The sequence below is a fragment of the Urocampus carinirostris genome, chromosome 8, assembly GCF_059441175.1.
Source record: "Urocampus carinirostris isolate Australia breed hairy pipefish chromosome 8, RoL_Ucar_1.0, whole genome shotgun sequence".
NCBI lineage: Eukaryota > Metazoa > Chordata > Actinopteri > Syngnathiformes > Syngnathidae > Urocampus > Urocampus carinirostris.
Window position 1 is genome coordinate 42,465,630 of NC_142356.1, and position 72,089 is coordinate 42,537,718.

Here is a 72,089-nt window from a genome sequence, read left to right on the forward strand (position 1 = left end):
TATGACATTAATCTATTCTGATAGTGAAGTGAAATTGTCTAATGGCGAGGTATTGAGACCCATTGTAATGAACTAATGTTAAATTGTATATACAGATTAAACGTAAGCAACAAAATAGTATAAAGGAAGTAACATACACATTGATATAATCAAATGAATAGTGAATACATAAATATATATATAAATGTAAAGGAAATATGAAATATGATTTACCTTTGGCGTCACATGATTCAAGCTGAAAAAGTGGGGTTAAAGGGTGGATACAGAGGCGGAGTAGACGGCAGATTCAGATTAAAATTAATTTTAAAACCTCTACTTGCGAGGATTGTCATGATGTTAGAAGACTTTGTCATTTGAATCACTTCTTTATTTGTAATAATTGTCCCGATTGGCAATTGGTTAACTTAGTGTGTTTAACGATAAGTGTGCCTTCTTCCCATTTCTTATCTCAAGTTTCGTTTCCATGGTTATCATGTATCCATTTCTCCCTTTGCCATCACTGAAGGTCTTGGGACCTAAAGCTAATAAATTCAATACTGTATTTTTGTATCATACTCCCAATGTCTCTAAGAATCACACTTTCCAAACTGAATGAAAAAAAAAATAATGCATTGCCTAAAAAATTAAAATTTGTTACAAAGAGATGTTTAACTCAACAAAGAGGAAAAAAGACATTGTGGAGGGAGCGTCCAATATATCTGCATTTTCATGATGCCGTCATGTGAAAAAGCATTTTACATATTGTGGACCAACAGCAAACGGGCCTTTCAGAAACTAATTTCTCACCGGTTTATGCATGAATATTAACACGTTTTTGGACAATTTTGTTTAAGAATCTGCAGTAGATGCCGTATAGTGGGGCTGAAAAAACTTATTTCACACCGTAACGTGAAAACATCTCAACAGTAGGTTGTGTACTATAAGGTCTCCTTAAAAAGTTGAAAGTTAAATATTTTTTTATTACGAATGCATTAAAAATGCCTAACTGAGTTCAAAGAGCCCTTATTCTTTATTTTTTTATCGCACCTGTCTACTTTTATTTTAATTTAATTAGGCCTTTTCAGGGCAGAATAAACCCTCAAAAAGATGAAAAAGAAGAATATATTCAAACGTGTCCAAGAGACACGCAAAACATGTGTAACTCTGCTGCCTGGCTTAAAATTATGATTGCAGACGTTTTCAAATGATGCACCCCACCTTTAAGGTGGTGACGCCGTAACCCCGGGGGTCTACTATATTTCTTTATGAATAGGAAAAAAAACTATTTGATGCAATTGAAGCTTGTTTCCTTCACTATTTCAATGTTCCATCCTAATCTTATTTCTTGTTACAGCCCCACGAGATCAAAGAGAAAAATCAGTTGTCTGTGTGTGTGTGTGTGTGTGTGTGTGTGTGTGTGTGTGTGTGTGTGTGTGTGTGTGTGTGTGTGTGTGTGTGTGTTTTGATGGTTCTACGCATGCGTGCACTTTACAGAGTCAAAAATCAGCATTCCCGAAAATCAAACATTTATTTCCTCACAAACTACCCGAATGTAGCAGCTTAACAGATTAGCATTTTCTCAATTTTGTTTGTCTCCATATGTAAATTGTAATATATATATATATATATATATATATATATATATATATATATATATATATATCTATTCATATATATTTTGTAATTTCTTAGACTGAAAGGGCAGTTACTGTTTCTTTTAATTATTATTAAGCATGATTTTGATACCTGTAATAATCAGAGATATTAAACATTTGTGTAATGTGTCCATTATGAACCTTTTAATCTATGTCGTTAATTCAAAGGGAAGTGTTAAACTGTGAACGGAGCTGTACAGATTTGTTTGCAAATTTCCCATTATTCTTTTGAAAACGAATTATTCAAACCACTCAATAAACGTAATATTTTCAGAATGGTGGTCGTTTCTGTCCTGGGCCTCAGTATGTGATTTATGTACAGGGTATGTACGGGAAAAATGCTAGAATTTTAAGGTTGTGTTTTCAAAGTCAGTAAAATGCTTGAATTTTGGTTGAAGTCTTTGGAAAATGCTTGAAATGATTTCCTTTGCTATGTTTACTGGCAGTCTGACTCGATAAACCACACATGTAAATGAAGAAAACTTTGCTTCAGTCCTAATTCGAGTTGTCATGTGAAGCGTTGCTCCCCCTTACTGTTGCATTCAAGAAGACTGGTTTGACAGACTAGTCATGGGAATTCCAGCTCTTTTTCGAGAAGCGGCTCTTCCGACTCAGCTCACTGAGAAGAGTCGGATCTTTTGGCACCCAAACTGCCTTTAGGACTTTTTTATAGATAGTGTTAAGTTTTAAATATTAAAATGTACCGTTTACCAAATTGTTCTAATTAGTTATCTGACTCCATTAACCAAACACAACCTACGTTCACCTAACAATCGCGCTCGTTTCTTGATGGAAAAGATGAACAAGAGACCGGCATTTCTACACGGGGGCAGATTTAATTTCTTAAACAATTTAACTAAGTGAACTCCATCGAATATGGCCGAATTAGCCGAATTAGTGTTGCTCGAGTGTAGCGACCCTCTTTCATGCACGACACAAGGTTTCACAATCTCTGGGTTTATTGCCTGCATTCAGTAAACAAAACAATACAAAAGTCAGGGGCCTCTGTTCATGACTGCAATTATCTTCAGCGCTTACAAATTCACTTAAGCTACGGCAAGCAGACAACATGCGAGCACATTAATAATGAAACTTCGATAATAACAATGAACATAACTTTCCCACGTACCTGCATTCAGTAAACAAAACAATACAAAAGTCAGGGGCCTCTGTTCACGACTGCAATTATCTAAAATATTAAGGATACAAAAGAACGGGTCATCACTCAACAGGCCGCACCTCGTGGCGTGTTTGCATCAAAACACGTTGCATCTTCATTTCAAGCTGTATTGCTTTACTTCTTATTTAGTGCTTTTTTTAATATACATCATTTAGCACAACTTATATATCTTTATATACAAAAATAATTTGCGAAAGCAGCTCATATGTCTAGCAAAATATGCATTTTTTTATCCAACAGATATTGGGCACATCTTACCTTCAGCGCTTACAAATTCACTTAAGCTACGGCAAGCGCTGAAGCCCATAAAGTGCCAAACGAAAAAAACAGTCGCAGACGCCCATGACTTAACAACTGAATGAGGTACCGGTATATTAACAGTAATACAACAAAAACACAGATTTTGTGGGAATTCAAAAAAACATTCAAAACAATCAAATTTCAACTCTGTTACACGAGTCTCTGTCAAGCCTCCTCTGAAGTTCTCAGCCTTCTTCTCTCTGCCCATGTCTTTTCCGCAAGCTGGTGTGCCGGCTCCTCCCATGGAAAGGGAGGAGCCGTATATATATAAATTTATATATATATATATATATATATATATATATATATATTATATATATATAGTCCTCAATACGAACCGACGAAGAATATTTCACACGAAGGAGAGTGCGCCCTTTAAAACAGTGCGGCAAGTGTGTGTGGAAATACAGCACAATAATGACCTTTGTCATTTTGATATTGACTACCGGCAAGCGATGCATGAACTTCATCTAGATTCTTCTTGTTTTTTCTTTTCTCCGCTCCGGACTCTTGTTGCCGTTTCGAGGCCATGTTCGCACAGTTGTTCACAAAATTGCGAATGAGGCATAACCTAACATACAACTGGGAGTGGAGGGGAGCACCATGAGACTGGAGATAGGCTGGGCCACAAAGCAGATTCACCCCTTTTCTCAGGAAATTTCATTTATGCTGCTTTTGTATTGTTTAACCATATTAGCGCATATTATTAACACTTTAACAACTTTACACTTTTTTTTCATGACCCTGATTTCTTTTGGTGCCCTCCTGGGCACTTGATGCCTTAAACATTGTGTGTTATGTGCATTTGCGGGGCTACAGCCCTGGTTTACAGGCTTTCAAGTATTGATCATTATTTTTAAGCAATAAGAATGGTATGAGAATTTATTCATGTATTCAACAAATGTATTTATTGGCATTTTTATTGATGTTTTTAAAGAAGATACAGCAAACTAAATACAAATTTATGGGTTCTATTCAGCAAATGAGCAAAAAAATTGTGTTTTTTTTAGCTAGGTATTCAGCTACATTTTTAGCTTTGTAGCTAGCTACCTTCATAACCTTTTGGCTCTTTAGCAAGCAACCTAGCTAGCTTTTTTGCATTGTATCTTGCTAAAATATAGAAGAAGAATAGAATTTACTTTTATTGTCATTCTTTGTAAACATGCACACAGAACGAAATGTCGATATACCTGACCCGTACAGTTAAACTGTAGCGAGCTGATGCAGCCACAGCCAAACAGGGAGCATCCGTTTTAGTCGTTAGGTGACCAAACCCACCAGATCCAACCCTTAATGCTGAGTGAAGGCAATGAGTACCAATGTTGTAAGTCTTAGGTATGACTCGACCAAACCAGCGACCTCCCAGTCTCAGAGCGGGCGCCCTACCATCTAGGCTACCGAGCTATGATATTTTTTGCTCGTTATCAAGCTAAATTTTGGCCTCTATTCTAGCTATCTAGCCTGATTAAAAAAAACGAACTAGTTATTTTGTTGTACTCTTTTAGCTAGCTTGTCCCAATGTAATTACTGATTATATGATTGGCTGGCAACCAGTTCAGGGTGTCCCCTGCCCAGATGGCTGGGATGGGCTCCAGCCCCCCCGCGACCCTAATGAGGATAAGCGGTACGGCTGATGAGATGAGATGAGATGATTTAAATATGATTATATGAAGTTAGAAATGACTGAAAACATATTTAAATTCCAACAGATATCAATGTATTCTAGTTATTAAAAGCTGTGCTACAAGTGGCTTAGTCATACTTAACTGGACAGTCGGTTTCAGGAGTGGTTAGGTGTCATTTCATAATAGGTACCTGGTGCCTGAGGGATATATACTGGGTTACACCTGGATTTCAACTATATACAGTGAGTTTAACCGGGATTCGAACCGGAGAGCCCTTCCATTCTAGATAAGAATCAGCCCAACGAAGTTGCACAGGACTGGACGATTTTATCCCTTTCTTACGTTGTATTACCCTCCTGTGGGGTCAAAGTCAAATCACTGAAAAACCGCAAACCAAAATGTATCAATCATTATATTTTACATTAGAATGTAGCAGATTAACAGATACGTATTTATCATTTTGTTAAAATTTTTGTTTGAAAATATTCCATTAAAAAGTGCGATCAAAAAACGCCCACAGACATCCAAACTTTACTTTATTGACGAGATGTTATTGTTTCATTATCCCGAAATAATTACACACAAAACGTGCAAAATGTACGCAAGCCCAGTAATAGGCTTTAGACACAGAGTTTATTCTAGATTATCTTGAACGGTTATACTCTTTGCTACGATCGTTGAGGAAGGTTTTGGGAACTTTCTTGCCACTAGTTGTTACTCTTTGGCTTGAGGGCTAGTCCGCCTGCCGACGTGGCGAGAGAGGCGAGAGAGGCGGAAGGGGTTTCGCCGGCTGGTACCAAACTGGTGAGTCTACACTCTCACTTTTTATTCAGAAAGAAAACAAAGTTGTTTAAACAGACAATATGTTAAATAAATGACAAAAACAATCAAAAAACTATCTAACGTATGTTCCTGGCTGTTGTACTATTGTCTATGGTACAATGATAGTCATGATAATCGGTACAATAACAATAACAGGCTTATTTATTAGGTTGACCCTTCAATTGACTGTATAAGGCTTCTGCTCACTGACATTCTTTGGATACCGTTAATACTAATAATAATACAATGATAGTCATCCAACAGTTATAAACATAATAATAATCATCATCATAGAAATAGTTATAACAATACCAGATTAATTATTAAGTTTTACCCATAAATTAACTCTATAATGCTACTAATTAGTAGGAAAAGTAGCTAAATATCATTTAGACACCAATAATAATGACAATAATAACATTAACAGTTGTTGAAAGTTATGATAATAATTATTACTGCACAATATTTTTAATAATAATAATAATAACAAAATGTATTATTTGCTTAAACCATTCATTTGCTATATCATTCAGACCCCATCTTCTTCCTTTCTGACGATATGTTGTTGTTTTTTTAAATCTGGATTTGAACGGTTGAATATTTGGACATTGTTTGAGCTCAGCTTGTAATTTTTTCCAAAGTTTCACTCAACATATAGACACGTACGTTGAAACTTGAAGTTACTACCACCCTTCAAGTTATAGCTTCCTTCTTTTTGTGTGAATAATTTTTGGATGTTCTCTGGCAGTACATCATTGTTCACTTTGAATAGTAGTTCTGAAGTGGAAAATTCCACTAGATCAAATAGTTTTATTAATTTGGACTGCAGAAATATAATATTGATTTTGATCACAGTATCCTACCTTGTGTTTAATTCTGACTGCACGTTTTTGGAGTATAAAAAGGGTATGGGGCGAGCTTTTTTATTTATTGCTACAAACCTCTGCACAGTACGCTGAATATGGCAAAACTAGAGAACAATAAAATAAATACAATGCATTATAGTTTAAAAATAATTTGGCTTTATTAAAAATTCAAATGCTTTTATATACCTTAGTTTGTATGTGTCTTTTCAGTTTAATTGACTTGTCTATTGTAACTCCAAAAAATTTAATCTGTGACACGGTTTCTATGGCAACCAGCTCGGTAGCCTAGATGGTAGGGCGCCTGCTCCGAGACTGGGAGGTCGCTGGTTCAAGCCTCGGCCGAGTCATACCTAAGACTTACAACATTGGTACCCATTGCCTCCTTGCTTGGCGCTCGGCATCAAGGGTTGGAATTGGGGGGTCTGGTCACCTAATGACTCCCAACACAGCAGTTGGGTCTAAAAACCCGGCGCCGATCGAAGGCGACGAGTCACGTCGATAGCTTCGCGTGACAAAATGATTTCCGGTAGATATCATGTTGATGGTTGATACTGGCTGAATAATAATAAATACAAAAAAACCACCAACGGTTTTCACCGCCAAGTCTGGATTTTCCTTGTGATTCCCAAAGATTATCACTTAAGTTTTGTTTATATCTAAAGATAATTTGTTTATATCCATCCATGTTTTTAGGTGAACTAATTCACTATTAATATTTGTTACTAGATTAGTACAATTATAATTGGAATCAAAAATGTTAGTGTCATCTGCAAATATGACTAATTTTAATAGTTTTGAAACATTAAATATATCGTAAATATATAAATTGAATAGCTTTGGACCTAGGACCGAACCCTGTGGTACTCCACAACAGATGCCACTCCCCTGATGCCATGTGGGTCCAGTTTTTTCATTAGTATATTATGATAAATGGTATCAAAAGCTTTTTTTAAGTCAATAAATAGCCCAGCTTCATATCTCTTCTTTACTATGCTATTGGCAATTTATTCTACCGCATCACTAACGGCCATTGTTGTTGATCTGTTTGCTCTAAAACCATATCGACTTTTGTTAATTAATGCATGCCTATCTATGAATTTGTCTAGTCTATCAATTATAGTTATCCAATATTTTAGAGAACCGAGGAAGCAGAGATATCGGTCTGTGGTTTGTGGAGATGCTTTTGTGTCCATTTTTCTATGTTGGTATCACTTTTGCTATTTTCCTTTTATTTGGAAATTTCTCTGTTGGAAATGATAAATTACATATGTAGGTTAATGGTTTCAAAATTGCATGTTTAATTTGCTTAACTAATAACCATATCCATGTCAAAACAATCAGTAGAGATTTTAATTTTACAAAAGTTTGCTACCACTATTATCTCTAATTCCGTAACTCCAGACATATACATGGTCTTTGAGTTAAATTATTTTTTATCAGTGACTGGAATTGTTTACTACTGCACTCTGGGATATTTGCAGCTTGTTCTCGTCCAACGTTTACAAAAAAAACAACAAAAAAACATTTAAGATTCTCCACAATTTCATTTAAATCTCAATTGATTATTTAATTAATTCATTTTCACTGTTCTTATCAATGTTTTTTTTATGGCAAAAATAAAATAAAATAAAAACAAGACCAAACGTTTCTGTGAGCGTAAACAAGACCACACAAGTGACTATGTTCAGTCTTTCACCAGCAGGGGGTGGTCCAGTACTACAGTATTGTTTTCAGGTACCGTGGAACCTTCTCTACAGCGCGTTTTTTTTTAGTCATTTTCATTGTTAAAAAAATCCTCAACAAGAAAAGATGTTCCAGATTCATGCCAGATTTATATGTTTCTAAATTATAAGTCAAATATTTTTGCAAAATATGTTTTAGGTAGGCCAGCACGGCGGGGCAGTGGTTAGCGCGTGTGCGGTACAGTTCTAAGGTCTTGGGAACCTCCTGTGTGGGTTCAAATCCAGCTACCGGACTTACTGTGTGGAGTTTGTATGTTCTGCCCGCGCTTGCGTGGGTTTCCTCCGGGCACTCCGGTTTTCTCCCACATTCCAAAGACATGCATTTCAGGTGGATTGGCCGGTCCAAATTGTCCCTAGGTGTGATTGAGCGAGCGAGTTGTCTGTCCCTGCAACTAGTTCAGGGTGTCCCCTGCCCGATGATTGCCGGGATGGGCTCCAGTACCCCCCGACCCTACTGAGGATAAGCGGTGCAGCTAATGAGATGAGATGAGATGTTTTAGGTAAGGGTTGCAACTAACAATTATTTTAATAATCAATTTATCTGACGATTATATTTCTTAATCAAGTGATGAATTGGATAATCAAAACACATTATCAATTTCCTCTTCTTTATTCAAATATTGAAATTTTGTGGACAATTAAGAAAATAGTGCAGAAAACAGAATATTGTACAATATTAAACAATAAGAAAATCAGTGTTTGTTAAAACACAGAAAAATACATACAAATGTATGTTATACACCTGGAAATATATACTTTTTTGGAATGGAGTGCAAAAAAGCATCTTTGTTGTTTAAGGGAGATGCTTTTGGAACATTAAATCATTGCAAATCCGAAAACCCTGCGACTCGTATCAACATTAACATTCCAAGTGTTTGTCAAATAACTGAACAATAAACAAAAATACATACCATTCAGTGGTATACACATGCAAAAGTATAAGATAGTCTTTTTCAAAAAGTGCAAAAAAGGCATTTTTGTTATTTAAAAGGACATGGGCTTTTGGAACAAGAAAAAAAGCAAAGGTGAAAACTCAGTAACTGTCAGAAACCGAAGAGACGGTGGACCCAGATGCGTAACGTTTTTCACACCAGCTTTATTTTACGGTAACGGGTCAGTCATGCGCGGGAACACAAACGCCAGCTATTGGGCGATCGCTGGGCAGAAGAAGTGAGAAAGAGAAGTCAGGTGTGGGAAAACAGGAAGCCAGAGGCAGGCAAGATCAAAACCGGACAGGACAGATGGGATTGATACCAGATACAGGATACACAAGCAGATACCGGACAGGACGGGACAGACGGGGTCGATACCTGATACACGAGCAAGATACCAGACAGGACAGACGGGATCGATACCGGACAGGATGGGACAGATGCCGGATACTGGTTACACAAGCAAGATACCGGACAGGACAGATGGGATCAATACCGGATACACGAGCAGGTTAACGGACAGGACGGGACAGACGGGATCGGTACACGAGCAAGATACCAGACAGGACGGGACAGACGGGATTGATACACGATACTGGATACACAAGCAAGATACCGGACAGGGCAGGACAGATGGGATTGATACCGGATACACAAGCAAGATACTGGATAGGACTAGACAGACGGGATCGATACCGGATACTGGATACACGAGCAAGATACCGGACAGGACGGGACAGACACGATCGATGCCGGATACTGGATACACAAGCAGGATATCCGAAAGAGTCAAAATACACGTCTTGCAAGTGCAGAGGTTCGTTGACGGACTAAAAAGGAGGGAATGAGAGCACTGAGTTTAGGAGGGGAGCCAATCAGGCAACGAGCAGCAGCTGGCGCCAAACGAGCGGGCCCAAGTGAGGGCAATGGGCAACCTTGATAAGTAACATGATTTTCAACATTAGCAAGCAAAAAGTAACCACTATCAACATTGATCACTAACTCACTCACTCTTCCTTCTTTGAGAACTTTGCATTGCAAAATGGTGAGCATGTCGATGAGGATCTCAGTCATGACAGCTGCTTGCTGTGGCGTACATGATGTCTCATTCTCATCATGAAGCTTGTCATTGTTTGCTGTTTTCTAATGAGATAAAAACGTATAGTATGACACAATTATCACTCAGACTTTGCCAGAAAAGTAAAACTTGATGCTTGATCTTTAATTTATTACACCATTGTGTGCAAGTTGCGCTTTTTTTGTAAAGCACAATTAAACACTGCTCAACCCTACTCTCTTTGGGCTCATGTGTATGATGATATTTTATTATTCAGCTGATTTTTTTTGTGGGTTTGGTGCAAATAATTTGTTGCTCCCTTTTGTTAGTTAGTGTTTGGTACTGTTTTCAGATAGATAGATAGATAGATAGATAGATAGATAGATAGATAGATAGATAGATACTTTATTCATCCCCGAAGGGAAATTCACATTTCCAGCAGCATCCCTGAGCTGAGAACAATACAATAATAAAGCAAAAAGAATACCATATACAAATACCCAGTGTGACCTGCAAATGCCCACTGTAGCGTGTTATATAGAATATCTAAATAGTGCTACACAGAATACATATTGCAATAAAATTCGGTAATATGCAATGTAGGTGGTGTGGTTTAATGTGGGCTTTTACTCTGCCGGGTAGAGTTAAAGAGCCTCATGGCATGAGGAAGAAAAGATCTCTTCAGTCTGTCCGTAGTACAAGACAGTGACAGCAGTCTGTCGCTGAAACTGCTCTTCTGTCTAGAGATAATGCCGTGTAGTGGATGCGATGGATTGTCCATGATTGACCGCAGCTTTTCCAGTGCCCGTCTCTCAGCTACTGTTGTTAGGCTGTCCAGCTCTTTGCCCACAACAGAGCTCGCTTTCCTAGCCAGTTTAGTAAGACGAGAGGCATCCGTCTTCTTGACGCTGCCTCCCCAACACGCTGTCGCATAGAAGAGGGCGCTTGCCACAACTGTCTCATAGAATATTTTCAGAAGCTTTTTGCAGATTTTGAAGGAGGCCAGCCTTCTGAGGAAGTAAAGTCGGCTTTGCCCTTTCCTACACAGAGCTTCTGTGTTGGCAGTCCAGTCCAGTTTGTTGTCCAGCTGCACACCCAGGTATTTGTAGGTCTGGACAAATTCTACACCAACAAGTTTTTGTACTTGTGTCCAAATAAACTTCAGTTTTTCATTTAACTAGAATAAAAAGTATCTCTCACACACACGCAGTCACAATGAAGCTGTCAAGCAAACGCTGGCACGCCAAGCGAGAGACAAATTTTACGTTTTCCTACTTAATCATTCAAACTTTGCCAGAAAATTCAAACTTGATGCTTAATCTTTCCAGCATGTAGTTAAAGTTGAGTGATTTTATACAAAGCACTATCAAACACTGCTTAATATGATTTAACTGAAATGAAAAGTATCTCACACACAAGCGTGCAGTAATTATTCATCTAAAAAGAAAACACTATCATCAGCTATTTACCAGACCAGAGACGAAGGTTACGTTTCCACACTTAAAAAGGCAAATAACGAACGAATAAAAACAAATAATGTAGTGGCTTACCTTTCTACTGAACTCCCTTCATCCTCGTCTGTGACTCCATGTTTTGGTTTTGATTGCTGCCTCACCATGGTAGTGCTTCCGTGCCATATCACTTTTGCGCACTTATTTGTCTCATGAAGTGTGTAGTGCTCCCACACTTTCGCTTTCTTCGTGTCTGTCTTTTTTCATGATTTGAATTGACCGTAGCCTTTGAAAATAGCGCCTCAGTTCGCAAACCACCTCGCTCTGTTATGCTCGCTGACAGTTGATGCGTGTGGCGTCACTAGCTCAGTGACATGCTGAGTGACGCATAAATCGCGCGACACAACGACTTGATGAACTAATTCGTTGCCAACGCTTTTAATAATTGATTTTATTTGTTTTATTAAATTGTTGTTGCAGCTCGAAATGCAACGGATAACCGTGAAGAGACAAAAGGGAAGGAAAAAAGTGAGGGAAGGGAAAACAAATGAGAGAAAGGGGAAAAAATGAAAAGAGAGAGAAAGGAAGGAAAACAAGACGAAAGGAGGAAAATAAAAATTGAGAGTTGAAAAAAAACTAAAACAAAAAAAGTAATCCAGATTGAGAACATTTTTGTTTGGGGAAAAACATGAAAAAGTAGAGAAAACAAAGAAAAGAAGTAAATAGAGAGAAAACAAAAAAGGAGAAAAAAGAGAAAAAGCAAAAACTCAAAAATAGACGAATAAATAATAATAATAATAACAATTTACTTGTATTGTCATTCTTTGTAACAATGCACACAGAACGAAATGTAGATACACCTGACCCGTACAGTTAAACTGTAGCGAGCCGATGCAGCCGCAGCCAAACAGGGCGCAGCCATTTTAGTCATTAGGTGAGCAAACCCCCCATTCCACCCCTTAATGCTGAGCGCCAAGCAGGGAGGCAATGAGATAAAGAAATAAGGTAGAAAAACAGTAAAACGATTGGAAAAAAGTAAGGCGAAATAATAAGATTTGAAAAAAAAAGATTAAAATAAATAAATAAATAAATAGAGAGAAAATAACAAAATGGAAAAAAAGAAAAAAAAAGAAAAAAGGAAAAAGAACAAAAAAGGAGGAAAAACAAAAGTTGAGAAAAAAAGATTTGAAGAAATAAATAAATGAAGAAAGAGAAAAAAAAGGGAAAAAAGACACAAAAAAGTAAAATAAAAGTAAAGAAGGAACATAAACACATAGATAAACGTGACACCTATAAAACACCTGTATTCTCATGTACATCATAGGATTCTTTTTTTTTTTTCTTTGCTGTTGTGGGAGTAAATATTTTTCATTATATTGGACTTCTTGTGTATCAACAAGGAAAATGGATTAAATGCAACAAATCAAATCACTTTAGCTTATGAACATGAGTCATCCAAATCCCGCTGTCATAATTGCCGATTCAGAGCACCTGCGACTGCTTAATTGACGCCAAAAGCCCGGACAGCTGATTGGCTGTACTCTTTTTAAACCCCCGGCTTCCAAGAGGAAGCCGTCAGATCGTTATGCGAACTGTTGCCTCCAGCTCAGTAAGCTCTTACGTCAGACTCTGTTGCTGCCCTGCTGTTCTCTGCCTGATCCTCGTGGCCAACCTGTCTCCGGACCTGACTCTGCCCCGTTCTGCCTGCCTGTTATCCGATCTGTTTTGCCCTGTTATCTGCCTGCCTCCTGTTTCCGACGTCGTTTCCGAACTTGACACCGCCTTTGCTCTCCAGTCCTGGCTAGCGACTTCTAATTCCCGCCTGTCTTCGACCCTCCTCGCTGGACACGGAAGTGCCACTTCCGCATCTCCTGCTCCTCTTGTCCGTCAACCGTCGGATCGTGGAAGCAAGCCCTGCTCTCCCTCTCTATTAAAAAAAACTGACAAAACGAGCGCTATTGGGTCCTGTGTCCGTTTCTGGTCTATGACACCCGCGTTATGTTCAGTTGATTATATAAGAAAGAAGAAGAATTATTTTTCCTTTCTTGCAGATCAGCATGTCCCAGTCCTCACCCTCCAATGCCGAGGGCCCGCCTCCACCTGGACTGAACGCCGAGTTGTGTTGTGACCAGGATGTTCCTGAACCCCCCGTTGAAGTACAGAAGCCCCTTCAGAACTCTGAAGAAGAAACCAAGGATTCCAAAGACTCCCTATCTTCTTTAGAGAGTCAGTTGGAGCCTGAGGGTCAGGTGGCTGAATGTGACCAATCTGTGAGCCTGGAGCCAGAGGAAGAGAAGAATGAACAGGTTGGTTGGTCACACTAATTAGACAGATGAAGTGTTTTTCTGTCAAAAAAATGCATCAGTTCACACATTCAGTGCCACTGACGTCTTTATTTTCAGCTAAGTCCGTCTATAACTGGTAACCAACATATTTGAAGCTGAGACCTACTTGCATGTTCCGCATTAGCAGTGTTGGGCACTTTACTTTAAAGAAGTGATTGGTTATTGTTACTCATTACTTCTTTCAAATAGTAACTGGCTCAGTACCTGAATTACTCCATGTTAAAGTAACTAGCTACCAGGGAAAGTAAATATTTCCATCTATTATCTCCACCGCTTATCCTCAGTAATGTTATAAGTAGATTTATAATAAACTTAATTTTAAAGTGTTGTTGTGTTATATATTCTGATGATCAATCCTTAATACTTTACAACAATGTTTTTTTGCGATTAGTCGTCTTATTGTGTTTCAAATTGTGAAAAATGGGGCAGGCAACTTTATGGCTGGGCAGGCAACTTTTCAGAGTTGTCTGCCCTGGTGTCCGGTAACTTTTTGTCCTGAGTGTCAGACACTGACAAAAACGTACATAAACATGCACAAAACGTACGCAAATACACATAAAAACGTCTGTAAACACGTACAAAAGCGTAAGTAAGCACATAAAACCCACATAAACACGCACGAAATGTACTTGAACACACAAAACGTATGTGAATACACACAAAAACACATGTAAACATGCACAAAACGTACATAAATGGGCTCAAAACGTATGAAAAAAAGCTAAGACTTATATCTAATTTTCATTTGCAACCCCTAGTTTACACAGACTCTCAAACAATTGGACAGGCCACTTGAGAAATACTTTGGTTGATTCAAGTCAAGTCAAGTCACATTTATTTATATAGCCCTTAATCACAAAAATGTCTCGAAGGACTGCGCAGGATTACAATTACACCATTACCTGATCTTAAACCAACATGCGGGCAAGGAAAAACTCAAAACCCTCAGCATGAGGAATAAAGAAACTTTGAGAAGGGGCCTTACAAGTGGTAATCCCCTTGCAGGATGACCAGGTTGGAATGGATTTAGCATTGAGTTACAGTACACAAACAATAGTAAACATCAATAAAAGAGAACACTAGTTAGCATGTTGAAATTTGTCCGGAAAGTGTATGACAGCAACGACGCCCCCAGCCTGTAAACTAGTCCAGAAAGGCCATAACGGCAATGACGCAGCTTCCCATCTCTGCCAGCTGGTCAATGGCATCAATCATACGCTTTTGAATATAAGTGTGTCTTTAAGTCTAGATTTAAAAACTTCCATTGAGGTAGCAGATCTTATCTCCGGAGGCAGAGCATTCCATAGCACCGGAGCCCGGATGGAGAACGCTCTCGAGCCTGCAGACTTCCTGGCTCTCGGAGTCACAAGTAGACCGGGAATTTCCGAGCAGGGGCTCCGTGCAGGAACATAGGGGGAAATCAAATCGGAGAGGTAAGAGGGTGCAAGTCCATGCAAACATTTATATGTTAATAAGAGAACCATACAGTCACATCTCAAGTGCACTGGGAGCCAGTGCAAGTTGGCCATTACAGGAGTAATATGCTCAAACTTTTTTGTCTCAGTCAAGAGTCGCTGGCGCATTCTGAACCAGCTGCGAACTTTTGATGCTAGGCATCGGGAGACCAGAAAGCAATACATTACAGTAATCGGGTCGAGAAGTAATAAACGCATGAATTAAAACCTCTGCATCTGAATGGGACAGCATCGAACTAATTTTCGCAATATTACAGAGGTGATAGAAAGCCACTGTAGTAATATTTTTCATGTGGGACTGAACGACAGATAAGGATCAAATATAACACCTAGATTTTTGACCGAGTCACTATAGGTGATATTACATTTGTCTAGGTTCGGGGCAGTGTTTGAAAACCACTCACGACAATGAGCTGAACCACTAATCAACATTTCAGGCGCAAAAAATTAAGTGACATCAAGGGTTCAGTGTCTTACCCAAGGACACTTCGACATGTAACACAGAGGAGCCGGGATTCGAACCTGAGATCTCTTGATCCCCAGACGGGCGCTCTACCTCCTTAGCTAATGCCGCCCCATTACATTACATTTTTCCAGGTTCAGGGCATTGTTTGAAGACAAATCACGACAATGAGCAGGACCACTAATCAAAATTTCAGTTTTTTCTGGGTTAAGGCGCAAAAAATTAAGTGACATCCATCTTTGAATCTCAGTAAGGCAAGCCTCCAGATTTCTACAACTTAACTGTCTAGGTGTCTCCAGTGGCACATACAGTTGAGTGTCATCTGCATAGCAATTGAAACTAATATTATACTTGTGGATAATGTCACCAAGGGAAAGCATATAAATACTAAAAAGAAGGGGGCCAAGTACAGAGCCTTGCGGAACGCCACAGGGGACATTAAAGTGTTTAGAGGTCAGATTGCCATAGTTAACACATTGCATCCTGTCTGACAGGTAGGGCCTAAACCACGAGAGTACAGTTCCTGAGATACCAATGCATTCCAGACGAACAAGTAGTATGTTGTGGTCGACAGTATCAAAAGCAGCACTGAGATCCAGCAGCAGTAACATTGATGAGGCACCGGAATCTATTGCTAAAAGGAGATCATTGGTTATTTTAGCCAGGGCTGTCTCAGAGTGATTTGCCCTAAATGCTGACTGGACAGTTTCAAAGAGGTTATTTTCCGACATGAAGTCATTTAGCTGCTGTGCAAGGACCTTTTCAAGTAATTTTGCAAAAAATGGCAGATTTGACACTGGCCTATAATTACCTAGGCTTTCTGGGTCAAGATTAGGTCACTTAAGCGTGGGTTTAACGACGGCAGATTTGAAGGCTACAGGAACGAGGATAGCGATATATTAATAATATTTAAAACAGGCAGCACGGCGGCGCAGTGGTTAGCCTATGTGCGGCACAGTTCATGTCTTGGGAACCTCCTACGTGGGTTCAAATCCAGCTCCAGACTTCCTGTGCGGAGTTTGTATGTTCTCCCCGTGCTTGCGTGGGTTTCTTCCGGTCACTCCGGTTTCCTCCCACATTCCAAAAACATGCCTTTCAGGTGGACTGGCCGGTCCAAATTGGCCCTAGGTGTGAATGAGCGAGTGAGTTGTCTGTCCCCGAGTGCCCTGCGATTGGCTGGCAACCAGTTCAGGGTGTCCCCTGCCCACTGCCCGATGATTGCTGGGATGGGCTCCTGCACCCCCGCGACCCTACTGAGGATAAGCGGTGTAGCTAATGAGATGAGATAATGAGGTCCTAAGATCCCAAACAGATCCTTCACCAGTGAAGCTGGAAACGGATCAAGCAGGCAAGTAGATTGTTTGGCCCTACTGACCATCTGTGTAAGACTATCAAGGGACAAATCATTAAAACTGGAGAATGTTTCTGAACAACCGCTGACAGGGTCTTTACCTAACACCTCCGCATCTTTGAGGTAGTACGTGGTTGCAGAGCGTTCATTCAAGATTTCTTTCCTGATAGTTGAATCTTTTTATTAAAAAAATCCATAAAGTCATTAGCAGAATAAGTAGAACTATTTGGGTTAAGTTGTTGTCTGGTATGTTTCGCCATTGTGTCGAAAAAAAATTCAGATTATTTTTATGTATAACAATTATCTTAGAGAAAAACGATGGTTTAACTGAGGCAAGAGCTACTTTATATTTCAGCAAGCTGTCACTCCAGGCCAGTCGGAAGACCTCCAGCATTGTAGTGCGCCATTTTCGTTCAAGTTTGCTGCAATCTTGTTTGAGTGACCTGGTTTCTGCGGTAAACCAAGGTGTATGCTTCTTATGTCGAAATGTATGCCTTAGGGGTACCACAGAATCAAGAACATTAACTAAAGCAAAGTAGTTAGTGAGTCAACAGACCCAGTGTACAAAGGGAAGGCTGCAGATAATAGTTCTTTTAAAGCTAATGCCGTTGCAGGGCGGATATTGCGACTACTAAAGCCTAAATTTTCCTTATCACATTAAATATTAAACTGCACCTCACACTTAACAAGATAGTGATCAGTGATGGCATTAGGATACGGTAACACTGTAACATTTGAGGCTACTACACCCCGGGTCAGAACAAGATCTAGAGTGTTCCCATCTTTATGAGTGGTGTAACAGAGTTGAAATTTGATTGTTTTGAATGTTTTTTTGAATTCTCACAAAATCTGTGTTTTTGTTGTATCACTGTTAATATTCCGGTACCTCATTCGGTTGTTAAGTCATGGGCCTCTGCGACTGTTTTTTTCGTTTGGCACTTTATGGGCTTCAGCGCTTGCCGTAGCTTAAGTGATTTTTGTAAGCGTTGAAGGTAAGATGTGCCCAATATCAGTTGGATAAAAAAATGCATATTTTGCTAGACATTTGAGCTGCTTTCGAAATTATTTTTGTATATAAAGATATATAAGTGGTTCTAAATGATGTATATTAAAAAAGCACTAAATAAGAAGTTAAGTAATACAGCTTGAAATGAAAATGCAACATGTTTTGATGCAAACACGCCACGAGGTGCGGCCTGTTGAGTGATGACCCGTTCTTTTGTATCTTCAATATTTTAGATAATTGCAGTCAAGAACAGAGACCCCTGACTTTTGTATTGTGTTATTTACTGAATGCAGGTACGTGGGAAAGTTATGTTCATTGTTATTATCGAAGTTTCATTATTAATGTGCTCGCATGTTGTCTGCTTGCTGTAGCTTAAGTGATTTTTGTAAGCGTTGAAGATAATTGCAGTCGAGAACAGAGACCCCTGACTTTTGTATTGTTTTATTTACTGAATGCAGGCAATAAACCAGAGATTGTGAAACCTAGTGTCGTGCATGAACGAGGGTCGCTACAGTGGGCACATCAACTATTTGATTAAAACCAAATGTATCAATCAGTGACTTAAAAGCAATCACAAGTGAATTTGATGGGGGGTTTTTGTGAACATTAAAATCACCAATAATTACAACATTGTCTGCATAAGTTACTAAGTCTGTTAACAGTTCCGAAAATTCATCCAAAAAATTTGAATAGAATAGAATAGAATAGAATAGAATATACCTTTATTGTCATTGTTACAAAATGGGTTAACATATTGTGACAACGAAATTGGGCATGACACTCCAGTTTTACACATTCACAGTGAGGTATGAGCCAAGAAGATAAAGGAACAGAGAAGATAAGGTTATAAAACAAGGGGGATAAGGCTATAGTTATAATTTACATGGTATTTACACAAGAAATGTCGGCATGTGGGATGTTACATACAGTGTTGTCGTGATACCGTTGGTATCGTAAGGGTTGTGCAATATTGCATTTGGTGCAAAGTCATCATAGTGCAAAAAATAGTCAGCATATGCATTGGTGCAAACATAGACAACATAGTGCAGAAAAAAGGAAATGGTCAGACATTGTGCAAGGTGAGCAGTAAACGTAGTGCAGTCGACATGTGCAAGAACATAGACATTAGTACCATTATATTCGTATGAGGTAGTGTTGGCACAAGTTTTCAGGTTTTTTGTGCTGTGTCTGTTTTGAGCAGTGAACAAACATAGTGCAGACAGCATGTACGTGAGTACCATTTTACATTCGTGTGAGGTAGTTTTTTGCAACAGTTTTCAGTTTTTTTGTGCGGTGTCTGTTTAGGGTGGTAATGGCTGTGGGGAAGAAGCTGTCTCTGAGTCTGTTTGTTTTTGCTTTGTGTGACCTGTAGCGCTTGCCGGAAGGCAGCAGGTCGAAGAGGTGGTGGCCGGGGTGAGAAAAGTCCATGATGATGTTTTCTGCTCTGCTGAGGTAGCGAGAGCAGGCAATGTCCTCCAGACTGGGCAGAGAGCAGCCGACGATTCTCTGGGCTGTTTTGATGATCCTCTGGAGCTTTTTCCTGTCTGCTGCTGTGCACCCAGCATACCACACCGTGATGCAGTATGTTAGGATGCTCTCCACTGTGGCTTTGTAGAAGGACACCTGCAGCTGCTGTTTTAGGTTATTTTTCCTGAGCAATCTCAGGAAGTGCAGTCGCTGCTGGGCCTTCCCTACCACCGCTCTGGTGTTTGCAGACCAGGAGAGGTCGTCGGATATGTGCACACCCAGAAATTTGAAAGAGTGGACTCTCTCTACACAGTCTCCTTTTATGGTGAGTGGTGCTGGATTCCTGCCATTCCTTCTGAAATCCAGAATCAGTTCTTTTGTTTTTGTGGTGTTCAATATGAGGTGGTTTTCCGAACACCACGTTGAAAGTGACTCCACCTCATCCCTGTATGCCGCCTCGTCCCCTTCAGAGATGAGGCCGATCAAGGTGGTATCGTCAGCGAACTTAATTATAGTATTTGTGGGGTGGGTCGGTGAGCAGTCGGAGCTGTAGAGGGTGAAAAGCAGGGGGCTCAGTGCACAACCTTGGGGGGAGCCAGTGTTCAGTGTTAGGGTGGGAGAGACGTGGGTACCGAGTTTCACCGACTGTGGGCGGTTGGAGAGGAAGTCCATTATCCAGTGGCAGATGGAGGGAGAGAGTCCTAGGTGTGCAAGTTTATCCACCAGGATCTCCGGGATAATGGTGTTGAAGGCTGAGCTGAAGTCCAGAAAGAGCATTCTGACGTAGCTCCCCCGGTGGTCCAGGTGTTTCAGCACGGTGTGAAGTGCTGTGTTTATGGCGTCGTCAGTGGAGCGGTTTGCCCTGTAGGCAAACTGGTGGGGGTCCAGTGTGAGTGGCAGGGAGTTTTTGATGTGCCGGGACACTAACCTCTCGAAGCACTTCATGACCACAGGCGTAAGAGCTACAGGCCTGTAGTCGTTGAGGCTTTCCACTGCTGACTTTTTGGGGATGGGAATGATGGTGGAGGTTTTGAGGCAAGGTGGGACGGTCGCCTGTGACAGGGACCGGTTGAAGATGGTGGTGAAGACCCCAGCCAGCGGATTGGAACAGTCCCTGAGTACCCTCCCTGGTACTCCATCCGGGCCAGTTGCCTTCCTGGGGTTTATGGTATTCAGCGCACGCCTAACTTCGTGCTCCTGAAATGTGAGAGAGTTGCTGCTGGTTGTTGGTAGGTGTGATGTGGCTGTTTGTGGCCTACCAGCTTCAAAGCGAGCGAAGAACTGATTAAGGTCCTCAGCTAGTGAAGCCTCAGCCTCAACAGCTGCCAGGTTGTGGCCTCTGAAGTTGGTGATGTGTTGGAGGCCCTGCCACATCCTCCTCGGGTCATTTCCAGCGAAGAGGTGCTCGATCCTCCTTGTGTAGGCTGCTTTTGCTTCCTTGATGCCTCTCTTCAGGTCAGCCCTGGCCACCCCGTAAAGAGCCTTGTCTCCAGACCTGAAGGCGGTGTTGCGGTGTTTGAGGAGGGTGCGCACCTCGCTGGACATCCAGGGTTTTTGATTTGGGTAGTTTTTGATTTTTTTATATACTGTGACTTCATCCGTGCAGTAACGGATGTAGGATAAAACCGTGTCAGTGAATTTCTGGAGGTCATGGTGTTCAAATACCTCCCAGCAAGTTTGATCAAAACAGTCCTGCAGCTTGGAGAGGGCTCCCTCAGGCCACGTTTGTATTGTCCTCGTTACAGGTTTTGTTTTCCTTCGGATGGGGGTGTATGAGGGGGTAAGGGATAGGCATAGGTGATCCGAATTTACTAGGTGGGGGAGGGGGGAAGCTTTGTATGCGTTTCTGAGGTTGCTGTAAACGCGGTCCAAAGTTTTTTCACCCCTTGTTGCACAGTTCACATATTGATAGAATTTTGGAAGAAAAGTCCTTAAACATGCCTTATTAAAGTCGCCAGCGATAATGAAAGCTCCGTCGGGGTGTGCAAGCTGTTGGATGTTTATAGCGGCGAGTAGAAGGTTTAGCGCTGTGCTAGCGTTAGCATCCGGAGGAATGTAAACAGCTATCACAATGAGCACAGTTAGCTCTCGCGGTATATAGAATGGTCTACACGATACCGCCAGAAACTCTAGATCGGGCGAGCAGTGTGCATCAATAATTCTGCTGTTATTGCACCACGCATTATGTACGTAAATGCATAGTCCCCCACCTCTTTTTTTGCCGGAGTCTTCGTTGCGGTCGTATCGGTGTAGCGTGCGTCCTGCTAGCTGAACTGCAGCGTCGGGGATCCACGGGTCAAGCCATGACTCCGTAATCACAAAAATGTTGCTATTCCGTACGAAGTTGTTGGTAGCTATCCGCAGCTCAAGCTCACTGATTTTGTGTACGATGGATCTGGCGTTGGTCAGGAAGATACTCGGAAGCGCTTGTCGGTGTGGTCGTCTTTTTAGCTTCTTCGCTAGGCCTCCCCGAGAGCCTCGTTTTTGTTTACGTTCCCTCCGCCGTCTCCGTCGCTTGATGGGCGGGCAGGTAACCCAGGGAGATCCCGGTGGTCTTCGTATGTCCTTTGGGATGTTGTTGTTGGTGTTGTAATCGTGAAATGAGTCGAAATCTAATCTTTGACCCAGGTTAATAAGTTCCTGGCGACTTAAGGTGATAGTTGCCGAACAGGTATTTATAAAAGAAAAGATGAGAGAAAAAAGAACACTTAAAGTAAAAAGATTTACTGGAGGGACATCAGCCGCTGCGTGTAGTCGCGCCGCCAATATGGTCCAGGTGGGCGATACACAACAACTACATAAATTGGTGTTGACATTAAGGACCTCATAACAAGTGCTTCAAACGTTTTAAAAACAGTAGGTGTACCGGGAGTAAATTTCAACCTACTTTCAGATATTAAGCAACGCCGCCACCTTTTTTGCATGGTCGTGCCAAGTGCGATCTCACAAAGTTAGGGGGAGAAGCCTCATTTAACACTACAAACCCGGTCTCACAAAGGCCAATAAGGTTAAGATTGTGTTCATTAATAAGGCCATTGACAAGTAAAGCTTTGGAGGCTAGTGATCTAATATTCAGAAGGCCAAGCTTCCGCACTGTGGACTGAGCTGAACACTTTCCCGAGTTTTGAACCTTAATGGTAACTTTAGTGGTAACCTCTACAAGATTATACTGCCAGTCCCGGGTCTTGTGCCTTGCATGGCGGCAGATGCGGCCCGAATTCCAAATCACAGGAATATTGTTGACAGGTGGAGTAGCAGGATGACTAGTAGTAGAAAATAATGTTATTTCTTCTCTCTCCTCACCTAACAAGGGAGAATCAGAGGTAAGAAGAACAGAAGAGGATGATATAGAAGAGTACAGATCAGGGTGTGTGGTGCAGGCAATGGAAGGCTCTAAACTACAAAAACTATGTGAACTGCATGAATCTAGCATAGCGCTAGTTAGCTCTAGCAATACAGACTCCACACCCGTGGTTACAAGTTCACTAATCACCTGTGACCTGGCCTGCACTAGTGTACCCTGTCATGGAAGGCCTAAACAGTAATCTATATTTTTAGAAAGAGTGAGAGCACCTTCCCAGTTAGGATGAAGGCCGTCTCTCCTCAGCAGGTCAGGTCGGCCATAGAAAGCAGGCCAGTTATCCACATACTAAATCCCTGCTGACTACAGAAACTTGCTAGCCACCGGTTTAGCGAGACTAGTCTGCTAACCCTCTCATCATTGCCTCTCGCAGGCAAGGAGCCAGAGACAATTACTCGATGCTCGATCTTTCTGGCGAGATTACAGGTCCTAGCAATATTTTTCTTTGTAATCTCAGATTGCCTCATTTTAGTATCATTAGGGCCGATGTGAATGACTATATCAGTGTAGCTAGCCCTGTCCTGGTGTCTAGATTTGCAAGTCAGCTCCCTCAAATTAGCCTCAATGTCGGGTGCTCTAGCCCCAGAAATACACATAACCGTGGCAGGGGTGCTAAGCTTTATGTTACGGGTGATGGAGTCACCTATCACTAGGGTGCGGGAGCCAGTAGACCGGGGTGGAGTGGGACTAGCTAGGGGGCTGAACTTATTATGTGTCTGGATTGGCTCACCGCGATTAGCATGCCGTTTAGGGCTAATGCTAACCAGACTAGCAGGTTCGCTACAACCCACGCTAGCAGTAGTGTCCGCGGCACTTAACATTTTCCTTTTAAACTGCTCTAGCTCACGGACACGTCCCTCTAGAAGGGCTACCTGCCTACGGAAGTGGAAGCACCCTTTACAACAACCCATACTCACTTGTGAGCAGTCGGAAGCCGAGGAGCGTCTTAGCAGCCGGGGCAGGGGTTGCCCTTCACCAGCGATCGGCAGCAGCGCAACTGTAAACAATTGTGCGCGGCACTTACCTTACGCCAATCGTCTGAGATACTTACCTGAAACTTTTCAGCTGTTCAAGATAAAAAAATCCCAGTCCGGAATTCTGATATAGCAGGAATCTGAATCGATCTCGTAGTCGCGACGACGTGAGCAACACAAAACTCCCGCCACTCGATAACACGGAAGCAAAAGTTAACCCAATAACGTCACGGTTAAATCTTGATGATTTGTAGTAATTAAAGGGGAGAATATTGTGGACAAACAAGAGTCAACTCTGAACGAAATTGACATGATCTGGAAAGCACTTTTGTATCATGGAACTGAAAATGGCGTCACCAAGAATATTCTGGACACTTAAATTGTACAAATTTGGTGTTGTTGACAAGATTGGGTTTCCTGTTGTGAAAATCGTTAAATAAGCATGGTAAACTGAACATTGTGTCAGGTCATTCTTCTAAACCAACAATGTCATATGTTGTTTGCAGAGCACCGGTGAAAAAACTCATGATCAAGCTTGGGAAGGTTGGGGTTCGTGGGGCAAAAGCCTCCTGAGCAGCGCCACCTCCACAGTGGGTAAGTGCCCACCTCAACCTACCTTCGGTCTTCTGCCGTGGATTTTCATGTTAGTCTTTTATGAATAACAGGTCACAGTCTGACGTCTGTCAAGGTCAAGGCAGGGGAGGCCCTGCGTCTCCACAAGACTTCTGTCGGGGAGGAGGCCACGGAAGAGAAGCAGGGAGATGCAGAAGGGGAGAACGAGGAGGGGAGGCGGGGAAATGTCCAGACATCAAGTCCTGAAAACGCGAACTACGCTGCTTCCAACAGGGGTGTCTTCTCTGCCATCTCCAATGCTGTGCACAACACGGTAAGCAAAAAGACCCACCTTCCTTTTTGTATACAAGGAAGTCTTCAATTTACTTTTTTACTAAAACAAAGCATGATAATAGTATACATATATATATATATATATATATATATATATATATATATATATATATATATATATATATATATATATATATATATACTGGACTGTCTAAGAAAATTAGAATATTGCTGATTTTGGCTTACAGCTGAAAAAAACTCAAAAATCCTATCTCAAAATATTAGAATACTTCCTCAGACCAAGTAAAAAAAATAATTTTATAACAGCAAAACTAAATCAAACATTTGAAAATGTCCATTGATGCACTCAGTACTTGGTTGGGAATCCTTTTGCGCGGATTACTGCAACCAGCTCAGTAGCCTAGATGGCAGTGTGCCCGCTTTGAGACTGGGAGGTCGATGGTTCGCGCCTCGACCGAGACATACCTAATTGGTATAATGGCGGCGCCCTCTGGCTGCGGCTGCATCGACCCGCTACAACGGGTCAGGTGTATCGACATTTCGTTCTGTGTACATTGTTACAAAGAATGACAATACAAAGGAAATTATTATTATTATTATTATTATCAATCCGGCGTGGCATGGAGGCAATCAGCCTGTGGCATTGCTGAGGTGTTATTGATGCCCAGGATGCTTCGATAGCGGCCTTCAGCTCATTTGCATTTGTAGGTCTGGTGTCTTTCATCTTCTTCTTAACTATACCCCACAAATTCTCGATGGGGTTCAGGTCAGGGGAATTAGCAGGCCAATCAAGGACAGTGATGCCATGGTCAGTGCACCAGTTACTGGTGGTTTTGGCACTGTGGGCAGGTGCCAGATCATGCTGGAAAATGAAATCTTCATCTCCATTGAGCTTTTCAGCAGATGGAAGCATGTAGTGCTCTAAAATCTCTTGGTACACAGTTGCATTTACTCTGGACTTGATGAAACACAGTGGACCAACACCAGCAGCTGACATGGCTCCCCAAACCATTGCTGACTGTGGGAACTTCACACTGGATTTCAAGCAACTTGGATTTTGCACCTCTCCAGCCTTTCTCCAGACTCTGGCGCCTTGACTTCCAAATGAAATGCAAAACTTGCTTTCGTCTGAAAAGAGGACTTTGGACCACTCTGCAACTGTCCAGTGCTTCTTCTCCATAGCCCAAGTCAGACGCTTCTTCCGTTGTCTTGAGTTCAGAAGTGGCTTGACCATGGGAATACGGCTATTGTAGCCCATTTCCCGGACACGTCTGTGAACTGTGGCTTTTGATACCTGGACTCCAGCTTCAGCCCACTGTCTTTGAAGCTCCCCCAAATTCTGGAAGCGGCTCTTCTTCACAATTTTGTTAAGGCTGCGGTCATCTCTCTTGGTTGTGCAGCGTTTCCGGCCACATTTTTCCCTTCCAACAGACTTTTTGTGGATATGCTTTGAAACTGCACTCTGTGAACAGCCTGCTCTTTGAGAAATTTCTTTTTGTGTCTTACCCTCCTGATGGAGGGTATCAATGATGGTCCTCTGGACAGCAGACAGATCAGCAGTCTTCCCCATACTTGTGATTTAGTTTACTGAACCAAGCTGAGTGTTTTTAAGGCTCAGGAAACCCTCGCAAGGTGTTTCGAGTTAATTAGATGATTCAGGTGATTAGTTGAATAGCCTACTTGTATACTTTTTCATGATATTCTAATATTTTGAGATAGGATTTTTGAGTTTTCTTAAGCTGTAAGCCAAATTCAGCAATATTCAAATAATAAAAGGCTTGAAATAGTTCAGTTGATGTGTAATGAATCCAGAATGTATGACATTTTTGTTTTTTTAATTGCATTACAGAAAATAAAGAACTTCATCACAATATTCTAATTTTCTGAGACAGTCCAGTATATATATATATATATATATATATATATATATATATATATATATATATATATATTTTTTTTTTTTTTAATTCTAATATCATCCATTTACGCTTGGATAATGAGTTTTTAAGCATAGTGCTTCAACTTCACCAAAAAATGGCATCATTTTCTATACTGAAAACAAAAACAAGCGTCATCTTCTTCTATGACGCATTTGAGCATCTTCTGCTTTTACACTTTAAATATGACTTCTTTTTTGCTGAAAACTTAAATGTTCTTATCTTACACGAAAATATTTCTTCTTCTTCTTCTATGCTGAATACATTTTTTCGTGTTTTTTTTAATGCTTATTGAAAAAAACACAATGCAGGGTACTACCCTGCTACAAAAGCATTTCCCCTAACTTTTTCCACACACCAAATTTGCCAACACAAAGAAAGACCCACAATTTGTCCACAAGACCCTTCCTTTTCCCTAAATGGGCACAAAAGAGCACACACAACAGAACCGACGGACAGATATTCATTCATTTACAGGAAAAGACCAGATTCTCCAGCTGTACAATAAGGATTTCAACCCCCAAAGTGGTCATTTGTAATCAACATATGTGTGTTATGCCTTATAACAGAAGATTTATTTAATTGTGTGTCCGAATGAATCTTCGCCTATTATCAACAATTATTGAAATCAACTAATTGGAGAACTTTATTTTGAAAAGCATCAACAGCAACTCTAACCGGTCACAGGTCACGCCTCTGTTGACAGATGACATCAGCGGTATTTAAAAGAGAGGCGCAAACGCCTCTCCTCTTTTCTTCATGCGCTTCTTCCTGAAGAGGGAGCCCAGCAGCGTGGCCTGGTTGGCCATGGGGACAAAGAAAGCCAGGATACAGAGCAGGCTCCTTGGCAATGAAGCTTTCCGCACGCTAATGACAAGGCCTGAGTGGCCCGTGGATCAGCTTCTCGCTGTCAAGCCGACAATACATAAATAAAAATTATGATATGTGTAAAGGTGGGGTGCGGCATACGAAAATTTAAGGCTGAAATAATAACTGAGCCACAATGAAAAGGGTAATGTTGTTCCCAGGAGCTGGTGTCTTCTTCTACCTGATATAAAAAAAAAAACCTTTTCATGCTCGGCCCACCAGGGTAAATCGGTGCTCAGTGGCGGTCTGGACGCTTTGGAGTTCATCGGAAAGAAGACCATGACCGTCCTGGCCGAGAGCGATCCAGGTTTTAAAAAGACCAAGACTCTGATGCAGAAAACCGCCTCGCTGAGTCAGGTAAACAATATGCAATAGAAGATAAATATGTTCATAGGTGGGGATCGCAAAGTGAAATTGTCCTATAGCGGGGAATAAACTCAAGTCAGTTATTTGTATAGCTCTTAATCACAAGAGGTCTCAAAAGGCTGAAGTGACTACAGATGATTATTACACCATCCCCTAAACTAAAACTTTCATAGGGCCAAGGAAAAACTCAAAACCTAAGCATGAGGAAATTAAGACACCTTGAATTTCATAGGGCAGAGCATTCCACAGTACTGCAGCCCGAATGGACAACGCTCTCAAAGTTGCTGATTTCTTCTCGGCTCTTGTATAACTAGAAGACCAGGGTTTTGAAACAAAAGGTCCGAGCAGGAACAAAGGGGGAAATCAAATCTGAAAGTTACGAGGGGGCAAGTCAATGCATAATTTTGAACAATACCAACATAACCTTAAAAATCACATCCTAAACAGGGAGGCAATGCAGGACAGCCAAAATCGGGGTGATGATTTAGAACTTTCTGGGCTTAGTTAAAAATTTCGCTGTAGCATTTTGTACCAGCTGCAGGCTTTTGATGCTAGTCTTCGGGAGACTGGAAAGTATTACATTACAGTAGACACGCAAGGTAACAAACGCGCCCCACTGTTTGAGAACCACTGGTAAAGAGTAAGTCCTACTTCCGTGTAATATATGTGTATAAGATTAAATAACATTGTATATAAATATACTTAAAAAGGAAAAATTAAATCATATTTACCTTTGGTGTGATGTGACTCAAGCTGGTACAATGGAGTGAGTGGGTGGATAAAGCGGATTGTAAGGCCAATAGTAGACTTTTTTGCTTTGATCGCCTCCTTGTTCCTAATAATTAGTTAAATGGTCATGACCATCTTCCTTAGCAAGGACAACAATGTATGTGCCTTCTTTTTATTCTATGGCGTTGTTTCCATGGTTATCATGTTTTTGCACATGCATAGTAAATACAGTATTGTATTGTACCAACTATAGCAAAGTTTTTACAAAGCACACAAGATTCTGAACTAAATGAATAGAAAGGCATTGTGGGAGATAGTTCAGCCAATAGTATATTGTTATTTTCATGATGTTGTCACCGAAAACCAATAGCCGATCAGCGTTTTATATGAGGTCGACGAATAGCAGTTTGTAGTTGACATCGTGTAGTGGGAAAAATGCCGTAACTAGGGGCAAAATGAAAATGTTGTAAGAAGGGGTTGCCATATACTGGGCCTCTGTTATAATTGTTCTTTTCTATTAGTGTTTTTTGAAATCCAATTTTCCTCGGGTTGTTCCTCAGATGCTGAAGGAAGCTAAAGAGAAGGAACAAGCTCGTCTGAGCAAGCAGCCCGTCAGCGCCCCCACTGCACATTACGGCATTCTTTTCGATGACTTCCAAGGTTTGTCTCATCTTGAGGCGCTGGAGCTTCTCTCCAACGAAAGTGAGGCCAAGGTTAGAACATAATTTGGGAAAGAATTCATCTTTGAAAGCAAAAATGGATTCCAAGTGCTCCCTATCTGAAGGTCCAAGTGTACCTGGCCTCCCTTGGGGAGGAAGAGCAGGAGGAGGTGAAGAAGGAGCTGATTGCCATCAGGGAGGTGTTTGTCAAGGGAGAGGACGAGAAGGAAGAGAACGAAGAGGAGGCTCAGGAAAAGGAACAGGAAAAAGGTGATAATTTAAAATTGGTTCACGAGGTATGCTTTTTTAAAATAGATGTCTACTGTCTAAAAACTGTAAAACACATTCAAGGACAAACTACAATGACTACAACTTAAGATAATTTTAACATTATGATATATATATTTTTTTTTCATTAATCGATGAATCAGATTCCATCTATCCATTCATTATCTGCATCGCTTATCCTCATTAGGGTCGCGGGGGTGCTGGAGCCCATCCTAGCTATCTTTGGGCAGGGGACACAGAGACAGAAAATTCACTCGCTCATTCACACCTAGGGGACTATTTGGACTGGCCAATTAACCTGACATGCATGTTTTTGGAATGTGGGAGGAAACCGGAGTGCCCGGAGGAAACCCACGCAAGCACGGAGAGAACATGCAAACTCCACACCGGAAGGTTCGGACTCATGACCTCAGAACAGGTCTTTCAGGGTCAGAATTCTAGATGATACACACAGCTACAAAGTATTTGAACACCTATCACACAAATAAATTGCTAAAAATCATGCTTTGTGATTTTTGGATGTTTAGTTTTAGTTTCTGTCTCACAGTGGACCATGCACCTACGATGAAAATTTCAGACCCCTCCATGGGAGAAATGGCAAAATGTCAGGGTCTTCAAATACTTATTTTCTTCATTGTAAATATTGAAGTTTTGGACAGATAGAAAAACGGTGCAAAAAAAACAACAAAAGTTTCTGTAATATAAACTGTATCGAGGGCCTTCTGCTACTACAAGTGTCCCTAACGCTCAGTACTTAATTCAATTCCCTATTGCATCCCTTTGTTATGTCAACTCTTTGTGATTAATGATACTTTTTAGATTTCATGAACAAGGATGTTTTTTCACTTCTGTCAAGCCATTCATCCATTTTTACCAACCCATGCTATATACTGTATACAGTATACTTATTTTTAAGTCAAGTCAAGTCACATTTATTTATATAGCCCTTAATCACAAACATTTCTCAAAGGACTGCACAGGATCACAATTACTCCATTACCTGATCTTAAACCAACATGCGGGCAAGGAAAAATTCCAAACCTCCGCGTGAGGAAAAAAGAAACCTTGAGAATTCAGATTCAGATTCAGATATACTTTATTGTCATTCTAGTACATGTGTATACAGAACGAAATGTCGATACATCTGACCCGCACAGTTTCCTTGAATGTACTGATATAAATAAAATGTTGTATTGAGGTGGAGTATTGAAGTACTAATAATATACTAAATAATTATGGCTATGTATAGTATTTGACCGAGAAGGGACCTCACAAGTGGTAATCCCCCTTCCAGGATGACCAGGGTGGAAAAGATTTAGCATTGAGTTACAGTACACAAACATAGTAAACATCAATAAAAGAGAACACTAGGTAACATGTTGAAATTTGTCCGGAAAGCATGACAGCAACGACGCCCCCAGCCTGTAAACTAGTCCAGAAAGTCCATAACAGCAATGACGGCCACGACGCAGCTTCCCATCTCTGCCAACTGGTCAATATTTGCGTTGACATGCTTCAGGTCAGACGCTGGTCCGCTGACTCATCTCAAATCGTCCTAATCCTTTATATCACCACCAGTCAGGCAGTCGGAGAAAGACACAATACAAAATATGAGGTGGGCATCAATCATAAGCTATTGAATAGAAGTGTGTCTTAAGTCTAGATTTAAAAACTTCCTCTGAGGTTGCAGATCTTATCTCCGGAGGCAGAGCAATTCATAGCACCGGGGCACGGATAGAGAACGCTCTCGAGCCTGCAGACTTCTTGGCTCTCAGATTCACAAGTACACCGGGATTTTCCGAGCAGAGGCAGGAACATAGGGGGAAATCAAATCAGAGAGGTAAGAGGGTGCAAGTCCATGCAAACATTTATATGTTAATAAGAGAACCTTAAAGTCACATCTTAAGTGGACTGGGAGCCAGTGCAAGTTGGCCAATACAGGAGTAATATGGTCAAACTTATTTGTCTTAGTCAAGAGTCTCGCTGGTGCATTGTGAACCAGCTACAAACTTTTGATGCTAGACATCGGGAGACCAGAAAGCATACATTACAGTAATCAAGCCGAGAAGTAATAAACGCATGAATTAAAACCTCTGCATCTGAATGGGACAGCATTGAACGAATCTTTGCAATATAATGGAGGTCGTAAAAAACTATTCTGGTAATATTTTTCACGTGTGACTGAAACAACAGATTAGAATCAAATATAACACCTAGATTTTTGACCGAGTCACTATGGGTGATATTGAAATGAAATGAAATGATCTGCATTTATATAGCGCTTTTCGAGTCAATGAAGACTTCCCAAAGCGCTTTACAATGTGCTTCACATTTTCCCATTCACACACACTCACACACCAATAGCGGCCGTGCAGCCATGCAAGGCGGCAACCTGCTTATTGGGGCCATTAGGGGTTCAGTGTCTTACCCAAGGACACTTCGACATGTAACACAGAGGAGCCGGGATTCGAACCTGCGATCTCTTGATCCCCAGATGTGCGCTCTACCTCCTTAGCTAATGCCGCCCCATTACATTACATTTTTCCAGGTTCAGGGCATTGTTTGAAGACAAATCACGACAATGAGCAGGACCACTAATCAACATTTCAGTTTTTTCTGGGTTAAGGCGCAAAAAATTAAGTGACATCCATCTTTGAATCTCAGTAAGGCAAGCCTCCAGATTTCTACAACTTAACTGTCCAGTTGTCTCCAATGGCACATACAGTTGAGTGTCATCTGCACAGCAATGGAAACTAATATTATACTTGTGGATAATGTCACCAAGGGGAAGCATATAAATACTAAAAAGAAGGGGGCCAAGTACAGAGCCTTGCGGAACGCCACAGGGGACATTAGAGTGTTTAGAGGTCAGATTGCCATAGTTAACACATTGCATCCTGTCTGACAGGTAGGGCCTAAACCACGAGAGTACAGTTCCTGAGATACCAATGCATTCCAGACGAACAGGTAATATGTTGTGGTCGACAATATCAAAAGCAGCACTGAGATCCAGCAGCAGTAACATTGATGAGGCACCGGAATCTATTGCTAAAAGGAGATCATTGGTCATTTTAGCCAGGGCTGTCTCAGTAGTGTGATTTGCCCTAAATGCTGGCTGGACAGTTTTAAAGAGGTTATTTTCTGACATGAAGTCATTTAGCTGCTGTGCAACGACCTTTTCAAGTAATTTTGCAAAAAATGGCAGATTTGACACTGGCCTATAATTACCTAGGCTTTCTGTCTCAGTCGGATGCGGAGATTAGAATTTACGGGTTTGTTACCTCCCGTCTTGATTACTGTAATGCACTACTCTCCGGTTTCCCGAAGTCCAGAATCAAGAGTCTTCAGCTGGTACAAAATGCTGCAGCGAGGCTTTTGACTAGGACAAAAAAGTCCGATCACATCACGCCGATTTTGGCTAACCTTTATTGGCTCCCTGTTAGCCTAAGATGTGATTTCAAGGTTCTCTTAGTATTATACAAAATCATACATGGACTTTCTCCATCATATCTTTCAGATCTGATTTCCCCCTATGTTCCGGTCCGAAGCCTTCGTTCTGAAAGCGCCGGTCTCGGTAGCCTAGATGGTAGGGCGCCCGCTCTGAGACTGGGAGGTCGCTGGTTCAAGCCTCGGCCGAGTCATACCTAAGACTTACAACATTGGTACTCATTGCCTCCCTGCTTGGCGCTCAGCATTAAGGGTTGGAATTGGGGGGTTTGGTCACCTAATGACTAAAATGGCTGCGCCCTGTTTGGCTGCGGCTGCATCGGCTCGCTACAGTTTAACTGTACGGCTCAGGTGTATCGCCATTTCGTTCTGTGTGCATTGTTACAAAGAATGACAATAAAAGTAAATTCTATTCTACTGGTGATCCCAAGAGCCAAGAAGTGTTCCGCAGGTTCGAGAGCGTTCTCCATCCGGGCACCGGTGCTGTGGAATCCTCTTCCCCCTGAGATCCGATCTGCAACCTCAGTGGAAATGTTTAAATCTAAGCTTAAAACACACTTCTACTCTAAAGCATATTAATAACCTATACTTTTTGTGGACAATATCTCTGTATTATTTGTAATTGCAATATCCTTTGCCTGGTAATCCTGAAAGGGGGATACCACAGGTGCGGTCCCTTCTCAAGGTTTCTTCATTTTCCTCATGTTGAGGTTTTTGAGTTTTTCCTTGCCCTCGTGTTGTTTCCAGATCAGGGGATGGTGTAATAACAGTCTGAAATAATAGTCTGTGCAATAACCTGTGCAGCCCTTTGAGACTCTTTGTGATTAAGGGCTATACAAATAAAAATGACTTGACTTGACTTGGGTTAAGGTGCAAAAAAATTAAGTGACATTCATCTTTGAATCTCAGTGAGGCAAGCCTCCAGATTTCTACAATTTAACTGTCCAGTTCTCTCTAGTGGCTGATACAGTTGAGTGTCGTCTGCATAGCAATGGAAACCAATATTATACTTGCGGATAATGTCACCAAGCGAAAGCATCTAAATACTAAAAGAAGGGGGCCAAATACAAAGCCCTGTGGAAGAAGATAGGAAAAAATATACTCAAATTTGAAAATGTAAATATAAGTTAAGTATGTTTTTGAAGAATGAAATGTAAATAAGAATTAAACTTTTTCAAAACATATTTGTTTCCTTTTTCCCAAACTTATGTGTGTCTGTGTTTTTCTTTTTAATTATTTTTTGTCATCTTCTAATTTCATATAATTGTCTTAACGCAGCTAAAGTTGACGAGGAGTTCCTGAACCTTGTGACAGAGTTGCTGTTTGAGCTTCACATAGCTGCAACTCCTGACAAGCTCAACAAGGTTTGTATTTTGATGATAATAACAGTAATAATAATAATATGATAGTATTCAAAATTGTAATATGATAAAACAATTTACATTTATAATATTTGTATTAATGATATAAAAAAATACCTAGTTTTGTAATTTTCCTAAATAACATTAATATAGTAATAATTATAAAAAGTTGCTAAAAATAAAAATGATGAAATCAAAACTAAAATATTATAAAAGTTTGATATGTTTCTGTATTACAGTGGTTAGTATATTCGCCTAACATGTGAAGGTCCCTGGTTTGAGACCAGGTGGAAACATATGTTGCCTTGGAGAGGGATGGGCTGTACTTGCCCAAGACACAACAAGAAAATGGTGCCCCTACAACCCTAGTGATTAAGGGATCGAAACGAACGATAACATTCATTCTGATAATAAGGTTAATAATGGTAATATGTGTCTATTTGTACTTTTCGATAAATATTAATGTTCATTTTATTATAAAACATTTAAAAAATAGTACTTTTACATATATATAAAATAATTGATTTTTTTGTCTTAAATCAATCAATTAAACACTGGAATAAAAAAGCCCCGGCTTCTGATGAGGTTAGAGCCATAGTCCACAGCAGAAAATAAATACCACACAAACACAATCATTTAGTAAAATCATGTACCAAAATGGCAAGTAAAATCCTCAAAAAATCTCTAAAGCTGTGGTCAAGCTGCACTTTCATCTCCTAACTGTGGCACTTGCAGGCCCGGTTAAGCGCCCACAACTGGGTGAGCAAAGTGATGCCGCCTGTCGCCACGGAGACGGCTGGCAAGGAGACACAGGAGCAGCCTCAAGAAGAGGAGAATGAGAAGGAGGAGGTTGAAGATGTAGCACCCCAAGAAGAGAAGAAACGAGATGAAGAGCCTCAATCTGTGGAGGTAAGTTCGGACTCAAATTCAACTGTCGATTCATGATCTGATTTGTCTACAGGTGCTTGAAACCCAACTTCGGGGCTGAAATCCTAGTTCCAAACCCTAGCAAGAAACCCTAAAAACACTTTGAAACCCTCCTTTGGGGCTGAAACCCTTGCGATAATCCTTAAAATGCTATCAAACCCTAGTTTGGGGTTTAGACGGAAATTCCAAACCATAGCAACAAACACTAAAAAAGCTTAAAAACCGTACTATGGGGCTGAAACCCTAAACCCAAACCCTAGCCAGAAGCCCTAAGAATGCTTTAAAAATCTACTCTAGGGCTGAAACCCTAGTTCAAAACCCTAGCAGAAAATCTAAAAACGCTTTAAAACCCTACTTTGTGGCTGAAACCCTAGTTCCAAACCCAAGCCAGAACCCTTACATACACTTTAAAACCCTACATTGGGGCTAAACACTAATTCCAAACCCTAGCTACAAACCCTATAAACGATTTAAAACCCTACTTTGGGGGTGAAACCATAGTTCAAAACCCTAGCCAGCACCCTACTTTGGGGATGAAACCGTTGTTCCAAACCCTAGCAAAAAAAACTAAACATGCTTTAAAACCCTACTTTGGGACTGGAACCCTAGTTACAAACCCTAGCCAGAATCCTTAAAATTATTTAAAACCCTACTTTGGGGCTGAAACCCTAATTTCAAATGGTAGCCATAATCCTTAAAACACTATCAAACCATACTTTGGGGTTTAAAACCCTAAAAACTATTAAAAACTGAAACCCTCTTCCTAAACCCTAGCCAGAAACTCTAACAATGCTTTAAACCCCTGCTTTTGGGCTAAAACCCTAATTCCAAAAGGTAGCCATTATTCTTAAAAACGCTATCAAACTTATAACAAGAAATCTATTTAAAACCTTACCTTGGGGCTGAAACCGTATCTCCAAACCCTAGCAGAAAACCTAAAGATGCTTTTAAACCCGACTTTGGGGCTGAAACCCTAGTTCCGAACCCTTAGAATGCTTTAAAACCCAACTCTGGGGCTGAAACTGTCATTTCAAATCATAGCCAGAAACTTTAAAATTGCTTTAAAACCCTAGTTTGAGGCTAAAACCCAAGTTCCAAACCCTAGCCAGAAACCCTTAGATTGCTTTAAAACCCAACTCTCGGGCTGAAACTATCGTTCCAAATCTTAGACAGAAACCCTAAAAACGCTTAAAACCCTACTTTTGGGCAGAATTCCTAATTCCAAACCCTAGCCAAAAGCCCTAAGAATGCTTTCAAACCCTAGTTTGGGGCTGAAACCCTAGTTCCAAACCTTAGCCAGAAACATTAAAAATGCTTAAAACCCTAGTTTGTGGCTGAAACCTTAGGTCCAAACCCTAGCCAGAAACCCTAAGAATGTTTAAAAACCCTACTTTGGGGTCCTAAACCCGAGCCATTATCCCTAAAAACGATTTAAATTCTACTTTGGGGTTGCGACCCTATTTTTAAACCTAGCCAGAATCCCTAAAATTGTTTAAAACCCTACTTTGAGGCTTAATCTCTTTTTCTAAACCATAGCTACAAACCCGAAAAAAGCTTACAAACCCTACTTTGGGGCTGGAACCCTAGATGCAAACCCTAACCAGAAACCCTTAAAATGCTTTCAAACCCTACTTTAAGGCTGAAACCTTAGTTCTTCACCCTAGCCATAAACCCTAAGAATGCTTGAAAAATTTACTTTGGGGTTTAGACCCTACTTCCAGACCATAGCTACAAACCTTTAAAAAGCTTAAAAACTATATTTTGGGGCTGGAACCCTAGTTACAAACTCTAGTCAGAAACCCTTTTATTAAAATGCACCCAAGAGGACAGCTTTATTTAAAAAAAATCGTCTCTTTAGGCTCGGCTCAGCGAGGCTGCCAATCTGCTCCTCAGATTTAAAAAAAAAATCATATAATACCAATAATAACAATTAATTTGCGCCAGATTATCTGGTAATTACCGTATTTTCCGCACTATAAGGCGCACCTGAAAGCCTTTATTTTTTTCAAAAGCTGACCATGCGCCTTATTTATGGATCAATTTTAAAATTGCAAAGTTTTCCAACTAACTTGCAGCCGCCGACTAGATTTTCCCCCGAACGCCAAGTAGTACGCGGTGTATGCTGGGATTTATTTACCGGCGTTTCATTGGCTAACCAATGTGTCAATCATCATTTGAATCGATCACTATTGGCTAAAGTTATTCGGAGGTCAAGGGGCTGATCCTTTTTATCATTTACAGGCTGGCATTGGCTTAAACGGCAAAACAAAGCCTGCAATTGGCAGAAAAAGATGTGTCAATCATCAGTTAAATCGATCACTATTGGCTAAAGTTATTCGGAGGTCAAGGGGCGGATCCTTTTTATCATTTACAGGCTGGCATTGGCTTAAACGGCGAAACAAAGCCTGCAATTGGCCGAAAAAGATGAATGTGTATAGCACGTGGCTGACGGCATGGAGAAAGCATTTTTTTCTATTCTGTATTTGTAAATATTTTATTCTCCTGGATTTACTACCCTCACGGATATAAGAGGACATTGGCTGCACATTATTATGAACACAACGACTTCGGTGAACTACTCCGGGTTTTATATTGTCCCTGTATCTTGTTTCAGACTGAACTCGATGTTTCTGTGATAAGCGGTGCAGATAATGGATGGAATGGAGTGTCTATTTTTAAATTAAACTCAATTCCAAGTGTTTATTGTCATATGCACAGTAAAGTTGCGAGCGAAAAAGAAAATAGATACTAAGGAATGGTTGGCATTTCTTGAATCCCAAGACTTTAACCTTCCGAATGATGGAACGATGCATTCGAGTGACATCGTACGGACACCGCATCCGCACGTGTTCTCGACACGTATTTGCGTCTTTGCAAGCTTTGGGAATGTTAAGGGGGTAATAAGTTTGACTGAACTATCTGACTGTTTTGTCGACGTTCCCATTGTAGCACCTTATAATCTGGTGCGTCTTATGTATGTCAAAAATAGGACCAAAAACTATTTTTTCGGGGTGCGCCCTATAACCCGGTGCGCCTCATAGTGCGGAAAATACGGTACTAATTTCTTATGTATTTCAGGGGATCCCTGAAAAACACATACAATCTAAATTAAAATATTCACATCCTAAAAAATTCTCATCATCTCATCAGCCGTACCGCTTATCCTCATTAGGGTCGCGGGGGGGCTGGAGCCCATCCCAGCCATCTCCGGGCAGTGGGCAGGGGACACCCTGAACTGGTTGCCAGCCAATCGCAGGGCGCCAGCCAATCGCAGGGCCCTAAATCCTAAAAAAATGGTACAATAAAAAACAATTTTAGCCACGCACTGAACAGATTTAAAGTCGAACAACAACACAAAATCCCCGAAAATGCAAAACAATAAAATATCAAATAAAAAAGAATTACTTTTCAGTGCCCTGAATAAATGATAAAATGCAACAAAAAATGTACAATTCTATTTTAACCAATTTAGACATAAATCTTCGAAAAGACACGCAAAAAATAAACATTGAATACAAATGGTCAGCAGTCTTTAAGTTTGAAAGATTGAATGCTCTCTGCTTCAGAGCAATCAATATCATTAAAATGAATCAAAATCTTTCTCGTTTTTCTGTTTTTATACGTACAGTACTCTCTTTCTTTGTCTTTGTATTAAACTCAATTCTTATGCAACGCTCATAGAGCCGTTTTACGTGTTTGTAAACAAGTGTGACTTAGCCAAGCTGCTCGTGCATTGTTAAAGCAGAATGGCAGAATATCTGTCAGTTTATAGCTGCCCATTTACACAAAAAGATCGTAGATCATAGATAGGAACAGCTCAAAATAGCACATAGTATTTGCTAGCAGCAAGATAGCGACTTTACTTCAGTCAACAACAACAAAAAATGTTCTTACGATCGACGCTGTTTTTTTTTCTTTGAAGATATTGGAAAAATTGGCCATGAAAGTGCTTGAAACGTGTTAGAAATGGCCATGAAAATGTTGGCTACTTGAGAAATTGGAAAATTGGCTTTTAAAAGTCCTTAAAAAGTGCTTGAAATTTGCCATGGAAAAGGTGTACGAACCATTTGGTGGTTTTGGACTTTTGCAGGTGGTCTACATGTCATCGGTAGGCAGCTTGGCCGAAGTGACAGCCCGCAGTATTGAGCAGCTCCACAAGGTGGCGGAACTCATTTTGCACGGACAAGAACAGGAGCAGGAGAAGCTGGCGGGGGATCAGGCCAACGTCCTCACCAGGTTTGTGTGCGATTTTATGTTAATATTAGTGTGTGTATGTGTGCCTGTGGTTGTTTTCATCAAATCCTGCTCTGAGTTTCTCTTTCCGTACAGCATAGTCCTTAAAGGGCGATAGTAGCTCAGGAGGTAGACCAAACATGTCGCAGGTTCATTTCCCGGCTCCTCCAATTAAATATCAGTGTCTTTGGGTAAGACACTGAACCCCTAACTTTTTTGCTGGTTTTCCAGTTAATTCTATTGCCTCATTTAGGTATGCTAGATATTTAGTTTTTTCTTTTCTATGCAGATATTTAGTTGGCTTTTTTTCTCTCTTAGCTATTTACCTCCCTTTTAGTTTTCTTACCTGTTTACCTTACTAGCTAACTATCAAGGTAGATTTTTAGTTATTTAGCAAGCTATCTAGCTAGATTTTTAGATGTTTTGCATGCTATCTATCATTTTACCTTTTGATTTAGTTATCAAGTTAAATTTTGGCCTGCTTTCTAGCTAGCTATCTAGTTTTGTTTTCAGCTTTCGATCTGGCTGTTTATCTATCTAGCTCCCTTTTAGTGTTTTACCTGTTTAGCTTTCTAGCTAGTGTCAAGTTACCTTTTAAGCTTTTTATCAAGCCATCCAGACAAGTGGCTATTTTAGGAATTATTATCAAACGGAGTGCCCTTTGCGCTAATTAGTAACAACAAGTGGTTGCTCTTATCTTGAAAAACGTTAGAGACCTTGCTTAGAGGGAAGTATCTCAGGAGATAGAGCGGTAATCTTGGGAACAAAGAGGTCGCAAGTTCGATTCCCGGCTCCTCCGGGTAAAATGACGAAGTGTGCTTGGGCAAGACACTGAATCCCTATTGCCCCTGATATGCAAGTAATTGCCTTGCATGGGTGACTCTGCCATCAGTGTGTGAGTGTGAATGGGTAAAGTGTGAAGTGTATTGTAAAGCGCTTTGGAGGTCCTCAGGGACTTGTAAAGCGCTATGTAAATGCAGTCCATTTACCATTTACCATTCCTGGCAGCTTGACATATGCCATGTGTGAGGAGGTGGAGTGCCTGGCAAGAAAGTTCTCCGACACGCTTCTCCTTGTCGGGGTAAGTGTGAACAGGAATGTCTAAGACATGTGTCTGCAACCAGGGTTACAATACCCAACAGTGTTTTTTTCCATGCCCAATAGTGTTTTTTCCCCACACTACTCAGCAGTCCCTGAATTTAAGCTGCGATTGCCTCCTTAGTTTATGTGGGAGAGCAAGGAGTGAAAGCTGCAGGTCAGTCTTCAGTCAGTTCTAGCTATACAACTTGAATTGTTTGTCCACATCTTTAGAATTACAAACAATCACAAAATATGGCTTGCAGGCCCACCAAATCGAAATGGTAAAAAAGGGCTGAAAACTTCAACAGTAAACCCTTGGAATATGGCAGTGGTTGGGAAGTTTTTGACCCCAAAGAGCCATAATGAAAAAAAAAATAGTGATTTTTCTTCTTTTTTTTTCTTTTCCATACCATACCATATATTTGAAGACAAATTTGAGCAAATTGGCCAAACCCGCTCTCCAGACAAAGTAAAAAAATTTTGCGCATTTTATTTCACTGGGAGACGTTAGATGATTTGATAACATTTATGAAATAACAATATTGCCAGAGCCTATGTCCCATATCAACAAATAACTTTAAACTTCCTGCAATTACTTAAGATTGTTGAGGCTCATTTGACCTTCATTTTTTCATAAATAATGGTTTCAAAACAAGATGTAAGCAGTTATTCTGTAAAAAATGTCACAGAATGCTGCAAACGAGGATACCAATTACCAACGTATTTACCTTCTGTGTAGACGGCGCTGTGTGCATAGCTCTGCCCACCCCATACCGCTCACCCAATCTAATTGTTCTGTGATTGGCTGGACCTATGGGTTTTAAAAGTTTGTTCTGTGAGTTTTCATCATAAAGTGTCTCAACACTGAACATACATTGGTTACTGAGCTTTCATATAAAGGATTCTTTAGCGATGTACAGCCAAAACGCGGTCTGTTGGTGTGACACCTTGACTGTAAACTGTAGTTCGGACTGTGCCCTTTATGAACATGACCAAACCGCAAATAATAGTTGTTTTGTAAAATTTCACAAAATACTGCATATGAGGCTTTGATACAGACAGCACTGGGCAGAGAGAAGTCTGCTGTGTGCATAGCTCTGCCCACCACTACCGCTTACCCAATTCAATTGCTCTGTGTGCTTGGCTGGCATTTTTGGGTGTTAATAGTTTTTCTGTGGATTTTTATAATTGAGTGTCTTGTCAGTGACCCTAAATGGTCACTGACAATGAACTTCCATATAATAGATTACTTAGTGAAGTACAGCCAGCTTAATGGAGTACACTTAGTTAAGCAGGGTTTGTTGCTGTGACAGCTTGACTGTAAACTGTACTGGGGAATTACCTTTTTGGACACTGGACGGACCCAATCTTACTATGAGGGCTACATCATTGTATCTGCATAGTAGACTCAACTCCGTGCTTATTCGAATTGCTCCAATATAAATAAGATATGCATCAGCATGATTTTATCTCTGAGCCATATGTACTCATAAAAAAGCCATATGTCGCTCGCGAGTCATAGGATCCCGACCCCTGGGATATGATATACAAGCCTTACCACGTTTTCCTCTTATTTGAATTGTCTTTATTGTCATCAATAATGTCTTGAAACATTGTACGCAATGAGATTAGACATGGCCCTTCAGGATAAACGTATTTAAACGATTCTAGAGGGAATAATAATATAAAAGACTCGGGATAAATGTGCAAAATATTTACCGTACAACATAGTGGTTAGAGACTAGCATGATGAAATGAAATGATCTGCATTTATATAGCGCTTTTCAAGTCAAGACTTTCCAAAGCGCTTTACAGTGTGCTTCACATTTCCCAATAGCGGCCGTGCAGCCATTTAAGGCGCTAACCTGCATATTGGGGGTATTAGGGGTTTAGTGTCTTACCCAAGGACACTTTGACATGTAACACGGAGGAGCCGGGATTCGAACTGCAATCTCTTGATCCCCAGACGGGCGCTCTACCTCCTGAGCTAATGCCGCCCCATTACATTACATTTGTCTAGGTTCAGGGCATTGTTTGAAGACAACTCACAACAATGATCAACATTTCATTTTTTTCTGGGTTAAGGCGCAAAAAATTAAGTGACATCCATCTTTGAATCTCAGTAAGGCATGCCTCCAGATTTCTACAACTTAACTGTCCAGTTGTCTCCAGTGGCACATACAGACGAGCGCTCTACCTCCTGAGCCACTGCCGCCCCTAAAAATAATAATAAAAATAATATTAATATAATGGCATTGTATCAATAGTGCAATTTCCACAGTCTCCATTTTTGATGAATAGAGCTGTTTGTGACCTTCTGTTCGGAAAATAAGTATGACTTTTTTTGTAGTTTGTGGTGTTCAGTATTAGTTTATTTTTTAACACAACATCGTCCGCATCAAAAAATAAACTATAGTGTGGAATAAGATGTGAAATGAAATGATCTGCATTTATATAGCGCTTTTCAAGTCAATGACTTCCCAAAGCGCTTTACAATGTGCTCCACATTTCCCAATAGTGGCCTTGTATTTCAGCCATGTAAGACGCTAACTTACTTATTGGGGGTATTAGGGGTTCAGTGTCTTACCCAAGGACACTTCGAAATTTAACACGGACGAGCCGGGATTCGACGAGCGCTCTACCTCCTGAGCTACTGCCGCCCCTGCAAAGGGAGTTTTCATCCACTCCCTTTTCCCCACTGTACAATGTCAACAAATATTTTGTGTGGCAGAAATTTTAAACCCAAACTGCGGCGTTCATGCATTTGAGAATTTATGTCTCTAAGATGCTTTTTGGCCATTGGACGACATCATACAAAATGCTGCTCTGCTATTGGTTTGTGTCACAGCATCATGAAGATGCTGATAAGTTATTTGTTGAGTAGATTCCCACGATGTATTTTTTGCTCATCATTGTGCTTCGTAAGACATTGTGATTTAGCAATACAATACTGTATGTTTTATCTATTTCAGTGTTTTTCAACTTTTTTTGGAGTCAAGGCACATTTCTTTTATTTAAAGCATGGGTGTCAAACTCAATTATACAGAGGGCCAGAACTCAAACCACACCTTTGGTCGCGGGCAGAACCGGATAAATATTTATTGAATACTGTACACTAAAACTTTCCTTTAAAAAAAAACAAACGGGACGGATATAATTGTACGCCGGGCCGGATGTGGCCCGCGGGCCGTGAGTTGGACACCTGTGATTTAAAGAGTCCTGCGGTACACCACCAGTCGGTGCCGTTGCATCTCTGGTAAAAGTAAAACCAAATGAAAGGGAGATTCACTAGAAAGCACAAGCACATAAAACGGATAATAACCACGACACAGTGGTTGAAAAACATTGATCTATATATTTGTTATGGGTTCCAAGGCTTGCATTGATACTTAAGGGAAAAAGCTTGATAAAAATGGTAATAAAGTTTTAATTTATCAAGAATTACGAAGGAGGCACACGAATGTCTACCCTCGCTAGGTAACTTTGTTGTAACCAAAGAGCAAGTCTGTTATGAAAAGCAAGGAACTATTCTAAATGCATGACAATTAATGGAATGTTTTAAAATAATTTTCATTTGAATTTATCGTCACCTTCTCCTTCGCTTCCTCTGTATCCACCAGCTACTCCACTTGACCAGCTAAAGTCGCATCACAGCAAAAATAGATACAGTTTCTTTTACATGTATATTCATTTCCACTATTATTTCTTCCCTCCTCTGACCTGATATATTGGAAAATTTTACAACCAATTGCAGCCTTGTGAGTAAAAAAGGTTGCTGATCTTAATATATTTTAACTAAAAAGATTACAAATTTGTATGACAGAGTGAAAGGAAAGCTGAGGAACTGAATCCACTGGTTAACAGCGTGCTGCTGGAGGTGAGAGTTTAACTTCGCTTTGGAAAATTCTATACCGATCCTGATGACAGTCTTGGGTCTTCGTTCCTCAGGGCTCCAACAGCGCCACCTACATCCAGAACGCCTTCCAGCTCCTGCTGCCTGTCTTGCAGATTTCGCACATCGAGAGCCGTCGCAGAGCAAACATCTCGAAACCCGAAGGGAAGCACTAACACCTGCAACCACATTCAATGTACAGAAAGGAAAAGGAAATTTCACAATAAGCGCTTTTGTCCATTTGTCAGCAGCGGTTTATTTATGTGTATAATAAGAGCTAACACATACATGTTTCTACATGGAGGCTTTTTTGGTTTGTTTATTTAAAAAATAATCTTCCCCCAATAACATCACATAAGGGTGATTCTTTTGCAGCAACAATTTGGTGCCAACATTTAAAAAAAACAAAAAACATCCAATGTTTCATGTCTTTATGATATTATTACAACACTATTATGTTTAACACTAGGAAATACATAGTGGTCAAGCTCAGGGTGAATATATTTAGATATTGTTTTCCTAAGCATTGTCACTGAATGTTTTTCATCCTGCCATTTTCCAACAAACATGTTACAAAAAAACTCGCCAACCTAATTCCCTTAATTTTGCAGATTTTAAAGAAAAATCAGGTTAAGAGAAAGATGCAGCCACACACTGCTACAAACAGAGAATCACCCATAAGTAAAACCTGTTTTCAATGCTAGTTATAAGATGTAAAATGTATTTAGCAGATTTGCCTCCCATTACCTTGACTGACTCAAGAAGGACATATTTACCTAACCTACCAGTATTCATTATTTTTATACATTGTTTTCTTTTGTAGATTATCACTAAAATAAAAACCCTTTCCAGGATAAATTCCTCTGATTTCCGGTGAAAATTGCGCATTTCACACTCAACTTCTGGTTCGTGTTTATCCAATTGATTTTTTTGTTCATGAATGCTTTATTTAGCTCCATTTCTCTCAAATACATTTCACATTTTGTGAAAGATGTAACTGTACACTAATTATAACAAAAGGAAATGCTGTGGTTCAAGTTATTTCTACTACCCTGAATCGGTAGGTTTTCATTATTAGTGCCAAGATCGACTGCTAGGTAAATTTAAAAATGCCACAAATTAACGGAACAGAAGCGCAACAAATCTGTAGAATGTAATTGATGTATTTTTTCAAGTCAGCATTTTTTGTTATTGCCTTGACTATTGATGTTTAATATTATATGGAAACACTAATGTATTTGCAGGAAGTCCCGCCTCTTCTGAAATGCAGTAATTTCCTCAACATTCACTCTGATACAATTCAAAGGCTGGAATAAATATTCTAATAATCGTAGACGTACGTTGTAGTCTGTTTTTTTATTGTTGGTGTTGACGATTGTTCTTTTGGACTTATTGTCAGGAACAGAACGTTCCATAAACATGCAGATCAGGTTAATTGGCCGGTCCAAACTGTCCCTAGTTGTGAATGAGCGAATTAATTGTCTGTCTCTGTCCCCTCTCCTCTGCCCGAAGATAAGCTTCTGAGGATAAGCGGTGCAGATAATGGATTGATGGATGAATCAAGTCACCAGAATGACTTCCAGTAGAAATCATGCATTTTATAATCAATTTCCGGTTCTTGTTTATCCACTTGAAATATATTCTTTTGGGCTCATAAATGGTTTTTTTAGTTCAGTTTATCCATCTCAACCAAACATTTGAAGAAACACGTGACCGTACACTAATTGCAACGGAAGTAAATGCTGTGAAGGAAGTTATTCAATGGAAACAGTGCAACACATAATTGAAGAGCAAATCCAGCTACCGCAAGGTAAATTTTAAATCAAGACGATACAAACGAACCTTATAGAAGCTTAACAAATTTGCAGAATTTATTTTAACGTGTTTATATATTTTTTTTATCAGTATCTAGTATTGGAACCAAGTATTGTGCAACATGACACCCGAATTATCGACGTCTTTGCAGGAAGTTCCGCCTCTTTTTCCTGCTCGTATTTCCTGTTAACGGAGCGCGACGAATCTATCTGCGGGCAACACATGTTAGTTTAAATGTGTTCCTGTGTAAAGCTGCTCTGTTGTGAGCTTGATTTATTCGTGGGTGATTAGCTTGAAACGTAGCGATTCACTGAATTTTCAGCACCGAAAATTATTCTGACAGAAATGAACAAAAGTTAATTTTCGTTTTTTAAAAGAAAGATGTTGCGATGACGTCACGTCTAAGGTGAGGCGATACATGTGAAGATAACGCCCCTAGATAAGAATGGGTGATATATTTTTTCTTAGCCAAGGCATGTGATTAGTTCAGTACTTTTACATAATTAAAACACACATAATTATATGCACTTTTGCCCATATCTACATGTCAGTTTTATAATAGGATCCTGTTATAGCTCACAGGTGTCAAACATGCCCGCCAAGGTAAGGTCAGACCTGCGAGACAACACCTAGAGAAGCACAAGAAAATCAGCTGTAGTTTAAAATAGGTCCACTTGATGTTGACAAAGCCAGGCTCTACTTTGCAAAGCTACTGGAGCCATGAATATTTTTCTCTCTCTTTTTCTCTCTCTTTTTCTCTCCCCCTCTCTTTCCGACCCGCCCTTGTTCTCTTTTTTTAGTTTTTTCTCCCCTGTTTTTTTCTCTTCTTTTTCTCATTTTTTTCTCTATTACTCTCAGTTCTCTTTTACTGTCTTTTCCTCTCTCGTTCTTAATCGTTTTCTTTCTCTCTCTTTATTTCTCTATCTCTTGCACTCCCTCTCCTTTGCTCTCTTTATCTCTCTCTGTGTTTCTTTTCTTTCTTTCTGTTTTTCTCTCTCTTCTCTCTCTTCCTATATCTCTCTTCTTCTGTTTTGTCTCATTCTCATTTTTCTCTCTTTTTTCCCCCCTTTTTCTCTTTCTCTCTTTAATCTCTTTATCTGCTTAATCTACAAGGCAGGCTCATGTGAGAGTTTTTTGATCATGTGGCACCCAAGCTAAAATGAGTGTGACATCTTTGTTATAGTTATAACGTTCAAAAATTGTAGGTTCAGTATTAGTCGATGGATTAATAAAGTCAAGTTCTAGTCCAGGGGTCAGCAACCTTTGGGTGTGTAGTGCCACTTTCAAATTTCCTTGTAAATCAGTGTGCCGCACCAAGATTATTGACTCGCACAAGATTTTTTTTATATCCATCAGAGCTGTAAATTTACACTAGTCCAAATATACAACATGGATATACATTCAAATCGTATAACTGATCAATTAATCATCCAATATTCTTCTTCATCTATTAACTAAAAAATGAATGTGAGCAACATGTGGAAAGGCCTGTAGACATCCATGACTTCAACTTTTTGAATCAACCATTCTGTAATATGTACAGCTACCATACCATTCATCAATTATTGCAGAAAATATCAATACTTTAAATAACAGCTGTAAGGCAGAAGGCTACTTATAAATAAGAGCAACAGAAAGAACAGCAGAACAGCAGCACACACACACACAGAGTACAGTACAATAGGAGGATGCAAACGCGCGTGCACACACACACAACACGCGCTTTCTTCCAGCTCCTGCACTCACCATTCAACATTGCTGGCTGACACGGGGATGCCTTTTATTCTTTTTTTGATTATCTCTTTGTTAGGCAAGCCATCAAACAAAACCTCTGAGCTCAACCAGAACGCTTCTTTAATATATTCGCCATCAGTAAATGGTTTTCTGTACTTTGTTATGCAGTGAGCAATGTGATGGCTTGCTTCAGGGGTGGCGTTTTTAGCAGTGAAAAAGGTTTTCAGGGTATGTTTGTTTGCCGTACCTACCACAGCACGTTTTAGTGTCTCCGCCTTGTCAGACTCATCCTTGAATTCATGTTCATGTTTTGTCTTGTAATGATGTTGAACACTTGATGTGCGAGGTACAACGCTCTCGAGGCATAATGAACAAACTGCACAGTCATTTTTCTACACAAAGCCCCAGTCATCTTTTTTCACTAGAGGAGCTGTCATGATTCATTCATTTATCGCGAAGGGGCTCTACCGTAAAGCATCTAAACAACACGGCATGCAACTGAAATTGTTTCAATTTCAGGTAAAAATTTTCATTTAAAAAATAACCATTATTATTTTGCGGTGCTCTCGTGTGCCACTGGTTAACCCCTCGCGTGCCACTGCTGGCACGCGTGTCATAGGTTGCCGACCCCTCCTCTAGTCTCTTTAAAACTACTTTTCAGGTTTAAAGACATGTTTACCAAACCTGTTTGATGTACTTTTAATCGAGAAAAAAAAGACCCACATAAAACAAATTGAATTTTGCGTGTGCTTTTATATTATCTTCAAATGTGTTCCAAAAAATAAAGTTATCGCTATCGGTCTTGTTGTAATATTGAAATATGTCACTGTTATTTTCATATATTGCTTGCTGTTATTTTTGTTGCACTTCAAGTGTAAGCTAAATCCTTTGCTGAGGTCCAATAAATATTACAAGATTCTGTAACACAACTTACCTGTCAGTTCTTCTCTATTCAACTGACTTGACACTGCTCTGAAAATTTAAAATTCCACAACCTTTTTTAAAAGGAACAATAATAGTTACTTAGTCTAGTAACTCAACTAAAGTTTATCTATAAAGCCCTAACTAGTTACTTTACCCATTTAGTAATTCGGTTATGAACTCGGATACATTTTGGAAGAAGTAGTGAGTAACTTTAACTAATTACTTTTTTTAAAGTAACCCGCCTAACACTGATTTCCGGTAATAATTTTGAGAAAAAAATATATAAAGAATCAGGAATCATTGCAGCAAAATGACAGCATAATTTTTGGGGAAAAAGGAAGGGAGAGTTAAATGGAGGAAGGGCTATTCTACCTACCTACCTACCTACCTACCTCTTATCAATACGCTTGCTCAGTTCTACGACTACTCCATTTCTGTCTCTCACAATTTAATTTCTCAGTCTATCCAATCTTGTCACTCCTAACATAGTCCTCAAACACTTCATCTCAAAAACATTCAACTTCCTTCTTAAATCTGCATTCAGGCTCCAAGTCTCTGCACCATACAACACAGTCGGCACAGTCACACTCTCATACAGTCGCCTCTCAACATCCATACTCATACTCTTGTTGTTCATCACTCTCCTCAGAGCACCCAAAACCTTGCTTCCTTGATTCACAATACCTCACACTCCATTCCACCAACTATAGCCACATCACAACCCAAGTACCTAAACCGTTCAACTTCTTCCAGCACCTGTCCATGCAACCCGATTTCTAACGTCATGCCCACTCCATCACGTGAACATTCATCACCTTACTCTTCCCAACATTGACACATAACTTACGCCTATCACATACTCTTCCAAACTCCGTTACCAACCTTCTCAATGTTTCCTCAGAATCAGCCACAAGCGCTGTGTCATCTGCAAACAACAACTGACTTACCTGCCACACTGTTCCACTGTTGTCCATCATGTCTACACCTCTGCCAAATACTCTTGCATTCACCTCTCTCACCACACCATCCATGTACACATTAAACAGCCATGGTGACATCACACACCCCTGTCTCACACCAGTCAACACAGGGAACCACTCACTTGTCTCACTCCCTACTCTTACACATATTCTGCTGTTCATATAAAAACTCTTTAATGCTTCCAACAACTTTCCACCCACTCCATACATCACCATCACTTGCCACAACGTCTCTCTATCAACTCTGTCATATGCCTTTTCCAAGTCCATGAAAGCCAAATAAACATCCTTACCTTTTGCAAAATATTTCTCACACACCTGTCGTACTGCAAACACCTGATCCACGCATTCTCTTCCTTTCCTGAAACCACTCTGCTCCTCCATCACCACCTCATTTGTTCTTTCTCTCACTCTCTTAATCCAGACTCTTCCATACTGCTTACCCAGACAACAAACTGATACCTCTCGAATTGCTACAATCATACTTATCATCTTTACCCTTATACAATGGCACCACACATGCACTACACCAATCAACAGGAACCACACCACTTAAAAAGCATACATTCAACAAGCGTACTAACCAGTCAATCATAGCTGTGCCACCTTTTTTCAGGCATTCAGCAGTACAACCATCCAACCCAGGTGCCTTCCCCCCTTTCATTTCTTTCATTGCCTCTTGCACCTCCCATGTTTCCACAGGCTTCACATTTAAATCAACCAACACGGGCATTCTCTCCATACCATCGATCGCCTCGACTCTCACTTCTCTCCCATCCTCCACATTTAGCAACTCCTCAAAATACTCTGCCCATCTCACCCTGACTGCACTACCGCTAACCAGCAATCTACCATCCTTATCTTTCACTTTCTCTTCCTTTCCAGACTCACTGTTTCTTACTCTTTTCACTTCTTTCCAAAACACTTTTCTCCTTTCTTCAAAGTTCACTCCTATCTTTCGACACCATTCATCATTTGCTTTCCTTTTCGCTGCTTCCACTTCCGCTTTTACCAACCTTTTCTTCACTTTATATCTTTCATACGCATCGCCACTCTTATCTTGCAGCCACTCCTCAAAGCCACGTCTCTTTTCTGTTACAGTCTCTGATACCTCATCATTCCACCATTCACTTCCTTTCCTAATACCTCGACCAACTTTTCTCATTCCACACACTTCTTTTGCGCTCCTCAACACTGCCTCTTTAAACCACTTCCATTCAATTTCCACACTCTCAATTTCTCTTGTACTAACCCGTTCATACTCTTCCCTCATCTTCTCTTTAAACTATCTTTCCTTTTCTGCCTTATTCAACTCTGACATTTTCAGCTCTTCCCTCACACTCTTCTTATAACTAGCCCTCCACGATCCATCTATTCTCAGTTTTCCTTCCACATAAAAATGATCAGACATACCACTTATTTCACCTCTATAAACATGCACATGCAACAATTTACTTAACATCCCTTTCCTAACAACTACATAGTCGATCAGTGCTCTGTCCACCATCTTGCCACTAACCACTCTGACAAAGGTATACTTATTCACGTCCCTCTTTTTAAACAATGTATTTCCAATCACCAACTCATTTTCCACACATAACTCAATCAATTTCTTCCTACTCTCATTTCTTCCTGGTACTCCATATTTACTAATCACATTTTCAACCGTTTCATCACCCACTCTAGCCTTCAGGTCACCTAGTGTTACCACTTTCCACCCTTCTTTCACACTTACCACACAAGTCCTTCCAGAACTCCTCTCTCTCCTCAGCGCTTCTTTCTGAACCAGGTCCATATGCACTTATAAACATCCATACTTCTCAGATTCAGATTCAGATTCAGATCTACTTTATTGTCATTCTAGTACACGTGTATACAGAACGAAATGTCGATGCATCTGACCCCCACAGTTTCCTTGAATGTACAGATATAAATAATGTTGTATTGTATTTTGGCTACGTGTAGTATTTTACCATAGTGCCGATAGTGCAAGAAGAGTAGCTAACCAGATGTACACCCAATTTCAACCTCACCCACATCAATCTGGACAATATCTCTTTCTACTCCACCAGTTCTTGTGCTCATTTTAGCTTAATTTACTCTTCATAGCTCAAAATCATTTCTTTTTTGCCTTCTTCCCCATTTTCGAATTCCACTTTCACCCTCTTGCTGACTGGTGTCTCAACAGAGCGCTCCATCCCTTTTGTGGCTCTTTCTGTTTCTGCGCTCTAATGGCGCTAACCTTTTACACAGGAGGGAAAATGCCACGTCAATAAAATCTTTTTAACATTAAAAGGAAGAAGAAGAAAAATCGATCCGTTCCAAGTGCAGCTTTCAGTGCAGTGGGAGGAAAGTGCCTCAGCTCTATGAATTAAAAATGCCGAGCCGGTGGAGGTACTTAAGAATTTCTAGTTGTGTTTTTATGACTCGACATGAACTTTTGCCCTTCAAAAGATTTTATTGGTTGCGACTTGGCCATCAGGTTTTAAGCTGCTCTTGGGGGAGATATCCTATTCATGTGGTAAACAAAATGATTAAGAAGAGAAGTTTTGCTAAATTGAGGAGGCTAAGGTGCTCACCACGGATGGATGAATGCAGGGCCGGATTTGGCCTCTTTTTCAGCCAGGGAGTTTCTACCGAAAGCAGGCCCACTTAGCTATGGAGAAGGAATTTGAATAAATGGAACAGCAGCAAGATCATACGATGCAACAGTATGTACAGTATCGGCCATTTGAAATCAAAATTGCATTTGTCTTCCCAGATTTTTAGGCTTTACACTTAACTCTTAGGAAGTAGCTTTACTACACACATTATAAGTAGGCTACTTAAAACATCAAAATACTCCTAAGCAAAGCACTGCTGTTGATGAAAATGTCATTGTCTGTTAGACATGAAAATTTCCTTTTCAGTGTTCATCAACATGAAGAAAGTGAGCTTCTTAGCCTAGTTTTCACTATTTTTAAAGCAGAGAAGCTCCTCTCACATGCAAACCGAGTACAGGAAAGTCTCATCGACATAGTAGGCATCTGTGAGGAAGCTGTATTGCGAGAGGACCTGCTTTTTTCTTTTTTTCTAGAATTGTTCCTCTTTTTCTTATTTTTTCCCGCTATACCTTTCTTTTTCCTTGTATTTTTTGGAGTCTTCTAGCCTTTTACCTATTTTTCTTTCCTTTATTTTTGTTTTTTCTTTCTCTCTTTTTGCCCATTATTTTTTTCTGTTTTCTTTTTTTTAATCATTGTCCTTAGCTTTATTTGTCACCCAAAAGTAATTGTGTGCATAATGTTACATTATATTTTAAAATATATTTATAGAAGCAACAAAAACAAAATAAGGAGACTTTTGGGGGCTATAAGAGTTGTCTTTTTTTAGTGAGCCGAGCCGAAAAGGGACGGAATCCCCATCATTACAAGCTTATTTTTGTGTGAAGACTCAAACTTTGAGGAGCTACCATGTGAAGGCACTTAACTGCTAAATTCTGCAAACACGCAGAACAGCACACGACTTAGGACACACATATGACTGGCAAAAAAGTGCAAGATGAGTGAAATTAACGACAGCAGTCCAAGTTTTAACGGGTTTCTTTCTTTTCCTGGCTTTTTTGTCTCGACCTAGCACCTTTCTGCCCTCCATCGTACCTGACTTATTAAATTCGCACTGTTTTGCGTTAATTTAAACGTTACAGAAAGGAACTATAGGGGTGCGGCAAACCAACTTCAAATTTGGGAGGGGAGAATTCCCCCAGATGGTAAAATCCAGCTCATCTGTTGCCCTGAACGTGGCTAAATAGCTAATTGGAGAATGAATGCTCGAGTAAGTGTTCTAATGTTAAAATTATTTTTCTGATTTATCCAGCCCAATCTACACCTTGACATAAGACGGCACTCTGGGAAATCTCCCGTTCTTCCTGATTAGCCACTCTGGCATTGGATAGATGGATGGAGTTTCAAGCTACCTAGAAAAGTAGCTAAAATTATGTAAGTTCGTTCTAACCATGGAAAGATGAATGTAATTTGTAGCTAGCGAGAAAGCTAGCTAAATTAAGGTAGCTAGCTTGCTAACTACAGGTATTTGGATGGATGGATGAGGGATGATAGATGGATGGACTTTCAAATGAATGAAAATATAGCTAAATTGAGATATTTTCTTAGCTAAACACAGTTGATTGATGAATGGATGGATTTTAAAGCTGGATTTTTAAAAAAAATTGCGCGCTACCAAGCTTGAGGTTTTCCATCAAATCTGGTGTGATAGTTTGTTAAAGTATAAAGCGGCCCTTGCCTCTGCAAAATCAGCCTACCTTTCGAAGGTGATTATGTCACAAAAGAACAATCCCAAAGTCCTTTTCGACACTGTAGCATCGCCTACAAGGCAACAGACTATCCCAGATAGCTGCACTCATTCTGCCCACGACATAATGGTCTTCTTTACTAAGAAGATCCAAAGCATACAGGAAGAAATCGCTAAAGACAGTATTAATTCAACACATACTAAAGCACTGAAATCTATAGATGCACGACATGGTGGTTGTCCAGGGATTTTGTCCCGTTTTAGTGAACTGTCACTCGATAATCTTAAACAGATGGTGAATACGGCCAAACCGACGACTTGCCAGTTCGACCCACTTCCATGTTCACTTATTAAAGGTCTCTTTGGCGTTCTTGCACCTTCAGTTCTAAATATTTTAAACATATCACTCTCCTCAGGTGTAGTTCCAGCGGCTTTTAAGTCCGCCGTCATTAAACCCACACTGAAACGACCCAACCTTGATCCAGAAAACTTATGTAATTATAGACCTGTGTCAAACCTACCGTTTCTTTCTAAAATACTTGAAGAAGTAGTGGCACAGCAGCTGAATGATTTCATGTCCGAGAACAATCTCTTTGAATCAATGCAATCAGGATTCAGGGCTAACCACTCTACTGAGAGAGCTCTGATTAAGGTAACCAATGATCTCCTACGGGCAATGGACTCTGGCGCATCATCACTTTTGCTGCTGCTGGACCTTAGTGCTGCATTTGACACAGTGGACCATAATATCTTGCTAGAACGGTTGGAAAAATGGAATGGTCTCTCAGGAAACGTCCTCTTATGGTTCAGATCCTACCTCTCAGATAGGACACACTGCGTTAAATATGGCGAATTGACATCTGAACCCTTTAGTGTTACCTGTGGTGTTCTGCAGGGTTCAGTGCTTGGCCCCCTTCTCTTCAGCATTTATATGCTTCCACTAGGTGATATTATTCGCAAGTATAATATCAGTTTCCATTGCTACGCAGATGACACTCAACTCTTATCTCCCGATGGAGGAATCTGCCACACTAAACTGTGGAAATTTGGAGGCCTGCCTCACCGAGATAAAAGAGTAGATGTCACTCAATTTCCTGCGTCTTAACTCTGAAAAGACTGAAATGTTAGTTATTGGTCCATCTAAGTGCCGTGACTTATTCTCTAAAACTGCTGTGAACATCGACAATTGCCACATCACACAGAGCGACTCACTTTAAAATTTAGGTGTCATATTTGAACCCGATCTGTCCTTTCAAACACATGTGAAGAAAATTACTAGAACCACTTTCTTCCATCTTCGTAACATTGCTAAAATTCGTCCTATACTTTCTCAGTCGGATGCGGAAATCATAATTCACTCGTTTGTTACCTCCCGTCTCGATTACTGTAATGCACTACTTTCCGGTCTTCCGATGACCAGACTCAAGAGTCTTCAGCTGGTACAAAATGCTGCTGCGAGGCTTTTAACTAGGACAAAAAAGTACGATCACATCACCCCAATTTTGGCTAACCTGCATTGGCTCCCTGTTAGCCTAAGATGCGATTTTAAGGTTCTCCTATTACTATACAAAATCATACATGGACTTTCCCCCTTATATCTTTCAGATCTGATTTCCCCCTATGTCCCGGCCCGAAGCCTTCGTTCCGAGAGCGCCGGTCTCCTGGTGATCCCAAGAGCCAAGAAATGTTCCGCTGGTTCGAGAGCGTTCTCCATCCGGGCACCGGTGTTGTGGAATGCTCTTCCCCCTGAGATCCGATCTGCTGCCTCAGTGGACATGTTTGAGTCTAAGCTTAAAACTCACTTCTACTCTATAGCATATGAATAACCTAAACTTCTTATATGTAATAACTTGTGAAGCCCTTTGAGACTATTTGTGATTAAGGGCTATACAAATAAAAATGACTTGACTTGACTTAAAGCTAGCTAGAAAGCTAGCTAAATTGAGGTAGGTATGGTTCTAACCATGGATGGGTCGATAGATTGCTGGATGGAGTTTCAAGCTACGTTGAAAATTAGCTAAATTGAGGTAAGTAGCTTTCTAACCACGGATGGATGAATCTAATTTAGAGCTAGCGAGAAAGCTAGCTAAATTGGTGTAGTTAGCTTGCTAACTACAGTAATTTGGATGGATGGATGGACTTTCAAATGACCTAAAATATAGCTAAATTGATATCTCATTTGCTAAACACGGTTGATGGATGGATGGATTTTAGGGGTAGTTAGAAAGCTAGCTAAATTGAAGTAGGTAGCGTTCTAACCAATGTTCCTTCTAATTTTCCACGGGTCTGAGGGTTCACACAAAGTCGGTGAGCAGCGCTTGAAACACCAGTGAGCAACCATAATCCCAAGTGTGGCAAGATAATTAATTATCAAACATGTCCAAAACTTGACATCAAGTTACATTTTGCTGAGTTTCCGGCAATGCAAAATAATTTTTCTCTTTTGAATGAATTGACTCATGTACTATTGCAAAGGTTGTACGGCCTACAAACGTCGTTTGTTCTTACAATTCTTTAACAAGATATACATTTCTTTTTATTTCCTGATATATTTTGTCGCATAATATTAACATTTTGGGGGGCTTATTTAGTCGGTTGTAAGATACAGAACTGTACTTAATCACATTTTTTAGTGGAAGTACAATGTTTGCAACAAGATTCACTTGATATAATTGGAAATTATTTGAATGCAACACAAACTTTTTCTTCTTCTGTGTTTTTTTTCTCCTTTTTTAAAAATTCCTTTAAAAAAAAAAACTCATTGTGTTTATTTTTCCGAGCTGTTACTTTTTTCTTTTTGTTCTATATTTACTTTTTTCCTACATTTCTTTCTTTTCTTTTTTTCCAAAATGTTCCTTCTTTTTTTCTCTTCCTTTTTTTCTCAGCTTTTCACTACTTTTTCATTTTGGTATTTTTTTCTTTTTTGTTCTATTCCCCCCTTCCTTTGAGTCATTTTGTGCATAATTTTACATAATATTTGGTCATGTTGGGATTAAAGAAGCAAAAACAACCCGAAGAGCCGTTGAGGGCCCGAAAGAGCCGGTTCCTTTTAGTGTGCCGAGCCGAAGAAGCCGCTTCCCCGACAAACTCTACTAACTTTACTCAACTTCCTCCACCTTCGACTCGACCTCAAAATACCGCATTTAGGACACAACGTCAGGGGAACCCGTGCATTTTACCTTCATACACTGTAACTTTGACGTGAGTCGCTTCTTAATTTGTAATTTTGAGCCCTCATTTTTGTGCACTGGCTAGATTTTCTTGTGCGCCGAGAATGTGCGTAATTGCGTACGCGCGCAGTTTAGGGGGAACACTGGTTCTAACCATGGATGGATTGAGAGATGGGTGGATGGAGTTTCAGTCTAAGTAGAAAATTTGCTAAATTGAGGTAGGTCGCTTTCTAACCACGGATGGATGAATCTAATTTAGAGCTAGCAAGAAAGCTAGCTATATTGATTTAGTTATCCTTCTAACTACAGTTAGTTGAATGGATGGATGGACGCTCAAAAGAGCAAGAAATTTGTAGTATATGGGTCATTCCTGTTATTCAGTGCCATTTGACTCCAATTGACATAAAATGTTATATATTGTGTAAAAATTGGCTTATTTTAAACATATTCTATTGTTTGCTTAACTGCCCTCAACAATAGGACACACTGATATGTATGCAAATTAATTTTGAATAAATTACTCTGATTGTAGTACAAGTTCACTAAATTGCTATGTCCCCAGTCATGTTTGATTGACATCTGTTACGGATATAAGTGAGAAAAATCTAATAAATTCATTGTTTTTCATTTTTTCTGTTTTGCCCGAATAATATTCCTTACCTAACGTCATTTTCAATTATTATTATTGGTGCATATTTAATGTTTAAAATATTTAAAATAGATATTGTCCCAATTTGAACTGATACCCTGATAAAAATTCCATAATAATCATCTGCTGGCCATCATTTTAGTCACGTGACTCTCTGATGTAACAATATTTTGAAGAAAAAACATTCAAGGAGAACTATTTTATGAACGTTTTTTAACATTAGACACACAAAGCGACAGGGTCAATGTGGGATTTTAATTTTAGGTTTTTACATATCTATTGAGATTTATCATCAAACTATCATGTATTAATTTGCTGTATATTTCCAAAAGGACATTTCGAAATGGTATGCATGTATTTGTCGGGGAACTGTAAATGGTAAATGGTCTGCATTTATATAGCGCTTTTCAAGTTAATGAAGACCTCCCAAAGCGCTTTACAATGTGCTTCATACTTACCCATTCACACACACACTCACACACCAATAGGGAGTCAGCCATGCAAGGCGCCTACCTGCTTATTGGGGGCATTAGGGATTCAGTGTCTTGCCCAAGGACACTTCGACATATAAGACGGAGGAGCTGGGAAGCGAACCTGCGACCTCTATTTGACGAGCGTTCTACCTCCTGAGCTAATGCCGCCCCATTGTAACATTGCAGCTAAAAAAACACCAGCACTTACTGGTCAGGCCATAATGCTGACCCTGAGAGAGACTAGCTTATTTTGATAAAGAGAGAGAATGGGTGAGAAATGACAGTGAAGAGTAAAGCAAAATAATAAAGCGGCAGATCTCAGTGAAAGACGATACAAAGCACAGAGAAAGAAATGGACATTTGGCCTATGTTATGTGTGAATTAATTGGTAAAAATAATTATATCCTGAGCTGAACAGATAGGGACATTGGGGACGAGACAAAATAAACACATGTTTATTTGTTGTATTTTTTTAATCATTCATTATGTGGTGTATTATTCTATTTTTAACATTTTCGATAGGCTGGTTGGATTAACAAACCTTGAGGGGCCTAATGTGTCCCGCCTACAGTAGTTTGCCCACCTCTGGTCTAGACCCCTTCAAGAAGTACAGTAAAAAAACCATAGAATACTTTCATCAGAATCCCATTAAATACATTTTCAATTTTTTATTTTACCTTTGAATTAAGTTATTGATGTCATAGGTTTATGAGAAATATACGAGCACATACATTTCTTCAACTCTCTCATCTCTTGATTGATTCCCGTCTTCGTTTCTGTCACTCTGCCAGTAAACAAGGTGAAAGCTAAAAGCTGGGACGTCCTTGAAACGACCCCCAGTAATGATGGCACGTAGCGCTCAACGCTGATTAATGCTAAGTTGCTCGCTATGTGTAGCTAAACGCGAACAATGCGCTCTTTTGTATTCAGGCCATGTTTTATCGGCTTGTTTCTTTTATCCCGCACTTAGCCGCCGACTGCCTTGCGCTGATTGGAGGCCAGATTGCCCATTTTACACCCGCCTCGTTGGAGCCGACTGAGTCCGATGATCATTTTGGATTAGCGGCGCTATAAAAAAACTCTCCTTGGCTTCGCTTGTGTGTGCATTCACAACGTTTGACCCGGATTGTATTGTGGTTTATGACAGATATTTTTAAAGTCGTTATTCCGATGTCCTAGGGCAGTGCTTCTCAATTATTTCCTGTCAAGCCCCCCTTGGAAGAAGAAATGTTGTCGATCTGGGATCTCTTGATCCCAAGACAAGCGCTCTACCTCCTGAGCTACTGCCGCCCACAGAAGAGTTATCTTTTTCTACGGAAATGACTGGGCCTACCTCAAAGCCTGAGCAGCATCGCCCTGTATGGAAGAGTATAAGATCTGCTGTGCAAGGGAGGTGCTGGAATACAGAGAGTCACAAGAGACAAACGTCTCCCAGGCTCGGATTGAGGTAAGGACAGGGCAGAGGTGGAAGGCACCAGCTGAGTTGCAGCTATAGCACAAGGCATTGTTGGGGACAGTGACTCCTAGGGGATCTGGCCTGGGCACAAGGCATAGCTACAAAAAGGCGCAGGGGGAAGGTCCGGAGATCATGGGTGCAGCAAGCGGTGCAGGCACAAGTAGAGGAGGAGTGGGCCAGCACAATTGTTGGAATGCAGCAGCAGCGAGACAGGACAAGATGGTAGCATTCAGTGGACTTGCACCCTCTTATCTCTCTGATTTGATTTCCCCCTATGTTCCTGCTCGAAGTCTGCGCTCGGAAAATGCCGGTTTACTTGTGACTCCGAGAGCCAAGAAGTCTGCAGGCTTGAGAGCGTTCTCCATCTGGGCCCCGGTGCTATGGAATGCCGTGCCTGATAAGATCTGCAACCTCAATGGAAGTTTTTAAATCAAGGCTTAAAACACACTTCTATTCCAAAGCTTATGATTGATGCCCACCTCATATCCTGTATTGTCTTGTCTTTTTCCGACTGCCTGCCTGGTGGTGATACGAAGGAGAAGGACGATTTGAGATGAGTAATTTGACCAGCGTTTGACCTGAAGCATGCCAACGCCTGCATTGACCAGCTGGCAGAGATGGGAAGCTGCGTCGTGGCCGTCATAGACTTTCTGGACTAGTTTAGAGGCTGGGGGCGTCGCTGCTGTCATGCACTTTCCGGACAAATTTTCAACATGTTACCTAGTGTTTACTATGTTTGTGTACTGTAATGCTAAATGTAATTCACCCTGGTCATCCTGGAAGGGGGATACCACTTGTGAGGTCCCTTCTCAAGGTTTCTCTTTTTCCTCACGCTGAGGTTTTGAGTTGTTCCTTGCCCGCATGTTGGTTTCAGATCAGGTAATTGTATCATTGTAATCCTGTGCAGTCCTTTGAGACATTTTTGTGATTAAAGGCTACATAAATAAATTTGACTTGACTTGACTTCAAAGTTTCATAAGCAGAGTTGTGGAAAACTGAGCCCCAGTTTTTTCATATTTGAGCCTCAAATACGATTCCTGATCCAGGCTGTCTACGATGTACTACCAAGCCCATCCAGCCTATTCAGCTAGGGAATTTTGGATTCACCAGCCTTCAACCTCTGCTCAAAGAGAGGGACTCTGGAGCATATCATCGGCTGCTGCGCCAAAAACCTGGGCCAGAGGCGCTACCGTTGGCCCCATGACCAAGACCTGAAAGCCACGTGAACACCCTTAACTGTGGGATTGGTCAATACAAAGATCTCGAACCAGTGAAGAACTCTATTGCTTTTGTCTGGGCTGCGGGGAAGAAGCCAATACCTACCAGAAATACCTCACCTGGCTTGTTAGCAACAGCACAATACTGGGAGATAAAAGTTGACCTCGGGAAGCAACTGAAATTCCCAGAATCAATTGCCACCACAACACAGCGTCCTGACTTGCTGCTTATCTCTAAGGTCTCCAAGCAGATAGGTCTCCTAGAACTCACTGTCCCATGGGAGGACCGTTTTGAGGAGGCCAATGCAAGGAAGAGAACAAAACATGCTGCGCTAATGGAAGAGTTCCAGAGCAATGGGTGGAAAGCATGGTGTGAGCCTATTGAGGTGGAATGCAGAGGGTTTACTGGCCAGTCTCTCTGTAGGGGTTACAACATCTTGAGCATCACAGAGGTCAGTAAGCAAAGGGGCAAAGAAGGCACAAAGTAGCAGAGGTTGCATCAGAGTGACTATGATTAAGGAAAGGTAAACCATGAGTGAGGTAGTGCTACCGGGACACGAGTTGGGGTCTGATAAACCCCAGCTGAGACGCCCAGGTTTGTATATGATGTTTGAAAGACACAAAACACTCTGTGACCCCAGGAAACATCACTGATGTTGTGTCCAAGTTGCATCATTTGATTTATGTTAAAAGGGTGTAGTGAATTCCTCTGTCACTCCCAAATTTTAATTTGTGTCTGCATTTATGGCATTCTATTTTCCAGCCACTTCCAAACTTGACAATAGTATTCATTCCGATGTCATCACCCTCAGCACGGGCTTCGTGTTGATGGCCACTCAATGGTCAAAAGGCTGCATAATACTCCTGGACATTTGTATGCATGGAGGGCGGGGTAAGGTTTCAATGCCTTTAAAGACACCCATCAATTCATGCTACACAACAAATTAGCTGGAGGGCCATTGTGCTGACATGTCTGTTTATTCACCCAAAGAGGGCACTGACTTTAAATTATGCAATAGTAAGTGTTACTTATTTGGAGAATAACAGTCCCCCCAAGGCTGTGTCCTGAGCCCCCTGCTGTTCACCCTGATGACACACGACTGTGTCCTAGGTCAGCCACAAACCACCTCGTGAAGTTTGCGGACGACACAACAGTGGTGGGCCTCATCAGGGACGACAACGACCTGGCCTACAGAGAGGAGGTGGAGCAGTTGGTGGACTGGTGCAGAGTCAACAGCCTGGTCCTGAATGTTGACAAAACTAAAGAGAGCATTATCGACTTCAGGAAAAAACAGTCCAACCATGCCCCACTTCTCATCAACAACAAGGCTGTGGAGGTTGTCAGCAGCAAAACTCTCCTGGTCCGTGAACACTGCATCACTGGTGAAGAGGGCACAGCAGCGCCTGTACTTCCTGGGGAGGATGAAGAGAGGCCACCTGCCCCCACCCACCCTTATCACATTCTACAGGGGCACCATAGAGAGCATCCTGACCAGCTGTATCTCTGTGTGGTGTGGAGGCTGCAGCGCCTCCGACTGGGGTAGTGTGAGGAGGGTGATGAGGACAGCAGAGAAAATCATCGGGACTTCTCCCCTCCATTCTCCCTCCCGAGCCAAGAACATCATTAGGGACCCCTCTCACCCCCATCATGGACTGTTCACTCTGCTAGCCTCTGGGAAGAGGTACTGCAGTGTGCGGTGCAGGACTACCAGGTTTTGCAACAGCTTTGTCCCCCTGGCCATTAGACTGTTAAATGGTCAATCACACACACAGTAAGCCTACACAGCTCCTAATCTGTACATCTGTTTGTTTTGTTTTGCACTACTGGCAGTTCTCTTATACCTAGCCACTCCTTTGCACATCTGTTCTCCTCTGCACTATCGTACTCCAGTGTTATTGTTATTGTTATTGTATAGTGACTTGTTTACCTGACTGCCCATTTTGCACATCTGGTTAGCTGCTCCTCTTGCACTCTTTGCACTACTGTATAATACTATACATAGCTATAATTATTTAGTATATTATTAGTACTTCAAAACTCCAACTCAATACAACATTTTATTTATATCTGTACATTCAAGGAAACTGTGCGGGTCAGATGTATCAACATTTCGTTCTGTATACGCGTTTACAAGAATGACAATAAAGTATATCTGAATCTGAATCATTAATTTCTATTTTCAAACACTAATGCCATCGAGGGGCTTTTTTGCACGTGTCTATGACACAATGTTTCAGGCACCTTCTAATTTGTTAGTCGAATAATTTTAAAGTTTATGCTTAGGTTACGATTAAACTACAATAAAAATTAACCAAAAGTTGTAACCATCTTTTGGTTACCATTAGTACAAAACATGGGCGTAACAAGCCCGTTTCAACCCAAGCACCCCCCAAAAAATGGTGGGATTTTCCTTAAAGGGACAGTGTGTAATATTTATTGCCTCGTCGGTAGAGCGCTCGTCTTGGGATCAAGAGATCGCAGTTCGAATCCCGGCTCCTCCGTGTTACATGTCGAAGTGTCCTTGGGTAAGACACTGAACCCCTAATACCCCCAATAAGCAGGTTAGCGCCTCACATGGCTGCACGGCCGCTATTGGGAAATGTGATGCACAATGTAAAGCGCTTTGGGAAGTCTTGACTTGAAAAGCGCTATATAAATGCAGATCATTTCATTTAACACCAGGTAAAAATCTATGAGCTATCATACCAATGTTACATTTTATGAAAGTATTTTTATTGCTTGGTGAGGCACTTGTTTTCGTTCGCATGAGACAACAGTGTCATCGAGTGGTCGAATATTTCACACAGGGGGTTTAATAAAGGAAAGAATAGGCTTAAATATGATGAAAAATGCTACATTAAAAGAAAGGAAAATAAAACAAAAATGTGAACAACCAAACTGCCTTAAAATGGTTCAGTCCATTTGATTCCTTGCACCGCTCTCGCCCCCCTCCCCACTCCTCTTTGGCTGGGCTAGTGTCACTTGCAGCATAGCGGCGGAGTCTGTGGAGACTCCCGGTGTATTACAGTGAGAGTATGTTATTATGGAAGCCCAAGAGTGCCATAATTCAGTTTAAAAAGGGAACATTCAATTAGCAAAACGGCCTTAAAACAAACATTCAATTGATGAAAACAGCCTTTTAGATCAAAAAGCCTTTAGCAAAGTATTTAGATTAAAATGTTACCACAATTGAATTTTACATGTTATATCACTTTAAGTGAAATGAAAAAATGTTTTAACCAAGCAGACACTCTGGGTGCTCAGCACTCCTAAAACTCTGAACCTAAAATCGCCTCTTGTGCAAACACAAAATGTGATTAATTAACCACGTAACTTAATGATTCAAATTGTTGCCTGCTCACATAATTCTGCAATTTATAAAGAATGATTGCTTTCTTTCAATGCTAATTTAAAGCAATTTCCTTCAAAAACTCCCATACAGTCAAGATTGTGTTGAAACTTTTTAATAATGCACTTTTAACCCCTCTTCTGCTGTATCATTCTGCTTTTGACATTTAACAGAGAACATTTCAGAGCTTTTAGAGCATCGTTTGACCCCAAATAATTTATGGCAGAATAAAAGGAGCTGTCAGCTACATTCTCCTTTTCACGGGAGCGATGTGATTGGTTTGCCGCTTCGGGGCAAATTAAATTATTGAGGCCTGCTTTTTATTTGGCTGCGAACGCTCCTTCTCATTTTTGTGTCTCCCGTTTTCCACTGCCTCACCTCCACAAGCCATTTACTGAGGGAGGGAACTGGCACTGCAGCACCACGAGGGACAAAATAGGAAATGACATAGTTTTCACAGTCGGAGAAATTGGGACAAGATAAGAGAACCAACTTAAAGAAAAAATATAGTAGACCCTGGGATACAACATGAATCCATTCTAAGATGGGGAGCACAATGTGAAATTGTAATATGGTGGGCGAAAGAGACCTATAGTAATGAGCTAATGTATTCCAAACCCCCTCTACCCTGGTAAAAACATAGAAATATAGCAATACAGTGGAACCTCGGTTCTCAACCATAATCCGTTCCAGAACCCTGTTCGAAAACCGATTCGTTCGATCACCGAAAATCGTTTTAATCCGTTCCAACACTCTGAATGTTTACCATGAACGTAAACATGAAGCTAACCCAGGCTAATCGTACATTTGCGTTAGCGTAATCTTCCGTACGAAAGATTACGCTAACATGAAGGTGTAAAAATAAAAAAAATCAGGTCGTTTACACGTCATTTAGCACCCAGGTCTCCACAAAAAGTGTTGAGCGGTTAAAGGATAAAGAAAGGAATTATGAATAGGATTTCTTACCTTTGTGGTGGTCTGCAGTATCCATGCTCTATTCCCTCGAAAGAAGGGAAACTCGCACACCTTCTTCATATTTTGCTATTATTTCTTTCTTAAATGCAATAGTTGTACGCACCACTCTTCTTTTTTCACCTGTAGCAACTTTGCTGCTTGCACCGACCTTCTTCGAGGCACAATTAGGGGCTAAAACACTCCGTTCACGATATTAAAGCGAAAAGAAGTGTGCGCGCACGTGGTAACAGTTCTTCACGAGGGGTGGGGGCAATCTACACAATCTATACCCGTACGCCGCTCAGCATCGCACCCTAGCGTACCGGCGTTCGAACTCCGATTTTTTGAACGAAAAGCGAAGCAAGAATCTCTCGAAATTTTTGGTCGAGAACCGATTTGTTCGAACTGAGTGGCGTTCGAAAACCGAGGTTCCACTGTATTAGATACTAAGTATTATTCATGTTTAATACATACGTATATAAGAAAAAACATTAGTAAAAATTACATTTTAATCACATTTGAAAATATTGAAAACTGAACGAATAGATAGAAACGGAGCATGTGGGAGGGAGTTTAGCCAACAGTTTATTAGAATGTTCATGATACTGTGACGCAAACCGATAGCAGACCAGCATCTCATACAATGTCGCCCAATTGCAGATCGGCATCTTGAAAACAAATGAGGAACATAACCCCTTGGGTTAGGGTCAGAGGGTTAGGGTTAAAGATTTAGGTTTTGGGGTTTCAAGTTTCAAGTTTGGGTTTAGTGTTAAGGGTTAGAGCGTACGGGTTAACAGGTTAGGGATTATGATTATGAGGTAGGGGTTTGAGGTCTCTGTGTACGTTGTAAGGGTTGATGAGTCAGGATTAAGAGTTAGGGTTAGGGCGTAAGGGGTTGCGTTATGGTTAGAACTGGTTGTTAATGTAGTAAAGTAGGGGAAACATTTTAACAAGCGTTTACTGGCCTAGAGAGGGTTGGGGGCCACCATCCTGTACTTGCTCAATACACACCACAGGAAATGGTGCCCCTACGACCATAATGGTTAAGGAGAAATATGAAAGCATCGTAAGCTAGGGACTGTACTGATGAAAAGAACCTTGATGTCTTTGTAAATCCAAGTTGATGGTCGTCACATTAATGTGAAAGCCGTACATGTGCTAGATGGCTGCTAGCTTTGAACAAGAGTCTGAACACATAACTTATTTCATGAATATTTCAGGATGTGTGTTCTGTCCTAATGTATCCAGCTGCAAACCTGATGCCTCAGCTGTTCTAAAAAGAACTGCTCACAAGTGCCAATGAACACACACCGGTGGTAACGGGAGAGATTGTTTGACCATTTTATGCAAATCAGACCTTCACGCAGAGCAAATTGTAGACGACAACCCAGCCCAGGCTTCAACTGTTTGTCAACCATCCACTGTGAATTACTTCTTTGCACTCATTAAAACCGCTGCCAGCTGGAGTTATGGAGTTGATTTATGGATGCTGAGCTGTTTATTAACAACGCGGTCCAAGACGTATCAACATAATGGGCAAATCTGCCAAAGGGGGACATCAGAGACAACTGGCATTTGCCATCTGTGTTTATAGTTGTTATAAACTACCTAGACTAAATATTGACTCATCTAAAGTATTGAAACATACGACACCATGTTTTGTGGGATATAAATCTTTCAAAGTTAATTTTTAGGTAAAAAAAACATACAGACATAGCAGGCACAGTTTAAATTGGATTCATTTTGGCTCATGTAGCTAAATATTGGAAACACACTATGCTACTTTACATAAAAAACATTAGAAGATGACGGCGTTCATTTCTAGCATAGGAGATGACAGCGCTAAATTTCTGTGGAGAGGAATAGGCTACCTTTCTGTGACCGAAATTACCTTTCAATGGAGAAGAAGAAGCTCATTTGGCGTTGAAAATGACGTTAGTTTTTAGCGACAAGGAATTAGCGAAATTTTGTAAGTTTTAGCTGTACGTTTTGTTGGTATAGACATTCTGTGTCTCACCGCGTGTTAAACTCCTGGGATTTCGGTGTCACGGTTGCCATGGCGCCCAGTTGGTCCCGGCCGGGTGGCGCCGGGTTCTGTCGCGGTTGCCACAGTGCCCAATTGGCCCCGCCCATGGACGCTGAGATGCGTTGACTGATTGCTCCTTGGGAGTACTTAAACGCGGTCCTTTGAGCCGTTAGTTGTCTGAGCGTCTGTGAAACTTCTGCAAAGACTCCTGTTAAACTCTGTGAAATGCCCAGTCTGTGAATTTGCCTGTGTTTGATCCTGTTTTATTTTTGGCCTGATTTGTTTGATTTTTACCACTCTTTTGTTTTGGATTTTAATCCACTTCTGCAATCATCGATCCCCGGATTGAGTGTGCGCGCATTCATCCTCTCCTTAATAAATTGAGAGTACGTTACGCTATTGGGTTTTCAATCCTGTTTCCTGCCCTGGTTAGTGACATTCGGACCGAGTATTTGGACAACAAAAAAGAAGCCATTCAGTTGAGGAATTTTATTACAAGTCACAAAACAAAATAAAACAAAGTAAACTGAAAAATCAAGATATTGTATGGTCTGATCGAGATACAGTATTCCCTCCAAAAGGCATTAAAGAATGCCTCGCCCCTCTCTTATAAGAAAAAGGTGAAGATTTGACAAAATTGAAAATGAAAATAACAAAATTGGAATTTTCCACTCAAAAGACAAGAGAGGGAAATTGTTACAAGACTACATCTTAAAGGGTTTGCAGGTGTTCTGCTAAGAGTACGGTAGACTCAAGTACGTTTGAAAACATTAGTTCGAAAGTACTGGCAGAAAGTAAATACTTCATTCAAATATGTGGATGAGCATAAGGTGCATTTATAACGACTAATAAAATAGTAGAATGATCAAAGTAGTGATGTGATAATGAAATAATTCAACTAATATAACTTGAAAACATATGCAATAGTGACAACATATTCAGTGACACAAAACAAGAACAAAACAATAGTTTTTGACATTGAAGCGCATGATAGGTTTTTGCATTCAATAAGACGATACAATCAAGTTATCTTATTTTCCTCAAAACTGCCGTTTTCATTTGAAAATAAGAAGCCTGTGTTGAAAAACAATGTTTGTTTTCAATAAAGACAAAAAAAGCAAGTTTTCGACGTTGATGCAAGTTTTTAGCGTAGAAGACAACTGTCTTTGTTTATTGAAGAAAAATACATTACCTTTCTACATGTCATGGAAACAAGCTAGTTTTCGATAACAAAAAGAAGGAAACAAATACTAGTTTCCTGTCCTCCTAAAGCTAATAATACTACAGTATAACGCACTAATGAGTGTATGAAATGCAATATATTTTATCGGGTCCAATTCGAGTATACGTCGCAGGAACACTCAAGAGAAAAATCAAGATATTGTATGGTCTGAAAAAATATCCTGCATTTTATAAAGCATGAACATTTTCGATCCAGTCATAGTATGGTATGTTTTAACAAGATATAGAGCAGTCTAAATTGAATAAATGAATCAATTAAATCGGTCAGTGCTATAAACATGGTCTTTCCTTCAAGAGATTTCTTTAGTGATTACGTATTCAGTAGGCAGCTTCCAGCAAGGTCGTTTCTCCATTTGCTTCTTTTTCTCAATGCCACAGGAAGAATTATCGACGGGAGGCCAACAGATGCTCAGAAAAAGACAAATGTGGCTCGATTTGGCAGTTTGCATTCCCCACTTGTACTGGCAGCTTTTCTTCTCATGTTTTCCCCTCACACGGCCATTAAGGGACTACAGCTAGCGTGTCTGTGTGGAGCTTTTAAAATGCGTGTTTGTAGGGTTTTTGTGTCATTCTGAGAAGGACTGAGCAAAAGACAGTTGTTTTTGCTCTAAAATTGGCTAGTGTAAGATCACTGGTGTCAAACATGCGGCTTGCGGGTCAGATCAGCCAATAGTTTTAATCCACCCGGCGAGGCAACAGCGATGAAAGAGCAAGAAAAAAAATAGCTGCAGTTTTAAACGTTTCCACTTGATGTCGCCAAAGGTTGGTGCCACTCGCAATGCAACCTGAGCTGTATTTCTCTCTGTTTGTTTGTTTCTATCTTTCTTTCTTTTTTTTTATTTCTTATTTTCTCTTTCTCATTCTCTCCCTCTCTTTTTTCTTACTTTCTCTTTTTCAGTCTATTTGTATCTATCTCGTTCTCACCCTAACTCACCGGTTTTTCCATTTCTGTCTCTTTATATCTTTCTGTCTCTTTTGCTCCTTTATTGTTCCTTACTCTTTCTCTCTGTCTTTTTCACTCTCACTCTTTTTCTCTTTTACTCTTTCTCTCTTTTTCACTTCTCTCATTATTTATCTCCCGCTCTATTTATCTCTCTCACTTTCTTTTTCTCTTTTTCTGTGACTTTCTTCCTCTTTTCTTTCTCTTTCTCTTGCTCTCTCCATGTTTCTCCATTCTCTCTCTATTGTGCTCTCTCTCTCTGTGTCTCTCTCAATCTTTTTTCCCTGTCTTTATTCCTCCCTTTCACTCAAATAAACTTGTCTGGCCCCTGTGAGTACTTTTTTTCCTAGCATGTGGCCCCCAACTAAAACGTGACACCACTGTGTTAGATATTTTAAATATGCCATTTCCCTTGTAAGACTTATTGTAAAACTGAAATATGTCACTGACTATATTTATTGATCGCATAATTTGTTCACTTATTCATTTTAATTCATGTAACCTCAGTTGTGGGTTTTTGTTGGGCAGTGGTGAGCACATTCGCCTAACACGTGAAAGGTCTCCGGTTTGAGACTGGGTGGAAACATTTTGTTGGCCTGGAGAGGCATGGGCGCCACCAGGCTGTACTTGCCCAAGACACACCAAAGAAAATGGTGCCCCTACAACCTTAGTTGTTAAGGGATCCAAAACAACTTCAGTTGTGTTTTATTTTGTACCCAGCTGTGGCCTTGAGTTCTATTAACTTATTTCTTTAAAAAGAAGATCACATCATACAAATTCCAACTCTCATCCCCGTTAATAAGGTACAATTGAACCCCTCAGTTAAGGGTTGTGTGACATGAGCAAGACTATCTTTGGAAGAACAGTGTTGTTTTCGACCGTGGGATCCCTTCAATGTATGATTTTTAACTTTGTACTAAATGCATAATCTTATGGACAGCCCTTTTTGTATACATACACACGTGTGTGTGTGTATATATATATATATATATATATATAAGATAAGATACACACTGATCAGAAAAAGTACTGTTCAAAACATTTTCCCCCTTTTTGACTGCGGATTACTCGGTCCATTAAAAGGAGTCATGATGGAAATATGTAAATATGAAAATATATGAAAAATGTCACAATGGGTTGGGTTTTGAGGGCTGTGCCGGACAGATGAGAATCCCATAGAGCCACCTTGAGCCCTTGGTGGCCAACTGCACAGCTGTGGAGGTTTTTTGCTGTAAGTCACCTGCATCCTGTCCTGGAAGTGGGTTATCTAAAAAACAAATCTTTGTACAACAAGGTTAATAAATCTTTCCTTGATAATTCTAATGGGGACTTGCACGAATGTCCACCATACTAGGCCTCCTCGGTGGACTTGACACCCACCGGATCACATCATGCTAAATCAAATAAATACAGTCTAACAATTTTCTCTTCAGAATTGTCAATCTATTTTGGTCTCTAAGTCTCAAATTTGGCTGATGATTGCACTATTCCAGTCACTGAATTGCTTAAATATCATCACCATTAGAATGATCACTCCTCGTTTTTTTTTTCAATCATTAACAATGCATTATCATTTTAGGCCAATCTTAAAGCATCACTTTTGTAAACATTTTCTTCCTCGCTTGTTTATCTCGAATCTCTTCATCTTTTATTCCTTTTTTAAATCTTAATATCATGTTTACTCTGAAGTACTGTGTTTAATCTTGTTGCATTATAAATTGCAATGTAGACGTTTATTCACATCTCAGGATCTCCTGTTTACCATATGTGTATTCTAAATTTCTCGTTGCTAGGTTTTAATTGGACAATTTTACAAATGTAAATGCTTAGTGCTTTCGTCAACCTGAATAAAATCAAAGGTATTTTCCTGTTACCTATTTTTCTTCAAAATCACCCTGATGTTTCTGCATCTGGCAAGAAATGTAAAAGTTTCATGGAGAGCATATTCCAAATACAATTTTTCCAGCAAAAATGAACACAATCGCTTCATTTCTTAGAAGCTTAATTCTTACAAACATTTCTCCTTCTTAATTTGTCTCCTAAAATAAAATCTAAATTATTCCAAACAGTCCATATTGACTTTATACCAACTTCCTCTATGTGTTTATAAATCATCAATTGTGGACAACCTTGATAAGTGGGTGAGTTCACCATCAAAATTGATCAAT

General features: G+C 40.4%; 2 protein-coding genes across 6 annotated transcripts in view; both read left to right on the top strand.

Moving 5' to 3' along the window:
- Window positions 1–1,640, top strand: part of klf3 (Kruppel like factor 3 (basic)) — a 37,939-nt gene extending 36,299 nt beyond the window's left edge. For both annotated transcript variants that reach the window (XM_088342770.1, XM_088342771.1), the window contains exon 6: window positions 1–1,640. This exon is cut by the window's left edge. The gene's annotated coding sequence lies outside the window, so the exon portion shown is untranslated.
- Window positions 1,641–5,476: 3,836 nt separating this feature from the next.
- On the top strand, window positions 5,477–45,035 carry fam114a1 (family with sequence similarity 114 member A1). 4 transcript variants are annotated; one of them, XM_088342765.1, is made up of 13 exons: window positions 5,477–5,543; window positions 13,661–13,915; window positions 24,558–24,645; window positions 24,717–24,937; window positions 27,945–28,079; window positions 29,378–29,530; window positions 29,602–29,746; window positions 34,490–34,575; window positions 35,308–35,481; window positions 39,590–39,735; window positions 40,741–40,813; window positions 44,636–44,689; window positions 44,761–45,035. In XM_088342765.1, the coding sequence occupies exons 2-13, from the start codon at window positions 13,667–13,669 to the stop codon at window positions 44,878–44,880; spliced, it is 1,644 nt and encodes a 547-aa protein (XP_088198891.1). In that variant the 5' UTR covers window positions 5,477–5,543; window positions 13,661–13,666; the 3' UTR covers window positions 44,881–45,035. The 4 variants fall into 4 exon arrangements, with proteins under 4 accessions (XP_088198891.1, XP_088198893.1, XP_088198892.1 ...); XM_088342767.1 differs by lacking the exon at window positions 40,741–40,813 and having other exon boundaries at window positions 44,761–44,907; XM_088342766.1 differs by lacking the exons at window positions 44,636–44,689; window positions 44,761–45,035 and adding an exon at window positions 40,897–40,964.
- The last annotated feature ends 27,054 nt before the right edge of the window (window positions 45,036–72,089 follow it).

Coding starts and splice junctions, on each gene's coding strand:
- fam114a1 (XM_088342765.1), top strand. CDS start 13,667: ATGTCCCAGTCCTCACCCTCCAATGCCGAGGGCCCGCCTCCACCTGGA. Junction 29,747..34,489: donor GGAAAAGGAACAGGAAAAAG/GTGATAATTTAA, acceptor GTCTTAACGCAG/CTAAAGTTGACGAGGAGTTC. Junction 44,690..44,760: donor TTAACAGCGTGCTGCTGGAG/GTGAGAGTTTAA, acceptor TTCGTTCCTCAG/GGCTCCAACAGCGCCACCTA.